At 44.3% G+C, this 72,089-nt stretch overlaps 2 protein-coding genes across 8 annotated transcripts; one reads left to right on the top strand and one right to left on the bottom strand.

Annotated features, from left to right (window-relative positions):
* Window positions 1–17,242: 17,242 nt before the first annotated feature.
* On the top strand, window positions 17,243–35,088 carry LAS1L (LAS1 like ribosome biogenesis factor; the record flags this gene model as incomplete). Of its 7 annotated transcripts, none has more annotated exons than XM_079727914.1 (14): window positions 17,243–17,448; window positions 18,224–18,349; window positions 19,356–19,425; window positions 20,255–20,336; window positions 20,786–21,070; window positions 21,355–21,401; window positions 22,267–22,376; window positions 24,117–24,202; window positions 24,565–24,615; window positions 24,947–25,153; window positions 25,510–25,657; window positions 29,236–29,774; window positions 32,644–32,794; window positions 34,705–35,088. In XM_079727914.1, the coding sequence occupies 14 exons, from the start codon at window positions 17,258–17,260 to the stop codon at window positions 34,835–34,837; spliced, it is 2,226 nt and encodes a 741-aa protein (XP_079584040.1). The 7 variants fall into 7 exon arrangements, with proteins under 7 accessions (XP_079584040.1, XP_079584039.1, XP_079584035.1 ...); XM_079727913.1 differs by lacking the exon at window positions 34,705–35,088 and adding an exon at window positions 33,276–33,465; XM_079727909.1 differs by having other exon boundaries at window positions 17,258–17,448; window positions 32,647–32,794.
* Window positions 35,089–44,070: 8,982 nt separating this feature from the next.
* On the bottom strand, window positions 44,071–69,348 carry ZC3H12B (zinc finger CCCH-type containing 12B; the record flags this gene model as incomplete). The annotated part of the gene is made up of 5 exons (XM_079727233.1): window positions 44,071–45,491; window positions 46,668–46,774; window positions 47,437–47,671; window positions 49,099–49,238; window positions 68,741–69,348. The coding sequence occupies 5 exons, from the start codon at window positions 69,346–69,348 to the stop codon at window positions 44,071–44,073; spliced, it is 2,511 nt and encodes an 836-aa protein (XP_079583359.1).
* Window positions 69,349–72,089: the final 2,741 nt, after the last annotated feature.

Raw genomic sequence — 72,089 nt, 5'->3', positions numbered from 1 at the left:
CTATAACCTCTAAGTGAAGAAACCTTTTCTAAACAAACACCATACAAAACTCAAAAGCCATAAAAGAAAAGATTGATACATTTTACTACATAACATTTACAACTTCTGCACCACACAAATACATAGGACATAAAATGAAAACACAAGCCGCAAACTAGGAACGTATATTTACATAAAACAGGGAAGGAAGGGACTACTTTCCTCAATAACAAAGAGATCTTATAAATCAATAAGAATAAGGTGACTAATAGTACAAAATGGGAAAAGAGCATGAAGAGGGAGTGTACAGAAAGAGAAATATCAATGAATAATAAAAATGCTCATCTTCGGGCTTCCCTGGTGGCACAGAGGTTGAGAGTCCGCCTGCCGATGCAGGGGACGTGAGTTCGTGCCCCAGTCCAGGAAGATCCCACATGCCTCAGAGCAGCTGGGCCCGTGAGCCATGGCCGCTGAGCCTGTGCGTCCGGAGCCTGTGCTCTGCAATGGGAGAGGCCACAACAGTGAGAGGCCCGTGTACCGAAAAAAAAAAAAAAGCTCATCTTCAATCATAATGAAAAATATTTAATTTAAAGTGAGATATTTTCACCTATCAGACTGACAAAGATTAAGAAGTTTGATAATATTCAGTGTGGGTGACAGTATGAAGAAACAATCACTCTTGTACATAGCTAGTAGAAGTGTAAATTGGACAATCTCTCTCAGGGGCAGTTCATCAATATCTATCAAAAATTCTGGTGTGTATACACTTTGACCCAACAATTATATGCCTAGGGATTAGCCTGCAGATGCATCACACCTGTGCATGGACAAGTGAACAGAGATAATCAGTATAGTGTTGTTTCTAGTTTTCCCCTATAAATGGGGAAAATCCCTGAATATTCATCATTTGGGAGCTGGTCAATTAAATTAAGGTATAAACTCTACCTCCAACTATACCTTCATTAAAAAGAATGAAGTAAATATGTTTGTACAGATATGGAAAGCTGTCCAAATACAGTTAAGTAAACAAAGCAAGGTATGGTATGAGTTCATTTGTGTAAAAAAAAATGTTGCTCTGTATAAACCATTAACATTTTCTGGAAGAAACACACGATAAACTGTTACCAGTGGGTACCACTGGGTAGTGAACTTTGGCAGTCTGGCTGTTTGCACTGATTAAATGCTTTACTTTGTGAACATACTGCTTTTAAATAAAAAAAAAACTAGTTAATTTAAAAATAACTTTTACCTACTGCAATTTTTTTAAGGTGAGTACAGTCATGCCAAAGTGTTTCAGAGATAGTTTTTTTTTAACATCTTTATTGGAGTATAATTGATTTACAAAGGTGTGTTAGTTTCTGCTTTATAACAAAGTGAATCAGTTATACATATACATATGTTCCCGTATCTCTTCTCTCTTGCATCTCCCTCCCTCCCACCCTCCCTATCCCATCCCTCTAGGTGGTCACAATAGTTTTTGACACTTCCACTGGGAGATGGGTTGGGCTAAAGTCTAAGTGTGAACGTACCTTGGTCAAACCCAAACAGGAGATTTTCTTGCCAGGGTCAAACAGTGTAATTTAGCAGGGGCTGGAGGTAGAGCACTGCACCTAGTATCCTTTATGAATACATTCTAAAAGGCAAGAAAGTCCTGTTTTTCTGGACTCTCACCATTGGTGGCACAAATGCACAGAGCTAAAACCACCTCTGACTGGCTACCACTATGATGAGGATTTTTCCTCTGTCTCTGTCTTTGTCTCTGTCTCTCTCTCTCTCCGTTTGGCCTCAGCTTTCCAGAAGAGCTCTGCTAAATAGCCCAGGAGTGATGAGATTCTGAAGCTGAGTTCACCCTTCACTGAGGTCCTGTTAAACCCTGAGGCTTGGGATCAACAGCTTGCCCTGAAATCTCCCATTACCCTCTCTTGGCCTGAGTTCCCATTAAGGAGCCCCCACCCCAAGGAAAGGTTCTGCCTCCATCTCCCCTTGACCATACCACCCAGTCAGAGATTAGGTGAGACACGGGTCTGGAGATATGGAGCTGTGGCCCTCAGTCAAGTAACAAGAGGCACCCTGCTCTGGCTTCCTTGCCCAAAGATGAGTCACGTCTGGACCCGGAGAAAGAAAAGGAGGTGGGAAAGAACAGACACCAGGGTCAAGATAGTCTGCTATGAGGGAGATGTATGTGTCCTCTAACTCAACAACTACTGTTCAAGTTCCTTTCTGCTTCCCAGCAAAGATTTTCACAGAACACTGAACTATCCAACTCCTTTTATGACAGAGGGAAGAGTGAAGCCCATCAAGGGTGAGAAGGTAGCTAAGCCCAGACTGGAATCTGACCCTTCTGCTGCACCATAATGGTGTAAACATAAAACACTCATTCCAAGGCATATAGATGGGTGTCTTCCTCAGAATCCCCAGAGAGCATGCCCCAAGCAGCCACCAGGTACCTTACCTTGGTGAACACCATAGTATACTAAAGAGAGGAGAGGATCTCCTCAGTCTTAGGGTGGCAGGGTTTTTGAGACCCTACATTTGAGCCCTGTGGAATTTCCTTAGAGAAACCAAGTTGAGTGTTTAGGGAGGAGGTCAGCATTCCAGTGTGTGTGGAATTAGACTATGCATGTAGGCATATTTGGGACTAATATTTGGGTGGTATGCACTGATAGAGCTGTACAGGTTGTTAAAATATTGAAAAACCTCTGTGTTGATTGGTATCACCCTTCTCTCCCACCACTGCCACCCTGAACCCTCCCTTGGGACACCTCCTCCCTCAGACCTCCTGATACAATCCAGCAACCAAAGGGTTAATGTCTGGCCTAGCAAAGGGCCTCTAGGACTCTGCTGTAGTACTAAGGTCACTAAAGTTTGAGCCTGGTCAGAGTCCCTGCCAGGTGTTAAATATTTTAAATATCATCTCTGATTATCTCCATTTGTTCTGGGGAAAAACTGAGGTTCAGATGGTGAAATGACGTGGCCAAGGTCACACAGCTAGTGTTATGGGCTGAATTGCATTCCCCCAAAATTCAAATGTGAAACTTTAACCTCCAGTACCTCAGAATGTGAGAGTATTTGGAGAGGTGACTAAGTTAAAATGAGGCCTTTAGGGCGGGCCCTAGTCTGATCTGGATGGTGTCCTTATAAGAGGAAATTTGGACACAGAGACACCTGGGATGCACATGCACAGAGAAAAGACCATGTGAGGACAGAAAGAGAATGTGGCCACCTTCAAGCCAAAGAGAGAGGTCTCAGAAGAAACTAAACTTGACAACACCTTGATCTTGGACTTGTAGCCTCCAGAACTGTGAGAAAACAAATGTCTGTTCTTTAAGCCACCCAGCCTGTGGTGTTTTGTTACGGCAACCCTAGCAAACTAATACAGCTAGGAAATAGCAGAGCCAGGAATTTACCACTCACCCCCTCCCCCAGGCCCAAGTTCTGAGCAGCTCTTGCTTCCTCTGATCATACAATGAAGAGAATAAGCTCTTAAGAGAATCCAATGAGAGAAAGGGATTTGGGACAGTGTCAAGAGATATGACTCCTCAGAAGTTATTCTTATCTGCCAGGAGAAATATAAGAGCAGTGCCTTGTGCCACAGTAAGTATTCATGGAATGTGTATGAAGCTAAATGAGGGTACCCTTTGGCACAGGGCCTGAGGGAAGAAATAACAGTTTTCTTAAACCTAGAGTGTCCACATCCCAGAGACTGGTGCTGAAAGGAATTCAGTGGAAGGCTTTCACTGAGCAGTATGAACTAAGGGGTATAACTAGGGCTGCCCAACTAACCTCCCACTCTCCATACCCACACACTCACACTTACCAACACATGTCCTCCCTTCACCCCATCTCTGCATAAGCTCACCTTAAACTCTCACATGCACTCTCACTCACATACAGATATACTGAAAGCATGCATGAGTATAGGCACATCTGGCTCACTCTTCAGCACATATTCCACCATAGTCTTGCTCCCCACAATCCAATGCAAATGCTTTCTCCAAGACACCACACTCTCCATCCATTCACGTATATTCCACATACAAACATATCCACTACCAACTCTCATATTGTCACATGGCTTCCCTTTGTTCACATACACATACACACTCTCACATACCTACATATGGATATTTGTACATACATAGAAAATGGTCTGGAAGGCTGAATGTCAAACCATGGAAGTGGGTGTAGGGAGTGGGTGGATGTTCTATATTTACTTTAATCTTTTCCCTATCATTTGATCTTTTTCCAATGAGCATGTATTTCTTTTATAATTAAAAATATATGAAATGTTCATCATGTCAATGGAATCATGAAGCAAACAGTGTTTTGTGTTGGATTTCTTTCACTTAACATAATGTTTTTGAGATTTGTTATGTTATTTTTGTTGTTGCTGTGTAGTACCCCAAAGTAGGGGCATAATACAATTTGTTTATCCATTTACCAGTTAATGAACATTTAATGACATGTTTCCACATTTGGGGCCATTATGAAAAACTGTTACTATGAAAATTTGCATACAAATCTTTGTGTAGACCTATATGTTCATTTCTTGTGGTAAATACTTATAAGTAGAATTGCTGGGTCCTAATAGAGATCCTGGCATGTATATTTTTGTTGTCATAAGCAAGCACTAAACTACTTTCCAAAGTAGATGCACCATTTTGCATACCACCAGCAACATATGAAAGTTTCAGCTACTATTTAGTCTTTAAATATTTTTCCCCCTTATTGTTCTTCTCCTTCTGGGACTGCATTATATTATCTGTTTATTTTCTTTCTATTTTCTCTGTTCTTTACATTGGATAATAGATTCCTGACTCTACTAGACACGAATTCTCTGTCTCTTTCCTCAGTCATCACCATCATTTCATTTTTATGCTCATCCAGTGAATTTTTAATTTCAAATATAGTATTTATCCATTCTAAAAATATATACATGAAATATTCAAAGTAACTCAAAATAATCTAAACTCCTAGTGTAGCATTTCAGGACCTCTAAGATCTGGCGCCACCCTAGATTTAAAAATCTGTATACAAAAAAACCCAAGTCTATATCCCTCATATTTCGTATCTCACTTGATCCTAACAACACCCCCTGGAGACAGGCAGGGCAGGAATCATTGTCCCCAAGATGAATCTCAAACTCCCTGATCCTATGACCCCAATTCTCTATCTACTTCTCATGCTTCACCATGTTTTCCCACTACCTATTCTTCAATGAGTGGAATCTTAATCTCAATTCTACCCATTCCTTAAGGTCCACCTTAAATACCACTTCTTTCATGAAACCTTCTCTGACTTTCAGAGACGGAACTGATCTTTCCATTTTTTGTGTTCCTTTGGCCTCTCTTACAGCACTTATATTCTGTCTTGAATTCTAGTTATGTATGAAGCAAGGCCCAGAAATGTTAAATGACTTCCCAAGAACGCATTACTAGTAAGAGGCAAAGACCTAGGTGGGAGAGGTACTTATCTCATTGAGGGCAGGGACTCCATCTGACCCATTTGTTTTCTTAATGCCCAGCACAAAATTTGGTGCATAGAAGGGGTTCAGCATATGCTTGTTGACTGAATGAAAAGGAAAGAGGGAGAGAAGAGGAGAAAAAGAGGAAAATCATACTTGTTTCTGGGCTTAGCTTGACATTAGGTGCTAGTTGTCTGACCTGTTTGCTTCTCTAAAACTATGTGAAGCTCTAGGGAGAAAACTGGGAGACAGAAGGACACCTTGCAAAGGATCATGAACCAGACCACATCAAGGCATCCCCATCATAATAAAATTTAGCAAGTTAAGGAGAAGGAGGCAGTAAAGCAAAATGGAGGAGATTTTGAAAGAAGTAGAGGGCCCAGAAGGGCCTGAGGATGATGAAAAAGCAGAAAGAAGCCTGAAATGCAAAGACAGACCTGTCCAGGGAGCCCAGAAACAGGCCAGGATAGGAAAAGGGAGATCAAAAGTAGGGAAGGGCAAAGGCTCAGCCAGATTCACATTATAGCTGAAGTGCTCCATGACAGGCTTGAAAAGGAGGGCACCAGCCCAGGCACCTTCTGGCACTCAGGGGAGTGCAGAACTCACCCAACATAATAGTGGCTCAAAGTGAGGGGAAAGAGAATCAGGGAGAGAACAAAGGCCGGAACTTCCCAGCATCTTAGGCCCTGGTCAGTCCAATGCAAGCAACTCAGGCCTGTCTGGTACCCTGCAGTAGCTGGAGCCAAGGGATAGCTAGCAAGGGCCCAGAAGATGTTTAACCCAAATAATAAAAGGCTTAAGAGTCTCAGAGGGCATGGTCAATTCTCAATTATCCTTGTGATAGCAACCAGTGGATTATTCCAGAAGGCTTTTTGCTGTTTGTTTTTATTATTTTATTTATTTATTTATTTATTTTTTACAACTTTATTGGAGTATAATTGCTTCACAATGGTGTATTAATTTCTGCTTTATAACAAAGTGAATCAGTTATACATATATATCTGCTCCCATATCCCTTCCCTCTTGTGTCTCCCTACCTCCCACCCTCCCTATCCCACCCCGCCAGGCTGTCACAAAGCACCGAGCTGATCTCCCTGTGCTATGCGGCTGCTTCCCACTAGCTATCTACCTTACGTTTGGTAGTGTATATATGTCCATGCCACCCTCTTGCTTCATCACAGCTTACCCTTCCCGCTCCCCATATCCTCAAGTCCATTCTCAAGTAGGGTTGTGTCTTTATTCCTGTTTTACTGCTAGGTTCTTCATGACATTTGTTTTTTTCTTAAATACCATATATATGTGTTAGAATACAGTATTAGTCTTTCTCTTTCTGACTTACTTCACTCTGTATGACAGACTCTAGGTCTATCCAACTCATTACAAATAGCTCAATTTAGTTTCCTTTTATGGCTGAGTAAAATTCCATTGTATATCTGTGCCACATCTTCTTTATCCATTCATCGGATGATGGACACTTAGGTTGATTCCATCTCCGGGCTATTGTAAATAGAGCTGCAATGAACATTTGGGTACATGACTCTTTTTGAATTATTGTTTTCTCAGGGTATATGCCCAGTAGTGGGATTGCTGGGTCATATGGTAGTTCTATTTGTAGTTTTCTAAGGAACCTCCATACTGTTTTCCATAGTGGCTGTACCAATTCACATTCCCACCAGCAGTGCAAGATTGTTCCCTTTTCTCCACACCCTCTCCAGCATTTATTGTTTCTAGATTTTTCATGATGGCCATTCTGACAGGTGTGAGATGATATCTCACTGTAGTTTTGATTTGCATTTCTCTAATGATTAATGATGTTGAGCATTCTTTCATGTGTTTGTTGGCAGTCTGTATATCTTCTTTGGAGAAATGTCTATTTAAGTCTTCTGCCCATTTTTGGATTGGGGTGTTTGTTTTTCTACTATTGAGCTGAATGAGCTGCTTATAAATTTTGGAGATTAATCCTTTGTCCATTGCTTCATTTGCAAATATTTTCTCCCATTCTGAGGGTTGTCTTTTGGTCTTGTTTATGGTTTCCTTTCCTGTGCAAAATCTTTGAAGTTTCATTAGGTCCCATTTGTTTATTTTTGTTTTTATTTCCATTTCTCTAGGAGGTGGGGCAAAAAGGATCTTGCTGTGATTTATGTCATAGAGTGTTCTGCCTATGTTTTCCTCTAAGAGTTTGATAGTTTCTGGGCTTACATTTAGGTCTTTAATCCATTTGAGCTTATTTTTGTGTATGGTGTTAGGGAGAGATCTAATCTCATACTTTTCCATGTCCCTGTCCAGTTTTCCCAGCACCACTTATTGAAGAGGATGTCCTTTCTCCACTGTACTTTCCTGCCTCCTTTATCAAAGATAAGGTGACCATATGTGCGTGGGTTTATCTCTGGGCTTTCTTTCCTGTTCCATTGATCTATCTTTCAGTTTTTGTGCCAGTACCATACTGTCTTGATTACTGTAGCTTTCTAGTATAGTCTGAAGTCAGGGAGCCTGACTCCGCCAGCTCCGTTTTCCATTCTCAAGATTGCTTTGGCCATTTGGGGTCTTTTGTGTTTCCATACAAATTGTAAAATATTTTGTTCTAATTCTGTGAAAAATGCCAGTGGTAGTTTGATAGGGATTGCATTGAATCTGTAGATTGCTTTGGGTAGTAGAGTCATTATCAGAATATTGATTCTCCCAATCCAGGAACATGGTATATCTCTCCATCTATTTGTATCATCTTTAATTTCTTTCATCAGTGTCTTATAATTTTCTGCATACAGGTCTTTTGTCTCCTTAGGTAGGTTTATTCCTAGATATTTTATTCTTCTTGTTGCAGTGGTAAATGGGAGTGTTTTCTTGATTTCACTTTCAGATGTTTCATCATTAGTGTACAGGAATGCCAGAGATTTCTGTGCATTAATTTTGTATCCTGCTACTTTACTAAATTCATTGATTAGCTCTAGTCGTTTTCTGGTAGCATCTTTAGGATTCTCTATGTATAGTATCATGTCATCTGCAAACAGTGACAGCTTTACTTCTTTTTCCTGATTTGGATTCCTTTTATTTCCTTTTCTTCCCTGATAGCTGTGGCTAAAACTTCCAAAACTTTGTTGAATAAGAGTGGTGAGAGTGGGTAGCCTTGTTTTGTTCCTGATCTTAGTGGAAATGGTTCCAGTTTTTCACCATTGAGGACGATGTTGGCTGTGGGTTTGTCATATATGTTGAGGAAAGTTCCGTCTATGCCTACTTTCTGCAGGGTTTTTATCATAAATGGGTGTTGAATGTTGTCGAAAGCTTTCTCTGCATCTATTCAGATGATTATATGTTTTTTCTCCTTCAATTTGTTAATATGGTGCATCACGTTGATTGATTTGCGTATATTGAAGAATCCTTGCATTCCTGGAATAAACCCCACTTGATCATGGTGTATGATCCTTTTAATGTGCTGTTGGATTCTGTTTGCTAGTATTTTTTGGAGGATTTTTGCATGTATGTTCATCAGTGATATGGGCCTGTAGTTTTCTTTCTTTGTGACATCTTGTCTGGTTTTCGTATCAAGGTGATGGTGGCCTTGTAGAATGAGTTGGGGAGTGTTCCTGCCTCTGCTATATTTTGGAAGAGTTTGAGAAGGATAGGTGTTAGCTCTTCTCTAAATGTTGGATAGAGTTCACCTGTGAAGCCATCTGGTCCTGGGCTTTTGTTTGTTGGAAGATTTTTAATCACTGTTTCAATTTCAGTGCTTGTGATTGGTCTGTTCATATTTTCTATTTATTCCTGATTCAGTCTTGGCAGGTTGCGCATTTCTAAGAATTTGTCCATTTCTTCCAGGTTGTCCATTTTATTGGCCTAGAGTTGCTTGTAGTAATCTCTCAGGATCTTTTGTATTTCTGCAGTGTCACTTGTTACTTCCCCTTTTTCATTTCTAATTCTATTGATTTGAGTCTCCTCCCTTTTGTTCTTGATGAGTCTGGCTAATGGTTTATCAATTTGGTTTATGTTTTCAAAGAACCAGCTTTTAGTTTTATTGATCTTTGCTTTTGTTTCCTTCATTTCTTTTTCATTTATTTCTGATCTGATTTTTATGATTTCTTTCCTTCTGCTACGTTTGGGGTTTTTTTGTTCTTCTTTCTCTAATTTGTTTAGGGGCAAGGTCAGGTTGTTTTCTCAAGATGTTTCCTGTTTCTTAAGGTGGGATTTTATTGCTATAAACTTCCCTCTTAGAACTGCTTTTGCTGCATCCCATAGATTTTGAGTCATCGTGTCTCCTTTGTCATTTGTTTCTAGGTATTTTTTTTATTTCCTCTTTGATTTCTTCAGTGATCACTTCGTTATTGAGTAGTGTATTGTTTAGCCTCTATGTGTTTGTATTTTTTACAGAACTTTTCCTGTAATTGATATCTAGTCTCACAGCGTTGTGGTCAGAAGCGATACTTGATACAATTTCAATTTTCTTAAATTTACCAAGGCTTGATTTGTGACACAAGATATGATCTATCCAGGAGAATGTTCCATGAGCACTTGAGAAAAATCTGTATTCTGTTGTTTTTGGATGGAATGTCCTGTAAATATAAATTAAGTCCATCTTTTTTAATGTATCATTTAAAGCTTGTGTTTCCTTATTTATTTTCATTTTGGATGATCTGTCCATTGCTGAAAGTGGGGTGTTGAAGTCCCCTACTATGAATGTGTTACTGTCGATTTCCCCTTTTATGGCTGTTAGTATTTGCCTGTTTCGTGCATAAATATTTACAATTGTTATATCTTCTTGTTGGATCAATCCCTTGATCATTATGTAGTGTCCTTCTTTGTCTCTTCTAATAGTCTTTATTTTAAAGTCTAGAGAGAGGGGAAGATGGCTGAAGAGTAAGACGCGGAGATCACCTTCCTCCCCAGAGATACACCAGAAATTCATCCACACGTGAAACAACTCCTACAGAACACCTACTGAACACTGGCAGAAGACCACAGCCCCCCAAAAGGCAAGAAACTCCCCCACATACCTAGGTAGGGCAAAAGAAAAAAGAATAAACAGAGACAAAAGATAGGGGCGGGACCTGCACCCAGTAGGAGGGAGCCGTGAAGGAGGAAATGTTTCCACACACTAGGAAACCCCTTCGCAGGCGGAGACTGCGGGTGGCACAGGGGGAAAGCTTCGGAGTAGCGGAGGAGATCACAGCAACAGGGGAGCGGAGGGCAAAGCACAGAGATTCCCGCACAGAGGATCGGTGCCAACCGGTACTCACCAGCCCGAGAGGCTTGTCTGCTCGGCCGCCGGGGCGGGCAGGGCTGGGAGCTGAGGCTCTGGTTTCGGGTTTCGGTAGGAGTGCAGGGAGAGCACTGGGGTTGGCGGCGTGAACACAGCCTGAAGGGGTTAGTGCACCAAGGCTGGAAGGGAGGGAGTCCGGGAAAAAGTCTGGACCTGCCGAAGAAGCAAGAGACTTTTTCTTCCCTCTTTGTTTCCTGGTGCGCGAGGAGAGGGGATTAAGAGCGCTGCTTAAAGGAGCTCCAGAGACAGGCGCGAGCCGCGGCTAACAGCGCGGACCCCAGAGACGGGCGTGGGATGCTGGGGCTGCTGCTGCCGCCACCGAGAGGCCTGTGTGAGAGCTCAGGTCAGTGTCCATGCCCCGTTTCCGGGGAGCCTGTGCAGCCCGCCACTGCCGGGGTCCCGGGATCTCCCGGCTTCCCCGGGAGAGCGCATGGCGCGCGTCGCGCTGGTGCAACGTCACGCCAGCCTCTGCCGCCACAGGCTCGCCCCGCACTCCGTACCCCTCCCTCTCCCTGGCCTGAGTGAGCCAGAGTTCCTGAAGCGGCTGCTTCTTTAACTCCGTCCTGTCTGAGCGAAGAACAGATGCCCTCCGCGACCTACATGCAGAGGCGGGGCCAAATCCAAAGCTGAGACCCGGGAGCTGTGAGAACAAAGAAGAGAAAGGGAAATCTCTCCCAGAAGCCTCAGAAGCAGCGAATTAAAGCTCCACCATCAACTTGATGTACCCTGCATCTGTGGAATACATGAATACACAACGAATCATCCCAAATTGAGGAGCCTGGTGGATGAAAGGCTCTTGGTGCTGCAGCCAGGAGTCAGTGCTGTGCCTCTGAGGTGGGAGAGCCAACTTCAGGACACTGGTCCACAAGAGACCTCCCAGGTCCACATAATATCAAATGGCGAAAATCTCCCAGAGATCTCCATCTCAACACCAGCACCCAGCTTCACTCAACGACCAGCAAGCTACAGTGCTGGACACCCTATGCCAAACAACTAGCAAGACAGGAACACAACACCACCCATTAGCAGAGAGGCTGCCTAAAATCATAAAAAGGCCACAGACACCCGAAACACACCACCAGATGTGGACTTGTCCACCAGAAAGACAAGATCCGGCCTCATCCATCAGAACACAGGCACCAGTCCCCTCCAACAGGAAGCCTACACAACCCACTGAACCAACCTTAGCCAATGGGGACAGAAACCAAAAACAACGGGAACTACGAATCTGCAGCCTGCAAAAAGGAGACCCCAAACACAGTGAGATAAGCAAAATAAGAAGACAGAAAAACACACAGCAGGAGAAGGAGCAAGATAAAAACCCACCAGACCTAACAAATGAAGAGGAAAGAGGCAGTCTACCTGAAAAAGAATTCAGAATAATGATAGTAAAGATGATCCAAAATCTTGGAAATAGAATAGAGAAAATGCAAGAAACAGTTAACAAGGACCTAGGAGAACTAAAGATGAATCAAGCAACGATGAGCAACAAAATAAATGAAATGAAAAATACTCTAGATGGGATCAATAGCAGAATAACTGAGGCAGAAGAACGGATAAGTGATGTGGAAGATAAAATAGTGGAAATAACTGCTGTAGAGCAGAATAAAGAAAAAAGAATGAAAAGAACTGAGGACAGTCTCAGAGACCTCTGAGACAATATTAAATGCATCAACATTCGAATTATAGGGGTTGCAGAAGAAGAAGAGAAAAAGAAAGGGACTGAGAAAATATTTGAAGAGATTATAGTTGAAAACTTCCCTAATATGGGAAAGGAAATAGTTAATCAAGTCCAGGAGGCACAGAGAGTCCCATACAGAATAAATCCAAGGAGAAGTACGCCAACACACATATTAATCAAACTGTCAAAAATTAAACACAAAGAAAACATATTAAAAGCAGCAAGGAAAAAACAACAAATAACACACAAGGGAATCCCCATGAGGTTAACAGCTGATCTTTCAGCAGAAACTCTACAAGCCAGAAGGGAGAGGCAGGACATATTTAAAGTGATGAAGGAGAAAAACCTGCAACCAAGATTACTCTATCCAGCAAGGATCTCATTCAGATTTGATGGAGAAATTAAAACGTTTACAGACAAGCAAAAGCTGAGAGAGTTCAGCACCACCAAACCAGCTTTACAACAAATGCTAAAGGAACTTCTCTAGGCAAGAAGCACAACAAAAGGAAAATACCTACAATAACGAACCCAAAACAACTAAGAAAATGGGAATAGGAACATACATATCGATAATTACCTTAAATGTAAGTGGACTAAATGCTCCCACCAAAAGACACATATTGGCTGAATGGATACAAAAACAAGACCTATATATATGCTGTCTACAAGAGGCCCACTTCAGACCTAGAGACACATACAGACTGAAAGTAAGGGGATGGAAAAAGATATTCCATGCAAATGGAAATCAAAAGAAAGCTGGAGTAGCAATTCTCATATCAGACAAAATAGACTTTAAAATAAAGACTAGTAGAAGAGACAAAGAAGGACACTACATAATGATCAAGGGATCGATCCAAGATGAAGATATGAGAATTGTAAATATTTATGCACCCAACATAGGAGCACCTCAATACATAAGGCTGACACTAACAGCCATAAAAGGGGAATTCAACAGTAACACAATCATAATAGGGGATGTTAATACCCCAATTTTACCAATGGATAAGCCTGATTGAAGCCCTGGATTTCCCCACTTTTGAAGCTTTCATCGTCTGAATCAGATCTTTAAACAGGTAAATCATAGCCTATGTCTGAGGTTATGGAAAGCCTGGGCTTCAGAGCCATATATAACTGGGAGGGAATTGCATTCCCCTCCTTTCTTAATGGCACCGTTTAAAGCCATGCAGCTGAGATTTGGTTTTCTCATCTGTAAACTGATGAGAATAAAACCAACTTCATCAAATTGTGAGCACTACGTGAAAGATAAAATGCACAGGGCAATTAAGGAGATGATTTTATTCAGGTTATAGCCATAGGGAGAAGGCTCAAAGAAAAGCAAGTAAATTTAGAGTTTTATAGAGGTAGGTAAACAAAAGAGTCTTCCCAAGTCTACGGGAGTCATGAGAAAGTATGGTGAGGGTCTGATCTCGGAATATGCCAGGGCAATGTGTTACTATACAATTAGCATCATTTTTAGAACAAGAAAGGGTGAGGGAGTTTTTCAACTGTGGCTGCTTTCTTGGAGCCCTGGGCTCAGATAAAGTTTAGTGTTATCAAGCACTTAGCATGGGGCCTGGCCCGTGGTAGGCATTCAGCAAATGTTTCTTTCCTTCTCTTCCTCCAACAGAAGGATGTGGATAGTGGTGTGGTGGTTCAGAGAAGGGCCTGACAGATTTACTCTGCATGAGAGAACTAGATTTGACAAAGGATGTTGAATCTTAAAGGATGAATAATTGTTTGCCAAAAAGAGGGAGGAAATAACATTATTGATAGTGCTAATGTAAGAGATAAAGGCATAGAGGCTTACAGGAGATTTGCATGTTCAGAGACCAGCTGTAACTTCAATGTGCTACAAGGAGTAACGAGACATAAGGTATGTTAGAACCAAATTGTAAAAATGCTTCAAAAGCCATTTAATGCCTGCTGTTTCAGGAAAATAGTCCAGGAATTTATGATTCTGACAAGATTAGGTTCCAGTTTATGAGAACCCTTTCCCTGCTGTGTAAGGGATGGAGGCAGGGAGACCAGTTAGGAAAGTAGTACATGATCCAGAGAGGATCAAGGCCTGAACTAGAGCAATGGCCATGAGGAAGTCAAGGAGAGGACTGAATTTAAAAAATAGTAAGTAGAATTTACTAGACAGATTATGCAGTTGTGGGGAAGGTCAGCATGGAGGTGAGGGAGAAAGTGGAATAGTGGATGATGATACTGTTAAAAGCAGTATAGGGTAATATTTCAAGTACTTACAATGTGCTGAGCACAGTTCTAAGGGCTCTACACTTATCTCTTTTAATCCACATAAGAGTCCTATGAAGTAAGTGCTCTTTTTTTCTCAATTTTTAAATGAAGAAAATGAGGCATATAGAAGTTAAATAACTTGCTCAATTTTTACAGATAGTAGGTGGTGAAGCTAGAATTCAAGCCCAAGCTGTCTGAGTGCAGAGACTGAACTTTGGATGACTGTGTGAATAGTGTTGCCATTTACTAGGATTGAAGGCTATTGGATGGGGGCAGACTTACAGGGAAAATATTTTAGTTTTGGACAGGTTGATATTGAGTGCAATGATTAAATGGGTCTGGAGCTCCAGAGAAAGATTAGGATCAGAGCTGGAGATTTGAAGGGCATCTACTTATAGGTAGGTGCTCAGAAGGGGCCTTAGGACTGCCTTAGGTGAATGGGATGCACAAATTGGGGGTGGATAGAGGGAGGGAAATGGTGAAACATATAAGGGGAAGCAGTAGCTTGAAGACAAATTTGATCCACTTTAAGATTTTACAAACAATGCCTTAGACTTGGAGAGTGCTCATTTAATTCAAGCCCACTGGTACAGCTAGAGGTGTCCTGCAGCATCAAATGTCTAGGGATTCCTAGGATTCTTGAGCATGTGCTAGGATAGATTCCATAGTGCCTGTGGTAGGCTGAATTGCACCCCCCCACACACCGGCAGAACATCCACATCCTAATCCCTGGTACCTGTGAACATTACTTTGTATGGTAAAATAAATAAATAAAAGAATGCTATTTTATACAGTAAAATTAATTTTAAAAATAAATTTAATTGCAGATATAATTAAATTAAAGTTCTTAAAGTGGGGAGATTGCCCTGGATTATCCAGGTGGGCCCTAAATACAATCACATGTAGTAGAGGTACACAGAGGGAGATCTTACACACACCAAGAAAAGGTGAAGTGAAGACAAAGCAGAGAGACATTTGAAGATGCTGGTTTTGAAGACTGAAGTGATGTGGCTATAAACCAAGGAATGCCAGTAGCCTCCAGAAGCTGGAAAAGACAGGGAATGGATTTCCCCCTAGAGCAGCCAGAGGGACTCTGGCCCTGCCAGTACCTTGATTTCAGCCAAACAGTACTGATTTTAGACTTCTGACTTCCAGAACTGTGAGATAATTTCTGTTGTTTTAAGCCACCAAGTTTGTAGAAATTTGTTATAGCAGCCACAGGAAACTAATACAGTGCCTCCTCAAAGCTATCACTACTTAACAGACTTGATCCAGTAATTCCTAATTCTCAATAGGTGTCAGGCCTCATTTGCCACATATTAGACATGGTACTCTGTTATGTACTTTGTCAAGTTTTCTTGGAACACATGGAATAGGGAAACCCTCAAATTCATAGGGAAGGAATGGGGAAGGATAGGGACCTTTACCTGAAAAGTACTATCCAAAAATATCCTCTAAACCAAAATGTTCATGAATGATTCCTGTAGACCTGGCAACTCCTCTGACTGGATTGAATCTTAAGGGGTCATATAAGCCATCTCCATGTCTTTGCCTGCACACAGCTAAGAGCCTGAACATGGAGAGGGTATCTGGTTTCTGGAAGACACCTGGCCTACTGTTTGGCATGGCTACTCAGGACAGAGTAACTATCATTCAAGAACCATGGGCAGACTAGATCTTAGGAGAAGATGGCTGGAGAAAGAAGCACATATAGAGAATGGATTGGAATTTATTGCTGTAAAGTGGAAAAGAGTTACTCCCAGCAATGCTGATAGAGTGTTAGCAACAGTTCTCTCTCATGTGTTAGATTGGAAAATAACTTCTGTGAGAAAGATTGGGACAGAGTCTTGAACATATTTTAGCCAACCCATAAAATCAGAAGGGTTTCATAATATTGCTTTCCCCTCCAGAACTCCAGAATCCCAAGGAATTGTGCATAAAAACTAAGTATACCTTTGTGGATGTTGAAACCAACATAGCAGTGGAATGCTGGCAGAGTAAAATCCTACAATTTTCAGTTATGGAAAAGAACCTAGAGATCACTCAGTCTAAGCTCCTCACTGTACAGATGGGAAACCCAGCAGATTTTTTTAACCCAACTTTAGATATTTAGATACTAGATATTTGCTCTGCAGTCTTGCTTTAGAGTCCATAGTGTTTTACTGGATCAGGTATTGATTCATGGCAATGAAAACATAAGCGCATTTCCAGTACACTGGACGACCGCAATCCCTCCCCCTCCCGCCAGGGGGCGCAAACTAAAATTTCTCCTGCAGTCCAGAAGTGTCCCTCCGGGTCTGGGACAGAATCCCGTTAGCAACCAGGAAATTAGAGGAACCTTGAGGCTGAACGCTTGCAGCTGGTACGGTTGCTTTGAGGAAAGAACACTTCCGGTCGGAGAGGCCGTTCCAGAAATTTGTAGTTAGGTCAGCCTCTAGCTCTCGCTTTTCGATTTGCCGTGCTAACGGTGGGAGGCGGGCTTGCGTCTGGGTCACACTCCCACTGGTTGCTGGTGCGGCGGCGGTTTGGAGTGAGGGTAGCACGTTGAGCTGGAGGCTGTTCGGAGTGCGGTGGCCGAAAGCCTGACAACGAGCCCGGTGTCTGGTAGGAATCCGGGATTGAGCCAGGCCTGAGTCCCCGGGGGATGGATCGCGTGTGGAGTGCGTGGTGCGGGAAGTGCATCAAAGAGAAAGGGTCGCCGCCACTCTGGGCCCAGCGCATCGTGGTCGCCTGGCTCAGTAGGGCCGAGTGGGATCAGGTGACAGTGTATCTGTTCTCTGATGACCATAAATTGCAGCGGTACGCGCTGAATCGCATCACCGTGTGGAGGAGCAGGTAAGGCGGCAGGCTTAGCCCTCCTGCCTGCGTGCTGGTGGCACTTCACCTCTTCCTTTGTAGAATTTCCGTAAGGCCTTATTACCCAGTTTTCTCCTAAATGCCTAATGGCCCCCCTACGCGTGGTTTGGGCATTGCTTGTCTCCCAATTGCCCGGGGGAAGGTCGCAGCCAAGCTCGTGCACTAATCCCTTTTGCGGAAAGAAACGGGATGTGCCTCAACAGCCCTTTTGTCAAGTCTGTGAGCTTTGACCCTTACCTTCTCGCATCTTGGGGTGGGTGCCGATGAGAGGGCACCGCTGTGGCTGAGCCAGCCTGGTCTTAAGGAGTAGCACTCTAGGGTGGATTTCTGATTCGAAATACGAAGGGGGTGGGGGGAGCTTGCCTGCAAAAGCATGTTTGAATGGAGCACTTAAGTCCAGTTGGTAAGATTTAGTTGGGAGCAGACAAGGGGCTAATGTCTCCAAGAATAAGGTCTTTTCTAGGTGAATGAGTTGAGGGTTTCAGGGTGAAAGAAAGGGGTGTGCCCACGCTTAATTATTGATTGGCTGTGTAGCAGTTAGATATCCTTTGTATGCCCTAAACCAGCCTCTCATGTCCTGTGTAGTATTGGATCCCAGGGACATTACCCTCCCTCTTCCCAGCTTCTTGATTTGTGTCTATCCACACACTCTTGAGCCAGTATATAATTGCAATAACCTACAACCTAGGTTCTGAGATGGAGGGTGGGCCTGTGTAAAGGACCTTTATGATGGTGCTGGACTGTGGCCCTTTAGGTTAGGCAACGAACTCCCCCTGGCAGTGGCTTCTACTGCTGACCTGGTACGCTGTAAGCTCATGGATGTAACTGGTGGCTTGGGCACTGATGAACTTAGACTGCTCTATGGCATGGCATTGGTCAGGTAAGACCTACATGGGTAGGGGTGTGGGGGGTGGTTTTTTGAGGGGCGGGGCGTGGGCTTAGCACATGATAAGCAAAGTTTGGCTTTGGGTTCTACCTGAAGCAAAAAGCCTTGTGTGTCCCTGTGTATGGGTCACCTTGTGATTGCTTGATGTGACAGATTTTGGTACCCCCTGTTAACACACATTCTTCTTTTTTCCTGAGAGCCTTCTTTCTTCCGTTTTTCTTCCCCTCTCTTTGGAATGTTGGGTGGGAGTGGTTCAGACCAAGTGGTCTCTATGGGTCTCTTCCAGCCTTGACAGTTTGATTTACTTTCCCCCTTTTACTCTTTAACCCAGAGGAACTTTTCTGCATGGTTCAATGTCCTTGGCCATGATTTAATGTGGATTTTCTAATCCTACCCCTATCTACACCTTTTTTCCATTCTCTCCACGAACACTGAACGGTTACTGAGTTGTGGAAATGGAGACATGGGCCAGGAGTTCCTGATTTACAAAGTGACTCAGAGTGGTTCTAGCTGTATCATGTACATTAGGAAAAAGATTGCCTCTGAGTTTTCTCATCTGTCAGAGTCTTTGCTTAGCTCATACTGTTTGCCTTGTCTGCCTTGAGGTCCTCCCTAGCTCTTCTTACCTTCTCCATTGTTTAGCTGTGCTCCCCGTGTCATTTGATGTAGTCCTTTGTTGTAGCATTTATAACGTATTATGTTCTAGCATAATATGTTATATTATGTCATGATTATTTATCCTAGACTGAACTCTTCAAGGCCAGAGCAGTGTCTTATTCATTTGTATGGCTTCAGTACAGGGCAGAGTCTCAGTAAATGTTAGACTGGATGGAACCATTCCTGCTCTGGCTGACACCAACCATAAGAACAGGACAGAACAGTCATTGGAAAGGTTGTGGAAATGCAAGGTGTCAGTAACTCAGCAAGGTGTTTTAAAGCCCCATTGCTTTGAATAAAACAGTTACTTGGGCTATGCCACTTATTTCTCCCGCACACTCAGGTTTGTGAACCTTATCTCGGAGAGGAAGACAAAGTTTGCCAAGCTCCCTCTCAAGTTCCTGGCTCAGGAGGTGTGTATGATAAAGTGGCCTTGCTAAATTCTCTCTTCTCAGGAGGACTCACTAAATGGGGCATGGGGTGATGTGGGTACAGTCAGACTAGCTCATCCCACCACTGTCAGCCAAGCCCAGCAAGAACCCCGGAGCCTCGGCTTCCAGCTTGAAAGAAGCAGAGTTGCTCCCTTGCTCATGGCTGCTATCTTCAGTGGGCTTGGCCTGCCCAGCTTGCTGGGAGTGGCCCAGGTGAAGCTGAAGCACCCCAATGCACCCCTGAGTGGGGACAGGAAAGAGGTGGCAGTTAAAGTGCCTGCCCTCTGGTTGACAGTCTGAAGGAGGAGCCAAACTCAGCCAAGCAGGGTGAAAATGCAAGACATTCCTGCCTTGAGTGAGTATGGGAGGCGTGTAGAGACCCAGATGGCAAACAAGTTCTCAGCCATCAAAAGAAGCTTCCTGGAGGAGGTCTGGGAGAGAAGGAGGAAGGGAGGAAGAGAGGGGAGAGTAAAGGGTATTCTGGGAGAGCAACTGGTACAGACAAGGGCAGAGGGAGGCTGAAGAAGGTGATTGTTAATGCTCATTCACAGGAATCTCTTCATTGGAGGAGGGTAGTTGGTGGTTGGGGGAGGCGAGTGTCTTCCGATTTTCAAGATCACTTCCACAGAGCGTAAAGAGAATCAGGAGACCTGGTTTCTAATCGTGGCTCTGCCACTAAGAACGGAACCTCCTCTCAGGAGCTCAGTTTCTCTATCTGTAAAATGGGGAGAAGCCAGGTTAATTCATCTCTGTGGCCCTTTCTGCTTTAATATTTTCTACTTTCTGCACTCACACCCTCCCCCACAATCAGGTGAACATTCCAGATTGGATTGTTGAACTTCGCCATGAGTTGACCCACAAGAAAATGCCCCATATAAATGACTGCCGCAGGGGTGAGTCCCCAGGGAGTATACCTATCACAGTTAAGCCCCGAGGCCTGGGCTAGGTGGCACTGTTGGGGGAGAGAGAGGGAGGAGGGTCTTCACTTGGGGTCAGAGCTGAGACTAGGGTGAGGCAAGTGAGGCATTTGCCTTGGACACAAACTCTAAGGGGTCTCTGTTCTCCCACTTGCTAGCCCCGTGCCATTTTTGACATCCCATCTTCAAGTCTGGTATAAGTTTTTTCTAGGAAATGTGCTGGTGAGTGGGAGGAAGCAAAGAACTGGGGGATAACCCAGAGCAAGAGGGACTGCTTCTAGATATTTGAGATTTGTGCCTCCTTGGAGCCAAGCCTCTTACCTGGGGCCTCCCCATAATGTTTGCAAGATGAGGCTGGAGGCCTGCTAGGAGCTGCTTGCCTGGGCTGTTACCATGGCACTGCCTTCCTTCCTCCCCTCCTTTAGGCTGTTACTTTGTCCTGGATTGGCTCCAGAAGACCTACTGGTGCCGCCAACTGGAGAACAGCCTAAGAGAGACCTGGGAGTTGGAGGAGGACAGGGAAGAGACAGATGAAGAAGACCAAGAGGAAGATAAGAACATTGTCATTGATGACATCACAGAACAGAAACCAGAGCCTAAGGTTGAGGAGAAAGGTGCAGAGCTGGATGTTAAGGCTGATGGAGACAGCGAAGGCAACAAAGAGGTTGATCCGCATTGGCAAAAGGCTCTGAGACATAAAGAGTTGTATGGTAGGTGTCCTTGATACAGAAAGGGGCCCATGAGCTTGGAAGACTCAGGCTTACGGTTGACTCTGGTTATTTCCCTGGCTCAGTATTTCCTCTGGGGTTGTAGTGAGGCTTAGCTTAAAACAATTACTGTCACAAATCATCTTCCTTGAGCCCCGTGAGGCAGGAGAGCCAAGAATTCTAGTTCCCAATTTACAACTCAAGAAATGAGGTCAGAGGGCTCAAAATTCCATCAGGAGCAAGGCACAGGGCTGGCTGCTCTATCTGTTTCCCTATTCTGTTTTCAGAAAGAGCCCGAGAACTGCTGGTATCCTATGAAGAGGAGCAGTATAAGGTAAGAAAGTGCCCTTGACTTGGCCTGTTCTCATCTGCCCCAGCCATTTCTTCCCTCTTGCCAGCTACCTGAGAGAAGTCTTGAGAATGAAATTGAAAGAAAAGTGGCAAAGCTTGGAAAGCTCTTCCAAAGCTCTTCTTGGAAAGAGAGAGGGGGGAAATAGGAAGGAGACAAGAGGAGAAGAGTCCAGTTGGCTGATCCTCCACACCACTGGAAGTTTGTGGATAATCGGTCCCACTGGGTGGTAGGGAACAACAGGGCTTAGGTGGTTGCATAGACCTGCGGTACTACAGCCGATCAGCAGATGGCGTCCAAGAACCTTCCTAGATCAGGTGAGCTTGAGGGGTGCTGTTTTAGCAGGAAGGGAGGTAAGCTTAGAAACCATTCACCTCAACCCTTCCTTTTCACAGATGAAGAAATTGAAGGCATGGATGAGTGAAATGACTGGCCCAAGGTCACATATGCAGTTAGTGATAGAACCAGTACAAGAACCTGAGTCTCCTGATTCACTTTCTTCCATAACCCATTGCTTCCTTTCACCCCTTGGTCCAAGGGTCTCTGCCCAACTCCAACCAAATGCCCCCATTGGATATCTATGTATTGGATTATCTGGTTATTGACAGCCACAATAACAAGGGAATTTGGGGGGTGAGGAGGGAGGAAGAAGAGAAAGTCTGGATGGAGTCTGAGGGTCAGGATATTTTTAGTTGCAGGACCAATAGGGACATTGTGGGCTCACCTCTGCATACCCTGCCATATCCCCTGAAGGGACATGCTGAGAGGTCCTATGAGAAGGAATCCTGGAGGGATGGGGGGGTGTTACCTGGCTGAACCAGCCTTCTGATGGGACCCTCTTTGCTGGCAGGTGTTGGAGAAATTTAGGTATTTACCTCAGGCCATTAAGGCGTGGAATAACCTGTCCCCACCTGTAGAATGCATCCTGGCAGAGCTCAAGGGCATTACATGGGAGAACAGGTGTGTAACTAGGTAATCAGGGGCTGCCTACTCTCTAGGGTAGAGCGTAGCAGCCTCACTGAAATTGGTTTTCATATCCCAGCTTGCCAACCTCTGCTGTAGGAAATCCCAGGGATAATCTTGACCCCCCACGGGTGACCCTGCATTTCACATGATCCTCTTCCCCAAGCCCCGCCAGCTACCAGGTGGGGTTTGCCTACTCTGAGTAACTGAAATGGCCAGAGGCAGGAATGTCTACTGTCATCCATCCCCTGGCCAGCTTTGTTCCTGTTTGTCCAGTGGTATGTGGAGCTCTTGGCAACTAGGAAAAGCCATTAATCTTTTGCTTTTTCACTGCCGATCTCTTGTCCGAGTTTGAGGTAAAAGATATATGGTAGGCACTGCTGGTCTCTTGAGCTGCTGTTAGAGGGGATCAACATCCCCTGGATAATTGTGGTTGAGGAGAGAGAGGAGGGGCCTTCCCAGGGCCTGGATCCTCCAAAGACTAAGTCCTCACTGACCCACCCAGTATGGCCATGAGCCTTATTTTCCCCTCAAAGTAGTACTCAGTTCAGTCAGAGCAGACAGTGTCTATCCATTCCTTTCCTCCCTGGCTCTTTGGGTCTTGCTACCTACATTCAGCTGGAAAGGGCTTTGGGAAGAGGTTGGAAAGAATCTGGGATGGAGCGGAGAGTATAGGAAGGTGGTGTATGTGGCAGAGTGGGCCTGGGTGGGGATCCTGCAGTGCAGGTTAAGATTGTCCCTGGCGTCTTCTTTATTCCCGGGATACCAGTAGTTCCAAAGGTGTTTTATCAGTGTCTGCCCAGCCTAGGCTTCTTAGCTGTACCCTTCAGTAACGGGGTGAGTGGTGGCCCCCTCAGTAGCTTGGAAAACTATGCTTGTGCTATACAGTAGTGTCTGCCTGGTCATGCTGAGCAGGCAACTGGCTGACTGTTTTAAGTGCTCTTCCTGCATACTGACCTGAGGAGATGGGAGATGGACGGAAGGACAACTCTTTCCTCCTTGAGCCTGGTAGAGGGAGGGATCTGAGCATGACAACCCTCCAGACATTGAGACACCTTGGGAGCACTTGTTCCCCCTCAGCCCAGTCAGCCAGGAGAGCCTCTTATAGGGAACTGCTAGCTCTGGAGGAGACAGCTGGGTGTTGCTGGTTTTGGTTTGAGCTAGATGGGGTTGAGAGATTACCCCTATAGCTTATACTTTTAAACTCTGTATCTTAGTTCTGGGTTCTTGGGGTCCGTAGGAATGAGGATAATATAATATTTGGCCCAGCAATTGAGTCCCCAAAGTTTCTGCTTGTAAGATCTGAAAGAGGGTAACCAGGGCGAAGGGGAGGGGTAGGAGACTGGAGGACTGTCAAGGGAAACAAAGACTGAGCAGGAACTAAAGTCTAAAAGCCCTTGGCCCTATAACCTCAGGCATTTAACTCCTTTGTGGGCCTGGGACTTTTCTTCATCTGTGCTTTCGGGCTTGTTAAGCCACTACTGCCCTTGTTATGGGCCTTGGATTTGCCTGTGCTTGGTAAATGCTTGTTCAAAACCCACAGATCCCAGTCTTTGGCTCAGCCCCTGACTCAGGGAGGCTGAGGCCTGAGAAGCAACTGTCAGCTGCCTTCCTTTTCCCCCATGCTGGTTTGGCCATTTGAGTCAGAGGCATTAGCTGCCTTGGGAGTGGGTAGGGGAGTAGAAGAGGGTCTTCTGCCTGTTTCAGTTTACTTAATTTAGTGTCCTCTTGCTCCAGGGAGGCTCTGCTAGATGCTTTTCTGGATGACGGCTTTCTCATCCCCACATTTGAACAGTTGGCAGCTTTGCAGTTAGACTATGAAGGTAGGGTCCTGGAGGCTCGATGCAGCCTTAGGGTACTGTGTATCCTGGGCAAGAACACCAGGGGTGGGCTGGGTGGCTCTGGACTGGGAGGTAAGGGCTGTTTACTGCTGTTCCATAGCTACTGGAAGCCCTCTTGGCTGAGCAGAACATGTAGCACCACTGATAAGTAGTTGTTGGGCTATCCTTAGGTGGCCTGGAATTGGGTGGGGTGAGGTGGGCTGGGGTGGGCTGGGGTGGGGGTGGGGGTCTTAATGCCATTATTGTGCCATGTTAATTGTGATCTAGCCACTTGCTAGAGAGCTAGAACAGCAGAACTGGAAGGGCCTTGTGAGGTCATCTAGTCCAACATCCTCATGTTACAGATGGGCAGACTGAGGTCCAGAGAGGGGAAGGTACTGACCCAAAGTCACACAGTGAGTTATTGACAAAGCCGAAGCTAGAACCAGAGCTCTTTTTCTTTTATATTCTATTTTGAGTCAGTTGTTGTTTACCAGATACTAACTGGTTTCTCTCCCCGCTGTTCTACTTTCCTCTTTCCTCCTTTTCTGCGGTGGCAACTCTGTTATTGTTGGTGGGACCCCCTCTTCTTCTCCCTCTCTCTCTCCTCCTCTTCCTCCCTTCCTTCTCTCTCTCTTTCTTTCCCTTTCTCGCTCTCTTCTCTCCTCTCCTTCTTCCCTCCCTCCCTCCTTCTCTCTCCCTCCCTATCTCCCCTTTTCCTGTCAATGGGTGTTTCTCACAAACCAGAAAACGTGGACTTGAACGATGTCCTGGTGCCAAGGCCGTTCTCTCAATTCTGGCAGCCCCTGCTCAGGGGCCTGCACTCCCAGACCTTCACGCAGGCCCTGCTGGAAAGGATGCTCTCTGAGCTGCCAGCCTTGGGGGACACCGGGATCCGGCCCACCTACATCCTCAGATGGACCATTGAACTGATCGTGGCTAACACCAAGACTGGTGAGGGAGACTAGCCCTAGCCCCAGGGCCTAATGCAGCCCAGGCAAGAGCATCTGCCACTGTGCTCAGCTCTCGACTGAATAGCACCAGGAGGACACATCCCTTGTGAAAGGTTTAGGTCTGCCCAAGAAGGCCCCGCAGCAGCAGTGGACAAATCTCCCTTCACATTTTTCTTCTCAGAGCCAAGTAAACTGGACTGGGGCAAAGGGTCCTGAATACCTTGAGCAGTTAGGAGGTATAGAATGGGGAGTCGGAGTCTGGGGGGACAGGGATGGGCAGAGCCAAGCTTTTCGAGGTGCAAGATTGGGTGGGGGGCTTTCTAGTTCCTTCTCCTCAGGCCCTCTCTTCTCTCTCAGGACGGAACGCCCGCCGGTTTTCTGCAAGCCAGTGGGAAGCGAGGAAGAACTGGAGGCTATTCAACTGCCCTGCCTCCCTTGACTGGCCCCAGGTGGTTGAGTCCTGCTTGGGCTCACCTTGCTGGGCCAGCCCCCAACTCCTTCAGCTGTAAGTCTCTTGAATTCCATCCGGTAAGAGGGTGAGACCCTGCAGGCCTCAGGGCCACACAGCCCTAGAATGGCACAGTTGGACGAGCCCTTGCAAGGACACCTAGTCCTGTCCCCGTCCTACTAACAGATGAGAGAATTGAGTCCCAGAGAGGGGAGGGGTAGGGTATTCTTGCCTAAGGTCACAGAGCTTAAGACGTGGCCGAACTGAGTCCAGTATGAAAATGGACAAGAACCCCCCTAGAGCGGTTAGCACAGTGGCCTGTACAGAGTAAGTGCACAATAAATGGTAGCTGCTGTTTATTATTGAACCCATTCTTCTGACTTTACGCCCAGTGCTGTCTCTATTATCTTCCCAAAGTATACCTCTCATAGGTGCTTAACAACCTTCAGTGGCTCCTTACTGCCTTCCTAATGAGGTCTAGGCTTCTTAGCCTGACATTCAAAGATCTTTCCGATTCTGCCCCAACCTATCATGATAACCATACCTCCTGTGATTCCCCATTACCCAGTCTACTCTGGGCACTGTGGTCAAACTGAATATTGCGCTGGTTCCTGTAAATACCTGTGGCTATCTCCCTTTTTTTCTGTCATCTCCTGACCCTGAACCACTTCCCTCATACTCATGGAAGGCTTTAGCACCCAATTCTCTTCCTGCTTTCTGGAATGATTTTATTTATTTATTTATTTATTTATGGCTGTGTTGGCTCTTCGTTTCTGTGCCAGGGCTTTCTGTAGTTGCGGCAAGCGGGGGCCACTCCTCATCGCGGTGCGCGGGCCTCTCACTATCGCGGCCTCTCTTTTTGCGGAGCACAGGCTCCAGACGCGCAGGCTCAGTAATTGTGGCTCACGGGGCTAGTTGCTCTGCGGCATGTGGGATCTTCCCAGACCAAGGCTCGAACCTGCGTCCCCTGTATTGGCAGGCAGATTCTCAACCACTGCGCCACCAGGGAAGCCCCCTGGAATGATATCTGTTTCATTTGAGTGACCCATCTGACACTGCAGCTCTCACCTCCAGTGACCTTCATTCTCCACTACACTCAGCAGCCCATTTCCATCACTGAGCTATTCCACCTCTGAAAGCTTACATCCCAGCATCCCACTCAGTGACCACCACCTCTTGTCCTACCAGTTCTCACCCTCGCATCCCACAACATCTGCTCTTTGCCTGCCTCCAGACCTCCATCCCTCCATTTCTTACCCGCCTCAATTTTGCTTCCCCTCAGTCCTATCTGTGGTTGATCACTTCAGCCACCCATCATCAGCATCCTCAGCTCTGCCCATCCTTTGACGTGTCTGACTTGCAAACCCCCGAGCTGGGAGTGATCCTCCCCACTCTGCTTCTCCCACTCCTCAGTCTGGGTAGCTGAGCTCTGCTGGAGAAAACCACATAGCCCTGCGGATTGCTGCCACTGCAGAGGTATGATTTTTAATCTCAAGCCAGGCCTCAGTTCTGCTTGTCTGAACTTTTACTTGTTTTCTGCCCACTTTCTCTCCTGTTTCCTGACTGTTGTGAAAACCCTTACCACTGATCTCAAGCCCGACCCCCCCTCCCATTTCACCCTAGCTTCCTCAAGCACATGGAGGCCTCCAGCAGGGCCCCCTTGACCTGAGGTCCAGCCCTCGTGAACTGATCTTCGGCTACCCTCAACGTTGTCGCCAGTCTCAGTGTGAGGTGGCCTTGCCCAACCTCAAAGCCTCCTCTCCACCTGTGCTCTGGAGCTACCTCTGCTAGCATCACTGGGGCCTCACCCCAGCCTCTCCCTTGCTCTACTGGCTCTTACTCTTCAACCTGTGAACAGTGCCTGAGTTTTTCTTATCTTTAAACCAGACAACAATAACAACAACACAAGCAAAGTCTCCTTTGACCCTGCATCCCTCTGTTGGGTTATCACTAGCTTATCACTCCTTCCTCTCCTATCAAAACATCTCAAAAGAGTAGTCTGCACTCAGCAGTCTCAATTTCCTCACTACCTTCTTACTCCTCAAGCTGCTGCAATTTGGCATTCATCCTCAGAGCTGCTTTGACCTAATTACCAAATCCAGTGGGCCCTTGTCCATTGCCTGTCTGCCGCATTGATGCTGTTTACCACTCCCTCCTTCAAATGCCTGTGCTTTTTTACTAGTTCCAGTAAAATACCAAAGCTCAAATCTCTTTATCTAGCTCAGGCCTTTCCCCTAAGATTCAACATCCTGTGTTTGACCGCATGCCAGATATCTCCCCTTAGATGGCCTTCAGGCACCTTACTGTGACCGAAAGAGCATGGGTCATCTTACTCCCCACCCCAGCCCCAAAGTGAACTTCCTCCTCTGCTCCCGATCTTACTTGGTGGCACTACCTACTGTGTCATGTTGATTCTCTCAAGTACTTCTCAAATCTGAGATTCTGTCTTGCCATGTCTATTTCCCCTAGTGTCTCCTTCCCTCTATCAGACTAAGCTTTTCAAGGACAAGGGTTCTGTGCCCCAGCATGCCATGCAAGTCCAGGCCCCAAACAAACCTCAGTAAATGTTGTTGAACTGAACTGTACTCTGCTGTCTCATTGCCAGCAGTGCTGTCTTTGATGGGAGCTGACTCCATGCTTGAGGAATAAATGAAGTAGGAGTCTGGATGCTAAGACCGTCTTAGTCCCCTGATCTTTCCCATGGAGTCAGAAAGTCTTTCTTGAACCCTAATGACATTTGGGGCACAGTTGTATCTTATAAGTAACTTATAAGAGAAAAAAGTAGCCTTGTTGACAAAAGACAGCCAGTGCAAGACCTCCAGGAGATGGGACTGAACCAAACAGCCAGATCTCCAGATGTGTATGCTCTAGACTGGAAGTGATATGGATGGGTGGGAAACTGGGAGGAGAACCAAAAAATCCTAGAGGCATTTGAGCAATTCCAGCAAGAGAAAGAGTAAAGGAAACTTCAAAATTCTGAAGGAACATGGCATGTGTATGTAATGGGGGGAGGGAATGAAAAGAGCAGCATGGAGAGGTTGGATAAGTGGCCTTCAAGGTACTTTCCAATCCTGAGTGCCTACAGAGTGGAAGCTGCTGGTCTTGGAGAAGTCTGGACCACAGAGGTCTTCTCCCAACCCAAGCATACCAGCAGGATGGGACACATGCCAGCAGTAACAGCAGCTCACTTGGGTACGATTCCTTGTGCACAGATCCTGCCTTTCGCAGATAATCAGTGAATCTAGTCCTAATCATCCTGTTACACAGATTGGGAAATGGGATTTCCCCAGGTATTAGGCTGCAAGTCAGTAACAAGTCTGCAAGTCAGAGCTGGGGCCAGAAACCAGAATCCAGATATACTGTCCTTACTCCTGTGCTCTTTCTACAGTGTTCCATTAGATTGCACATACAGTGCCCTTATTGTCCTCATTTTACTGAGAGTGGAAGTGAGCCACAGAGATGAATTACGGAGCTCATTCAGGGTCCATGGTCCTGTTGTATCTGTGTTCTGTCTTCTCTACTGCACTGCATTTCAGAGGCAGGTCTGGAAGCTCAGAGACCAAATTCAAACTGGAGTTTTGGGATATAAAATGACTTGAGATTTTGAATCTTTCTTACTTCATCCCTCTGCTCAGCATCTTCAAAGCCATGGGGCAGGTCCTGCCAGACGAGGAGCAGGAGAAGCTGCTGCGCATCTGTTCCATTTATACCCAGAGTGGAGAAAACAACCTGGTGCAGGAGGGCTCAGAGGCTTCCCCCATTGGGAAGTCTCCGTACACACTGGACAGCCTGTATTGGAGCCTCAAACCAGCTGGCTCGAGCTCTGGACCTGAAGGAGAAGCCCAGCAACAGGAGGAACAGGGCAGCCTTAATGATGCCAAGGAAGATGAGAAGGAGAAGCAAGAGGCCTTGGAAGACCAGATGGAAGAGGATGATGAAGAGGAGGAGGAAGAGGAAAATGATGACCAGAAGTGGGAGGAGGGGGAGGAAGGTGATGAAGACGACGACGATGACGACGACGACGATGATGACGACGACGAAGATGAGGAGGAGGAAGACAGGATGGAAGTGGGGCCTTTCTCTATGGAGGAAGAGTCCCCCACTGCTGAGAATGCCAGGCTCCTGGCCCAGAAAAGAGGAGCTTTGGAGGGCTCTGCATGGCAAGTTAGCTCAGGTAAGAAGCCTGATACCCACTTTCTCTCCACATCTATCTTCCCTCTCTGGCTGGCTCTTGAGGCTTCCCTTCACCCTAGAGAAAGGATGGAAAGTAGCAGGAGGTAGCCAGCATGAGGCGAGCCTGGGAGACAGCCTGGTGTGTGGATGACAGCTGGTTTCCCTCCCCCTTAAGATGGAGCATGTGAGCGCCAGGGACCTTAGCACTGTCATGCTGCCAGCTGCCTCATGCAGAGAGCACATTCAGAGAGGTTGGTGTGGGTGTGGGCACTGGGCAGCAAAACACAGAAAGCTAGAGTTAGGTGGTTGATACATGTATGATTCTGCGTGTGTTTTTCATGTGCAGTGATCAGGGCAAGGAGCCAAGGAATAGTGCTTTCTGTGTATATGTGAATGTGTATGGACACTTGGAGGCTGGTTGGTGATAGGACAGGATTTTTCTGTGTGTATGAGAAAGAAGGAACCCAGGGGTGTTCAGTCAGTGAAAGTGGAAATGAGATCAGAAGGGGGAGAATAAGGAGCAGTGCAGTTTTTTGGTGAGTATACAAGTTAGTGAGACAAAGCCAGGAGGGAGCAGGGGGTTGAATGGTAGGTGGGGGAACATGAGTCAGCTCCTGAGGTTGGTTTTTTGAATGCCCTCATTTGGCTTGGGGAGCAGGAACCTTAAGGCAGGGGGACTCCGCAGGAATGAACAGTCTGATGTGTGCACATGGGCATGTGTGTATGTGTACATGCTGGAGGCAGGGTTAGACATGGGGCACAGCCCATGTGATGGAGCCTGGGGCTGGGACTGGGTATGGTGTGGGGTAGGCATGGTGGGGAACAATAGGGAGAGAAAGGGGAAGCAGTGAAAGAGCTTAGGGGGAAAGTGAAGTCTTTGCCCTTATATGGACATGTGTGTGGAAGGGCTGGGACATAAAGACCCTGAGTGCTACGGATGGGGGAACATATTTATGTGTGTGTGTGTGTGTGAATGGGTATGTGCTTGCATCTCTTAGAGCAAGGAGGGCTGTGTTTGTAAATATTTGAAGGGAGGGGCAGTGACTCAGGCAGAATTGTGTGTGTGTGTGTGTGTGTGTGTGTGTGAGAGAGAGAGAGAGAGTAGGGGTTGTGAAAAGAGAAGGTGTGAAGTGGGCTGTATGTGCATCTGTGCATACATGCACACATGGTCATATATGTTTTTGGAAGAGGAGGCAGGGTTGCTAAGACCTATGGGGACCAGGAGGCATCTGTATGAGGGAGAGAAGTGGAAACAACAAGAGGTGGGGGGATATGGAAAGGCCTGAGAACAGGCAGTGAAACAGCCATCTTGAGATGGCCTATGTGGTCTGTGCTATCACTGAGGGGACATGTACAAAGGTATCAGGCTAGAGAGCCAAGGGCAGTGATGTAGACAGGGTTGGGAGTAGGGAGAATGGTCAGATCAGTGACAGACATGGGGGAATGGTCCCTGTGTACAAAGGTGTCTTTGTATGCATAGGGCAATGCAGGGTGTTAAGAGAGTCACAACTTCCTTCATGTAAGAGAGCCAGGGATGGGGAGATGGGCAAGCAGAGGTACAGCCCTTCCTGCGGGGGTTCTTTGAGTAACATAAGACTCTAGTCCAGGGTTGATACTTTCCAGAATGCCAGGGGCATAATGACAGGGAGAATTCTTTGGGTACCAGGGAGATGCAGGAGGCCAGAAACTGGATCTACTTGGAGGAGCTCAGCAGTGAAGGCTTCACCTGAAAACACTGGATGCACTAGTGTAAGGATGGGGAAGGAGTTTAATATAATACTGTGTGGAGGGTACTTAAGTGATAGGACAGAGTGGGTGGGGAGTGCCTGACATGGTCCATTCCAAAGTGGAGTATGGCAGGGGCGGGGAGGGGTTGTGAACGTGGAAAGGCTAGGGCACTGAAATCTTTCCCTCTCCCCCTTGTTGTTACTTCCTCTGTATGTGTATACACATATGTGGAGATGCAGGGACATTAATATCTCTGGTTCGTGTGCCTGTGCATGAGAAGTATGAGAGGCAGGGAGTAAAACTGGAAACATTTGTTAAGTGGAGGGTTTGGTCTGTGTGCTTATGTATGTATATTGAGGCATCTATAGGGGGTGGGATATGCAATGAGACAGGCCTTCCCTAGAGAAGGGATGTTCTTTGTGTGCACATCTGGGGCAACAAGACCTTGCAGGGGGCAGGGAGAGCATGATAACTGCTGAGAGAGTGTTCACCCTGAGGTGGTATGTGGGCCTATATGTATATCTCTCAAGGCAAGGCTACTAAGAAATGATGTGGCGCTCAAACACATTGGGAGGGGAGGGGTGGTTGTGCATAGATGTGTAGGATATCTAGGTCATTCAGATATGCAGAGGTATCTTTCAGTTTGGGGAGGAGTTGCGGTGGGAATTCTGGGGCATCCAGACTCTCCAGAATATATATATATATGCGTGTGTGAAAACAGCGGTGAGGGTGAGCGATTGAGGCAGTGATACAGCCAGGTCTGAAGAAGGTGTCATCTGTATCTGTGTAGGGACGTGTTTGGGGAAATGGGAGAAGAAGAGTGGAGAGGAACAAAAATGTCTACAGTTGTGATAGTTGTGTGCATGGTATGCGGGGGTTGGGGGTGGCTGTGGTGGAGGTGCTGCATGTGAACACATAGAAGGACCATGAAGAGTGTATGGGAGAGTATGGAAGGGACGGGGAGTGCTAAGGTGGGGAGGAAAAATGATGAGAAATGATGAAGAGAGGAGTGAGGATGAAGATACACAGCCTGTGCTGAGCAGGCTAAGTAAGGTGGGTGGATGGACAGAGTAGGTGGGCTTGTGCACCCATATGAGAACTAGCTCATCAGCCCTCTCTTGCCTCCTCACTTTGCTCCACAGAAGATGTACGATGGGACTCTTTCCCCTTAGGCCGAATGCCAGGTCAGACCGAGGACCCATCAGAGCTTATGCTGGAGAATTATGACACCATGTATCTTTTGGACCAGCCAGTGTTAGACCAGCGGCTGGAACCCCCAACATGCAAGACTAGGTGAGTGCCCATAGCAGCAGGATTTCTCACCCCTTTCTCTGCCTCCCACAGGAGGGAGGGAGGAAGGGAAGAACACAGATTGGAGTGGATGGGGGAGGTAACTGTCCCCAGTCAGGGCCTAAATGAGTGAAATATAAGCTCCAGTCCCTGGCTGGGCCCTTGCCAGGAGTCCCAGCCCCTAGTGTGGGGGACCAGTGAGGCAGCCACATAGAACTGGCTTGGCATCCCTCTCAGATTGCATCTGGTTTGTGCATGCGTGCATGTGTGTGTGTGTTTGTGTGTATGTATGTGTGTGGGGGGGGGAGGGAGAGGTCCATAGCTTTCAACAGATTCTCTAAAGGATCCACCACTCCTAAAAAGTCAAGAACGGGTGCTCTAATTAACTTCTTCATGTTCCTGAGGAGAAAACTGAGGCCCAGAAAGGGGAAGGGATTTGTCCAAAGGTGCACAGAGTAACAGTAGGCCCCCCTGCACTGTCCAGGCATCTTGGTAGCAAGGCCTATGCAGGGCTCCATGCTGTCCCTCGAAACGCATCTCTGGATCACAGGCATAGGAGCCCTTGGGTCATCAAGGAGGCAGGAACCAAGCAGCCCTTGCTGAGGGGCTCTGCTGGTAACACAAAGGAGCCCGTCCAGAGGGCCTGTACATTCTGGAATGCGGGGCCATTGTGACCAGGACAATCCTGTGAGTACCAGAGAGAGACCTCTGTGGGCCCCTGAAACAGTCTGTCCCTGTGCTGCCTGCCCACTTCATGGGAGATGAGCCCCTCTTCCTCTAGACATTCAGAGAGAGGGCTACGGAACCCAGGGACCCCAGCAGCAGGCCAGGCCCAAGGCAGTGTCATGGACTCTCTGTTGTAAGCCGGGGCAGCAGGCCTCTTGGAGAGGAGAGGAGGCAGTGGGGGAAGCCAGGTTGTCTGTAGTTGGGAGTGGGGCCCACATGTCTGAGAGAGAGACCTCCTCTCCCTTGAGTAGGGCTGTCTTGATGAACATCAAGGTATCAAGGTGAAGTGTGGGTAGGTAGAGCTGTTATATCCAGAAGGAGGCCCACTCCCACACCCCCTGTAGTAGGGAGACTTCCTCAGCTGGAGCCAGTGTGCCCGCCCCTGCTCCTTGTCGCAGCTCCACCCCGACTTGGCTGTGTGGCCTTGAACAGGTCCCTTTTCATCTCTGAGCCTCAGTTCCCTTGTCTGTGAGATGGTGAGTGATGGGAGGGGATGGGGCTAGATCATCTCTAAGGGTTTTTTCAGCTGCATTAGTGTAACCGTGGATCTCCCTGAGAGGAAAGATGATGGCTTTGCTCTCAGCTGTCACCCTCATCTACCTGGAAGGACTTTTGACCTGCAGGAAGCAGGGGAAGCAAGAGTGTTCTGAGCAGCGCCAGGGAAGAGGAGGGCAGTCTTCTCCCTAGGGCAGTTCTGCAATCCTGAGATGGGAGCTGGGCCTAGCCCTGCAGCCTAAGCCTGGCCTTGGGCCCCTTAACCTGCTATTGGGGTGGGAAGGATCCAGCCCAGGGTCCTCTGGGCCCCCAAGATCTAGGGCCTTAGAAGAAAGCCTATTAAGGCAGCCACTTTTAATACCTTCCTGGGGGTAAGGTGGTGCGGGTCTCCCTTTCCTACCTCAACCCAAATAGCTCTGCTTTAATCTGGTTTTTGTACTGGGGTTCTATATAAAGTTTCATTTGAAAAGTTCCACTCCTTTTCTCCCTCCTCCCTCAACTGAGGGCAGGGCAGAGCCACCCCTGGGGCCCATCTTGAAGTGGTTTCTCAGATGTGTTCCAGTCTCTTTGTAAAGCCAAGCAAGAGGGTGGGCCCTTCCCATAGACACACACATATCAAGCACCCTTAGCCCCTCCAGAGCCTAAAGCTGCCTCCTTCCCTGACTGACCTCCCCTCTCCCCTCTTTTTGCAGCACCCTGGGCCTGAGCTGCAGCATTGGCAGTGGCAACTGCAGCAACGGCAGCAATGACGGTGGCAACTTGGACGGCCTTCTCTGGAGCCAGGGCCAGCTGCATGGGCTCAAAAGTGGCCTACAGCTCTTCTGATGCCAGCCCTGGTGCAGGTGTTCATCCAGTGCTACTGGGGCAACAGCCCACTCTCCCCCACTCCCCCAGTGCACCTAATGCTCCAGAAAACAAGCTGGGAGACAGCCTGCATCAGCCATATCAGCTCAGCTTTCAAAATCACAGTAGGATCCAAAATCACAGTAGGTTTTTGAATATGTTTTGTTTTGTTTAGCTTTGTTTCATTTTGTTTTTTGTTTTGAAAAACAATAAACAGGCAACTGTTCTGGTGTTTGTGAGATGAGGGGTTGTGTGCTTCTTCCTTTATTCTGGGGGCTCCGGAAAAGGTGGGATCATAACAGAGCAGGATCTGGGTCCACTGCCCCTTTTATGCCTTTTTTCTGACTCAAACCATATTCATTCCCCTCATTGGAATGTAGTGTGGGGCCAGCTCACTAGGAAGCATCAGGCCCCAGAAGAGGCATTGTTGGCCATAAAGCCCAGCCAGCATCAGGGGAATCTGCTCAGAACCTCCCTGACAGCTGGAAGACCCAGGTCTTCCTGTTGCTATTCAGCAGACTTCTGACTCATTTACCTGCCTGCCCTCACTGGGCACCAAACAGCAGTTGAAAGTCAAAGAGAAACCTTTCTTTGTCACCTTTTTGCCTAGAAAAGATGAAGTGGACTTCCCTGTGGTATGCACTGGAACACAGAAATGTCTAAGGGACTGAACCAGAGTTCTTCTATGGTCACCCAACTCCTTCAGACACTCAGAGTGCCTTACTTACCCTGTCAGCCCTGAGCTGCCAAGAGACAGAGATGAATAAAATACGTCTCACCCGTCAGAGCCCTCTGCCGGGCGAAAAAGGACAAAGTCCACCAATTATGGTAATCTGATGCCTTTGCTAAGTGTCTTAAGAAAGCCCCAGTGTACACAAGTTGTTTGTTTTTCTCAGGCAGGGTGATATTTCCAGGGTGGTGGTTGACTGAGGTTAAGATTGGCTACAGTATCTCCCACCCCAACTTGGGAAGGTGATAGCTGGGTGAGAGAGTGGGCATCTGTGGGGCCCGTTTGGGCCCAGACAAGGTGAAACAAGGGACAGAACCAGGCCACATTCCAGCCAAGAAGCTGGCTCTAGAAGTGGCTGAGCCAAGGAATGGTGAAAGGAAGGAGAGGGCATATGCTATAAAATGCCAAGGAGGAATTGAGTGTAAGTGTCCTGCCAGAGCCCAGTCAAGGGTTTCAACTAGTTAAGACTCTAGGGAGTCCCCAACACCTCTTAAAAGATATCCTGAATATCTTTGTGGGTATGTATGTGTAATCATTTTTCTAGAGCCAGTTCACAGGTTTAATCAGATTATCAAAGTGGTCCAGGAGCCCAACAGCTGAAAAGGTTACAATTTCCTATCCTGTGTGGACCCAAGCACCAGACATGGGCCAAGCAGTCTCCTGCACAGGTTAATGCAAAGTCAGTTTCCCTCCAACTCGTCCCTCTCCTGCCAAATGCTAAGTCTTAGCATCCAGGAATGTCAGATCTAACTGAGCCCTCAAGGAGTATCTAGGCCACACCTAAAGGGATTTGCAAATGTGTATTCTGGGACATAGCCTCAGCATCTGCCCTGTGGGGAGATGGGTGCTGCAAGCTCTTGGTTCTGTCCAGCACTTCTCTAAAGCAGCCTGGATTTTTATCTATTGTGTATGTATTGGTATTGTATATAAGATTTTTTTTCAAAGTGGGCTTTGCTGCTAAAAAAAAGTTTAGAAATCATAGTTCTAGTCTAGCCCCCTCGTTTTATACATTGAGACACGAAGGCAGAGAAAAAGGGAAGGGATTTGCCTAAGGAGAGAACAAGTTAACGGCTTGGTGTAGAACGAGTTTCTTCTAATATCAGCATCACCTGGGTACTTGATAGACATGCAAATTATCGAACCCCACTCCTGGCCTGGATCAGAAATGTTGAGGGTGGCCAGCAATCTGGTTTAACAAGCCCTTCACATGATTCTGATGCACACTGAAGTCTGAGATGCTCTGGTATAGAGGAAAAAGCTACCCAAAGACCTAGATTCCAGGCAAGCTCCACCACTTAATGAGAACAGCCTTGGGCAAATCATGTCACAGTTTCTTGATCTGTAGAAGGAGGATATTTGCCTCATGGGCTTGTAAGGATCAAATAAGATAATAGATGTGCAATTGCTTTCTAAAGCTTTTCATGCTTTGTATGTGTGAGTGGTGTGGATTCATGCCAGGGTTCACAGGCCTTGAACTCAGGATTCAGGTCTCCATATAACCTAGGACAAAGAGCTCTCCCCTGGCCCTCAAAGACTGATCTAAAGATGAGAAGTAGGCTATCAGAGCCATTTTTAGTCCAGGTCCAGGGAGAGTAAGAACCAAACGTTATTGTTGGCTGGAGTCCTCCTGAAACCTGGGATTTGTGAAGCCAGGTCCCTGGGAAGGGCTGCTTTAGATGGCGGGGGCTGGGGGTAGGAAGAGAGGGAGGGGGGTGTAGGGGAGGACAGGCCAGGAAGCAACCTTAGCTCAGTACCCTTTGCACCTTTTCCTTCTGACTAGAGGCCAGAGACTGATTAGAAAAAGTCTTTGAACTGCACACATTTAACCGAGGAGCAGGGTTCGGGGTCAAGGGAAGGGAGCACTGATTATATTGCTATTCAACAACAATAATGAGGGTCACCTGATAAATGGAATATAAGTGGAATGGAATATTCATAAATGGAATATTTCCTGCCTTATCAATAAACAAAGGATGTCACAGTTATCAACGATTGCAGCCCTCCAACGTGAGCTGGTGGGCCCTGAGGAAACTCAGGATGTGAAAATACAGGATACTGGCCCCAGATGGTTGAGGTGCATGTCAAAGGAATGATTTCAGTGAGCCCAGACTCTTGCATCTTCCCATACACAGAAAAGCGCTAAATTCCTTAACTTGAGCTATCTGGTTTTCTTTAATTAACAGTAATCTTTTGATGTTCCCAACTACCTGTCCTTTGTTGCAAAACTCCTCTATATCCTGGCTCCTCCCCTTGCATCCTCGGATCAGTTTCTCAGAGCTATCTGAAACGCTGTCTCCCCGGGCTTCAGTCCTCATTTTGCCCCAGATAAAACTTAACTCGCAACTCTCAGGTTGTGTATTTTTTTTAAGTCAACACACCCCTTCTGATAAGAGTTAATTTCATCAGTAATGAAGAACATGGTTCCTGCCCCTAAGGAGCTTCATGTTTTGTATGGGATCTGCATGCCAACATGATTGTAACAGAGTGGCAAGTGCTAAAATAGACATATTGATCAAGATGCCTGCAAGGCCCCCAGGGGGAAAGGACTCACGATGTCTGGACAAGGAGGTGGGACAGCTTAATAAGGAGGTGACTTTACTAGTCAAAACAAAGAGTAGAAGGAAGGTAAAGGTCTGGAGGGTTATAAGAAAGACCATGGCATGTTGGGGCACCAGTGAGGGGTCCAGAATAATTGGAATATGGGTTAAGTGAAGAACGTGGGAGGTCCTGAGGCCAGAGAGGTTAAGCTAGAGAGGGATATTGTCAGACTCATTGATTTTCTGCCTGTGATTAGGGAGAAACACTGGACATTGAATTGTCCCTTCTTAGAATTCTTATTATTCTTATCACTTCCTCTATCCTCACACTGTCACTGCCCTCTAAGAAAGGGAATTCATTTATTTTCTAAGCATGTTTCATTCCCTCACTGCAGTGCACGTTCCAGAAGACAGGAACTGTTTCCTCCTCTTCAGTCTCTCCCTAGCCCAGTATAGACCAAGCTCCTATTTGGTACTCAGTAAGAATTTGTTGTATGTATGTCTGAGAAATGTGAGAGGAGGCAGCAGGAGTAAACAGACAGAAGAGGAAAAAGATGGGGAGAGATGAACACACTTAGTCCCAAGAAGGATGATAAAAGAAAAGAAGATTCACAAATACTAACCCCTTCTGAAGTCTCCTAGCCTGGGGTCCCCTGCAGCCACTGTGTCCACCTCTGCCTTTAGAATGAGACTGGCCTGTTGTGTCGGGGAGGGGAGGAGGAGTGCAGGGGTAAGGATGAGGCTTCAGAGAGGCCTAAGGGAAGAGCAGACACCACTGTGATAAAGGGCTCACTGGCCTGAGAGCAGTGAGGCCTGGGGTTCCAGTCCTGGCTTTGCCATTAACTCCCTGTTAAGCCTTGGTCGAATCTCTTCAGTTCTTGGTGCCTCAGTTCTCATACCTATAACTTGATTGAGTCCATGCAACTGAGCACTCCCCATGTGACTTCTCTGTGAACTGTAGGGTGCCAGGCTGCTTCTAGCTCTGATATTCTGGCTAAGGCTCGGCAGATGATGTCTCTGTGGCCCTGAGGCTATTCAGGGGGGAAACAGTAGGTTTTTACAGAAATAAACCTGAGCCCTGAGCCCTCCACCAGTTTCTGACCCACCAGTGGAGGCCTGGCCCAGCCCAGCCCTTCAGGAAACACCGATTGATTAGCACTTATAGATGTGTTAGTGTACAAAAATTAGAGGGCATATGTTTACTGTGACGAAATTCAGATGAACTCATTGGGGGAGATCCCTCCCATTATAGCTTATCTCAAGATGCAAATCCCAAGGACAGAAATGTAATTTTTTAGGAGCTAAGTGTGTGTATTTATAGGTGTGGTATGGCTTTTGTTGGTGATATTCTTAAAGAAACAGAGCCCTTAGTGGTTAGTAAACAAAACATTTATGCAGTAATTAAGTGTGGTTACAGTTCATTGTTGTCAATGACACAGCATTTTCCATCATGATGATAGATGAAACAAATTAAGACCTCATGAAGTAGTCGTAGCACATTCATGCTAGTGAGAACATATTGCAAAGCCTTGCACATGCATTGGAGGGGCAGACAAAACTGGGGACACAATATATTTTCACTCACCTCAGGTTAGCTTTGTGTATTTTGTCGTTGAGACTTACATAATGTTTGGGTCAAACAAAAAACCCAAAGAGATTTTATAAAAGTTTACAGCCATTATACAGTATCATTTAACCCCACAAATGGATAAAGCAAACTACTATTGCTCAGTGATACACAAACCAGGACTAAAATTAGTCAGTCTGTCTATGTATATAGCTAGCTACACTATGATAGATATGGAATATGCTGAGTCTTTTGGCATCAGCTATTTAGATAAGCAGGTTCCCAAAATATACTAGTTTGGTTTCCAATGAGAACTAAGTGTAGTGCCTTTTCAGCTGAAGATTATTCACACCTCAGTGTCAGACCTGAGGAGAAGCAAACTAGGGGAAGGCAGAGAAGGGTTGGGAGGACACCTGAGCAGGGCTCTTTGGACAGCTTGGCATTACTTTCCCTGTGCAGTTCCAGACCTGGTTCACAGAGTTAAAGTGTATTGAAATTGTTGGCCCTCAAAAAGGGTGTTTATACAAAGTCCCATACTTAAAGCATAGAGACACAGTACCTGAGCGCCTCTCAAAATGAACTCTTCTATATTAGAAGAAAACCCAGTGCCAAAGGTTAATGGATATCAGTGTTTGAATTACTGTATAAAGATAATTTATTCTAAAATAGAAAAAATGGATTTAGAAGTATTCTCCTGGAAACTAGCAGAAAGAGAGAGAGAGAGAGAGACAGGATATATAGATATAGATATAGATATAGATATATAGATGTATATTTCATTACATAGAATAAAAGTTTTATATACCATTTCCATAAAGCATCTGTCATCCTCCCATTTCTTGCACCTTAAGAGAGAGTGCAATGGCTATATGTTACCTTTGAAAAAGCTCACTTTCCTTTGAGCAGTTTTACAGAAATAGTGCCCTGGATTGACCATGCCACTCCAGAGTCACACTGCTTCAGTCAAAATAAAAATAACAACAACAACAACAAAATCACAAAAAGAAAAAACAATTCACAAAATCTACAAAATATAAGGCCTGAACAAGCACAGACTTGCTATGAGTTCAGAAGCTCAGTGAAATAATTAAAATTACAAAGCACCTCTTGCAAAATATACTTCTTGAAAACCACACAAAACACTGTGCAGTAACCCCTGCTTAGTGCTTGGAGGTAAGTATCCTGAAGGACACACACTTAGCCCTAGGAAGGAAGCTTGATTTTATTATCAAGGGAGCCAAAGGGGTTCCAGGGTTTCTTTGTATTTGCTCTTTTATAATTGCAGACAAAATGGAAGTCAAGAAGTGTGCAGACCTCAATGCATTCATAATTGTACAGCTCCATTTATATATTTTTTAAAATTATTTATTTATTTATTTATTTATTTATTTATTTTGGCTACACCGGGTCTTAGTTGCAGCACACAGGATCTTCATTGTGGCATGCGGGATCTTTAGTTGCGGTACATGGACTTCTTAGTTGTGGCATGCAGACTCATTTGTGGCATGCGGACTTCTTAGTTGTGGCATGTGAACTCTTAGTTGTGGCATGCAGGTGGGATCTAGTTCCCTGACCAGGGATTGAACCCAGGCTCCCTGCATTGGGAGCATGGAGTCTTACCCCCTGGACCACCAGGGGAGTCCCCAGCTTGATTTATAGATTCTTGCAGATGAACCACTAATACTGACACTTTTTTTTACACAGTCTCTTTTGCAAGGATATATTAAACTTAATAGGCTAAAGAGAAACTTATGCAATATAATGCTTGAAACTGTATGCACAATAGCTGTTGGACATAGTAATAAAGAGGCCTTGAAAAATTGTCTTTGTCTATAAACTGCTGCCCTTTGGAAATAAAAGCTCTCTCATGACCCCTGGGCTACTCCCTTGTGACACACAGTGCCACACACATCATAGTGAAAAGTCAATACCAAACCTAGTTTAAGATGAGTTTTGTACATTTGCTTCTATACAATCAGGAAAAAAAGAGATACAATTTGTATCAACAGAAGGTCATTTCTGGTTATTTGAGACATTGCTCCTAGCCGCTTTGATTCATACACATTTTATGAGAAGAATGACAATTGTTTTTGGAAAGAAGAAATACATACGCTGCCCTAAAAATATTTCCTGTATTTGGGGGAGCTTACAATTTTTTTGAGTACTAAACATGAACATGTTCCAGATGAATTGCAGCTGACAAGATTAATCTTGTGCTTCCCTGTACGTTGTGCAGCTAGTGGATACAGTGGTGTCATTGATGGTTTTGGTAGGAAGATGAACTAACTGGCACAAAGTCATCTAAGATTGTCAAATACCCTGATTTAGACATGGGACAGATTTAGAAGGTCCAAGAAGCTGAAGATATGAAATGGTGTTTGTGTGAACTAGCAAGCACTTCACTCTCTATGGACCTACCTGACAGAAAATAATTTTACATCTCAGTATGCTGGGGGATAGAAAGATCAGAGGGTAGGGGATGAATGTGAACTGTGGTTAACTGAAGAGAAACACTGAGATGAAGTTTTGAACAACTAGGACAGAGACACGAAGCCAGAAAGCAGCATGCAAGCCATTTTCAAACCACCAGAAACAACCCTGACTACAGTCTCACATTCGGAGTGTTTCACAGTAAGAAACATTTATAGGCAGTGTCACACCTTCTCATGAAGAAACGAAAGGCCAAGACCAGGCCTTCTCAACTTTCATGAAAAAACGACCATAGAAATTAGCAAGTTCCAGCTCAAGAAATACTGAGCTGGTCATGGTTCAAAATGTTGCAATATACAATGGATTCAAAAAGGGGTTCATTTAGTGCAGCTGTTAAAAAACCAAAAACGATAAACGCCTCTTCTAGAGGCATTTAGCTACAAAGGTTCCCACCCTGAGCAAGATACAAGTTGCGCAGATTGTGCCGTCAACACAAAGTCCTGCCTTCTTTAGTAATGCATTTAAGAATTACCTAAGGTCAAGTGCACACTCTTTGTATGCATTTGAAGTGTGTAACTGAGCCAGCTATTAGCAAAGATGTAGCATCCCCTTTTGGAAGCTGCCTTTTTTCCACCTAGAAAATCCCCTAATTTTGTTTCCTAAAGAAATTCTGCTCCACCAATGATCAACCTTATTGCCCAAAGGGTGGATGGCAGGACAAAGTGGATTACATGGCTGTGCATTACATTTCATCCTGGAGTGTTGAATACTGCATAGGTCAGAAGTCCAAAGAGCATCCATTAGACCCTCCTTGAATGCAGCTTTTGTGTTCATCATTTAACGCCAAATGAGTTTGGCCATCTCTCCTGGGATTAAGGGAAGCGGATTCTGGTAGGAAATCCCTTGGTCCTGGTCAAACTCTTCTGTGCTTGTCTAGCACATGCATCTACTATGCTTGGAACTTGAGCTTATCCATCAGCTCCTCTGCAGAAGAAGGCTGCAATCTGATCCCTAATTTACTGAGGTGAAGAGACTTAAAAGCTAAGAACTGTCAATAAATGTTGACAAGTAAAAAGTGCAAAGGAAATAGAGCCAGTTTGCTCTGGTGCCTAAGAAAGCAGTGTTCAAACATCAGGATGTAGTTTCACTTTCAAAACTACTTGAAACTATGAAACGTGACATAAAATCAAGTCTGATTTGTGATCTACACAGCTGTAGACTAAGGGCTGTGCAGAGCCTATCTTTTTATCATCACTATATAAAAGGTTATATAGAGATATACACACACACCTCTCAAACAAATACATACAGTCATACATGCAATATAATTGCTAACAATAAGTTTGAAATATAGCTCTAGAAGCTTCTATGTGACCCTATACCTCGGTTAATAAAGGTATTGAATGGTCAGATATCCATGCAATAAAGTATGCATTTACTTTTAAATAGCTTTAAATATTCCTATTAAAAATCCTAAAAGGTTAATTCAACATATGGATTGATCCTGATGCTCTTGCTCTCTAAAATTAGATATATCATCGATACTTTGTAATATAGAATGTGTGACTAAGAAAACAGTTGGTAATGGAATCCCTTGGAGTTTCTTGCATTTGGGCCCTTCCCCTGGGTTTTGTCCTCCATTACCTGCATGGTGCAGTGCAAAAGGGCGTAGGACTTGGAGTCAGAGGACTTGGGTGTGAGTCTTGACTTGGTCAACTGCTAGCAGTGTGACCTCGGCAAGTCACCTAATCTCACTGAGCTTCAGTTTCCTTGTCTAGAAAGCAAGACATTAGTAAGACTTACCTCACAGGGTTGTTATGCACGTCAATGACATAAACACTCTATAATTTGTAAAGTGTAATGCAAAATTATTAGTTACTATTATCATAGTATTAGTGCATTATTGGTATTCATATTTATATTTGTATAATGAAATAAGTCCTATGTCATGTCAGCGTGCAGCCCTAAGCTTAGAAACAATCAAGGCTGCTAGTTGCTGGGCATCTGCTGTGTGGGGATTCTTCTCCATCACTGCAAGGACGATGTTTGAAGGGAAAATATTGCAGAGGTTCTTGTAGGTCTGATACTGGTGCTCTGGGATCATATGCTCCCTGGAATCATTGCACATTCCAACCCAAGGATTCATCCAAAGCTGCTCCATCTTTTCAGGCACGCTCCGTACCATGACTGGCTCATAGCATGGTTGCATGAGGCTGTTACTCAAGGGGTAGGAGTGGTAGCCATAGGAGTCAGTTGCACAGGGCAGTGGGTCCCAGCTGGCATGTTGTTCCCGGCACAGAGGAGGGCGTCTTTGCCTCATGGGGTTGCTCTCATACAGGCGGGAATCAGAAATGCTGTCCATCCGAGTCATCACCAGGGCACGTCCTGGCTGGGGAGTTCCCCCAGGATGGATATTGGGAGGCATGGGATAGTCTCCAGGACAGCTGGAGTGTGCTCCAGTTGTCGGGTGCTGGGCATGCAGAACTAAGTGGGGGACTGATTGCTTGTTGGGGGTTTGCTTAGAGTCCTCTGGGCCATAGCTCTGCACTCGCGTTAAGGCTTCATGGTAACCATGAGGAAAAGGCTGAAGATGGTTCTGAGATGCTGAGCGATGCAGCTTCAAACTACCTTCAGGATGAGTATCGGCTACAGCCAAATACAGGTTGTTGTAAGAGGAATAGCTGTCGTTCCTGCTATGGCTCATACGATTGTCAGGACAGAGGTTGGGATTCCGGGCATACAACCCCCGGTCTGTTTCAGCCATATAGTACTCTCTGTTATGCATGCTGTTGATGTTCAGTTTGGAGAAGTCACCTAACATTGAATAGTAGCCATGGTCCCCCAATGACTCAAACTTTGGGTATTGCTCAGCGTAGCTAATAGGGGTCCCATGGCTATTGGTAACCAGGATCGGGGGGTACTGCATGCTGGTCATGTGCTCCAGTGAGGACTTCTGGTGGGAGAAATGAGAGGATCCTGGCACCGGGCTGCTGGCTGAACGGGTGTTGAGTGCACCCACTGCATGGCTTTTGGGGGGTGGGATTGTGGGGACACTTAGAGCAGTCACAAGTGAGGGGACAGAGCTGGCCTCAGGCTTACGGGCAATGGACAGCCATTCCTCAGGCTCCACAGCCACGGAACGGATGCTGGGATCCGATTGGCGCTTGGGGGCCACACGTTTGACTTCTGAGGTTATGTCACCTTTGGTACTAGACAGCCCTGTGCCACACTTGGCCAGGGTGCCTTCACTCATGGTTTTCACTGTGGACAGTTTGGCACTGATGCGGAGCTCATCAGCCACCGAACGCTGCGGTTGGTTGGCCCGCTCCGGATGGTAGTATTTGCACTTGTGGCCGTAGGTGCATTTTTTGCCTGAAAAATAACGCCTTGTGGTAAGACTCTCTCTCAGAGTGGTGCAACTCTCTGTGCCAGAAGCTGTCGTAACAATCTGGTCACTCAAGTTAGAGTTTTACTGTTTGGGGTTAAGGCAGAAAATTAATTGTTCATAAAGATGGGAGACAGACAACACCATGGTGGCATCACACACTGTGAGGGGAGAGAGAAGAAGTGGAAACCTAGGGAGGAAACTGCAATGCGAAAGCTAAGAGTTGAGCCATTGAACAGCCTTCATTTTCCTGTAATTCACAGCTTTGCCTAGGCATAACCCACATGCTGAGGCAGTGTAGGGCAGCAGCAGGCAGGGTGGTTCAGTGCAAAGGGCACCGGCTTGGAGGCCAGTCAGACCTGAGTTTGAATTCCAGCTATGTCACTTACTAGCCCCGTGACCTTGGTAAGCGATTTTACTTTCTGTGCCTCATGTTCCTATTCTGTAAACAAGGTTCATAATAATGCCTTTATTACAGGGTCATTGTGAGGATTAAATGAAAATAATGAACATGAAATACTCTATGATATGAATAAATGATAGTTGAGAACAAACACCTAGTCATCCTATAAATAAATGACTATCCAAAAATAGTGAACATTCAAAGTAGCCTCAGACCAGGGAGCCCATGTCATACTATTAGGCTCACAAACTTTGTATCCTAGGGACTTGGGTAAGATCATGAAAGCACTCTAGAAAACTATATTTAAAAAAGGAAATGAAAATAAAGTTTGGAAGCAAGCTGGAAAGTACAGATTGGAAGAAAAGGGTATTATTAGTTGATAGAGTGTGCAGTCACCTGCCTGAAAGACACGTCCTTCTTCAGGCCAAACCCAACTTGGCATTGCCCTTTCTGATTCCATAGGCCAAGTGGGTTTCTGCACTTCCCTACACCCAGCAACCCTGCTCAGGACAGAGGCAGCTAGAACACATGCATAATTTTAACTAGTGACAATTATTCTTTCCTTCAATTCTAGTTACCTTTTCCTCATGTAATTTCTAAGATGTTTCTTTAAATGCCTAACTGATAATACGTGAAGACACAGACTTTAACTCAGAAAGCGGACAAGCCAGGATTTTCCCTTTGGAAGGAAGAGAAAAGTATTCACAGAGTTCTTATGTTTCTCTCAGTACAGAACTTGGTTCTGCACGTAGGTACTCACCATAAGGGCATGGTTGCTTCTTGTGTTCGGGAACAACGGGTCTCTTTCTTAAGAAGTTTTCAAGGCTTGGGCCATGGCGTCCTAAAGGATCGTCTGGAGGCATAAATCTGAAAGCAAGCAAGCAAGAGGCAAACGTCTTCCATTCTGTCCCCACTATCCCTTATCAGGAGTTCAGACCATCACTACCTCTTGCCTATACGGTTGTCACAGCCTTCTAATGGCCCTTCTTGCCTCAAGTCTATCTTCTGCTAAGCCAGCAGTTCTTCCCTCTGTTTCCACTTGAACACAAAAAAGGAATGATTTTTCCCGTGCATCATTCTTCTGTGGATTATAAATTCCAGCCATACTGGCATGCCTGCTGCTTCCCCCAACATGCAACCCACTTTCACATCTTTACAGCTTTATTCATGATGTCTTCTTTACCTGAAATGCCCAGTAGCCCTCTTTCCTCTGCAGTAAACTTCATCTCAAATGTTATCTCCTCTGTGAGGCTTTTTCCTATCATTTCACATAGACAAAGCAATTTGAAAAAATTCTAACCATAGCACATATCATGACACATTGTGGGAATCTCTCTCTCTTCTCCAGTACACTTTGAGCCTCTTAAGGGTGAGTCCTGTTACTCGTTCAGCCTTTTATCCCCATGGTGACCAGCATAATGCACTGTACACAGTAAGTGTCCAGCAAATGTTTATTGAAATGAAATGAAATCTATCCCTAGTAGTAACTCGGATTTAGGCTATTCAGAGCCTACAGGAAAGAAACATACTTGTCATTCACAAAAGAATACATCAGCAACCGCTCCTCTATAAACTTCTTCCATTCTGGCTTTTCAATTTGAAGGTCTCTGTAGTTATCATTGGATACAATGATGCCATCAGAATCAAAAGCCAGTTTGACTATGAACCGGTCATCATAGCAAACAACTCTCCTGCCCTGGACCCTTCTGGATGGTGTGAAGACAAGAATCTTTTCCTTCTCCAGTTTACGTAGGATATCTTGATCTGTTGAAATATGGATTATATGCCAGAGGGTAGAAATAACCTTTGGAAATCAACAGCATTACCCCCATATTACAAATACAAAAGTTGGTACTAGATTAATATATTATTTGCCCTTAGAGAGAAAGTGGCCTCTATTCCTGGCTATGGCACCAAGTTGGATTGTGACCTTAGACAAGTTACCTTCCCCTTTGCATTCCAGTTTTCTTTCTGATAAAATGAAGGAAATAGATTCAATGACATCTAAGCTTTTAAAACCTACCATGAACAGTGAGAAATATCCTAGCACTCTTGAGGCTTGTTTTGCCCTTTCGCTGAAGCACCAGCTTTTTGTTGCTGAAGAAACCAGGGCAGTATGCTGAGGATGTGTCTGCCAGGAGGAGAATAAAGCATCCCTCCTAGGGACAACATTTTGCCTTCTGCCTGAGGGAAAGCCATGACTAAGGAAAAACATTAAGCGGTAGCATGTGAGTACTGACCCCTTTCCTTTTAGCTTCTTAATTACTGAGGAAAGAAGCCAGGATCCACTCTCAGACTGAGGCTGGGAGCCTGTTCAGCAGCTGGCAGATAGCTCCATGACACAGTTCTAACAGCCATTCACTGAACCTTCTCATTTTGCACAACAGGCAAGAGCTGATACTCAGAGGACTGGGCTATTTATGCTCTCAAATGCTGTAAAGAGCTAGCTTCATATACTGCTACAGGTGAATGTAGTGATCCTCCTGCCAATAGGGCCACATCATGACTTTTGTGGACTTTAGGCACTTTTGCCTTCATGGGTCCCTTCTTCCATTAAAGAAATATTAAAATTTATACTTTACAACTGGGTTGGTATAAAAACAAGTAATCCAGTTAGGTACATTATTATACATTCATTGTTATATTCAATTTTCCCCTCTGATGTTAAAAAAATAATAAAATTAAAACTTTTACATGGGACCCTAAAAGTATCTATCATGGGCCCTAGGCACTGGGCCTCCTGTGCCTCATGGATAAGTTCGCTCTGAATGCCATGGGACTTTTCTCTTTTTCTATTCTACCCCCTAATCTGCAAATCCCACAGTCACTTATCTGGTACAGAATAAGATCCATTGTCTACCATGGCTTCTTTAGTATTTTGGAAAACTCAGAGTCATCCCCCTTTAGTCTGAAGTCTGTGGTCAAATAGAAAAAAACACTCCCTTTTTTCAACTGTGTGCTTTATTCTTTGCTTGAAATTGAAGTCTCTATTTAACTGCTGTATGCCACAGCACAATGGTTTATTTGGATCAGGAAAAATATGCTTTAAAATATACTTAATAAAAAACATTTTAAGTATACTTAATAAATTTAGAAGAGTAATTATCTAATTTGGGAACATCAAGCTCTCCCCAAACTACCTTGCCAGCCTTGCCTCTGGATGAGAAGAAATGTCTTATTTGAAATGGTACCTGTAATTGGTGCATCAGGGCGGGATTGCTCCTTTCTCCATGCAGGCACAAATACAGTAATGTCTTTATGGCCTTTATCTAGAAACCATTCCACAGCAAGTTGTATTCCTCTGCAGGAGAACTCTTCTTTATTCCCATGGCTTCAGGAAGATAGAGAATGAGAGTAGAGAAGATTGACAACAGGTAGCAAAGAAATACTCTGAACAGGCTTTTTCTTAGCACCATGGCATTAACGACAGACATATTAGTTCTTGAGGATGCCAAAAATGTGTTTTGTTTTTTTTTTTTTTTGCAGTACGTGGGCCTCTCACTGTTGTGTCCTCTCCTGTTGCGGAGCACAGGCTCCAGACGAGCAGGCTCAGCAGCCATGGCTCACAGGCCTAGCCGCTCCGTGGCATGTGGGATCTTCCCGGACCGGGGCACGAACCCATGTCCCCTGCATCGGCAGGCAGACTCTCAACCACTGCGCCACCAGGGAAGCCCCAAAAATGTATTTAAAAAAAAACAAATTCTTTTTTTATTCCATCATTACAAATATTGCCGTTATTATTACACATTCATTCAAGGCCACAGGTAACACCTCCCAACTTATAGCAGCATTTTCTCTCATCTCTTTCTGTTTTTATTACCACTTTCTTTTCAAAGATTCAGATATTTATCAGATGAAAAAAGAAGAGGTGTCACCAGAGGTTTAGATAAAGTTTATATTGAGGATTAATTGGAGATGAATTTTAAGCACATATAGTAAGCTTAAAAAATAACTGATAGCAAAAAAGACACACATAAATGCTGACTGAAAATAGTTATCACATTTAATTAAATATGATGTGCCACAAAAAGTCACAGTCTTGAAAATTTTAAGATGTGGGAAATGCTCACAGTGTAATGCTAAAAGAGAAAAGAAAGGATTTGGACTACATGTAATGTAATCCAAATTCTATAGAAGAAAGTCTATGTACAGTATTCTTTCCTTATTTTGGTTTCACTATGTGCAGTTCCACTTACCCACGGTCAACTGCAGTCCAAAAATATTAAATGGAAAACTCCAGAAATAAATAATTCATAAGTTTTAAATTGTGCACCATTCTGAGTGATGAAATCTGGTGCCATCCCATTCCATCCCACCCAAGGAGGTGAATGATCCCTTTGTCCAGCATATCCCATCTGTGAGTCACTTAGTAGCATCTCTGTTATCAGGTTGACTGTTGCAGTATCATAGTGCTTGTGTTCAAGTAACTCTTATTTTACTTAATAATGGCTCCAAAGTGCAAGAGTAGTGGTGCTTGCAATTTGAATATACTGAAGAGAGGCCATAAAATGCTTCTCTTAAGTGAAAAAGTGAAAGTTCTTGACTTAAGGAAAGAAAAAAAAATCATATGCTGAGGTTACTAAGGTCTACTGTAAGAACGAATCTTCTATCCATGAAATTGTGAAGAAAGAAGAAATTCATGCTAGTTTTGCTGTCACACCTCAAACTGCGAAAGTTAAGATGGAAAAGACACCGAATTTGTCCAATAAGATATTTAAGAGAGAGACACACTCATACAACTTTATTACAATATACTGTTATAATTGTTCTATTTTATTATTAGTTATTGTTGTTAATCTCTTACTGTGCCTAATTCATAAATTAAACGTTATCATAGGTATATACATATAGGAAAAAGCAGAGTATATACCAAACAGGGTTTGGTATTATCCCTAGTGTCAGACATCCACTGGGCTTCTTGGAATGTAACCCACGTGGATAACAGGGGACTACTGTAGAAAGTTAGAAAAACTATTGTAGCAGGGAAGAGCCAATTTTGACTCCATTTTGGATCTGTTTCTTTGACTTTAGCCTTTGCTTTTCGTTGCTTTTGTTACTATAATCATACATAATGGCCTGCCTCAGAGAACCCTACCCACCTGTGAATGGCTGCAAGAAAAAAGAAATTAACACATCCATTCCCCAAGCCTGGCCATTCCAGGAGATGTTTTGCAAGACTGATGGCCCTTTTTACTTTACTTCCTCCCCACCTCTCCCTCTCTATTCTGCCTTTTTACTTTACTTCCCTCTCTGATTCTACAAAAGAAACTGGCATCCAGACCCCAAGAAGATGGGTTTTTGGAGGACCCTAGTCTGCCATCTTCTCAGTCTGCCAGCTTTCCGAATACAGTCGCTATTCCTTGTCTCAACACCTCGTCTCCCAATTCATTGGCCTGTTGTGCGGCGAGCAGAGCGATCTTGGACTCGCTAACAAATTTAGCTTAGACAGCCAGGAGCCTTGCTGCTCGTGGCTAGGCCGCGCCAGTCAGGGAATAATGGGGCAAGGCCCTAGCAGCTGCGGGGACCATTTGTCCTGAGGATCTTCCCTTCAAAGTTCCCTGAAGCGGCACCAGCTACCCCAGCTCTTGGCAGTTGAAGCAAGGAACCGACAAACTTCTATGAGTCGACAGACTCGATTTTGGAGAGTAAGTCACTCTGCCGTGCACAGTAGAACATATTCCCCCCTCAATTTGGGCTTTTCCTTTACGGGACAAACCAGTTTGTTTGGTTGGGGTACCCTGTTGGAGAGGGGAATTGTTGTGGGACTCTACCTGATTTTGGGAACCGGTTTGGTGGGTTTGGTTTTGGTTTTGTGTGTGTTGATGTTGGAATGTGTGCTTTTTGTGTTGGAATATGTGTCTTTTGTGTTCTGGTGTTATCAAACTTATGAAAATGAGAAATACTCCATCTATCCCAAAGGAGAGCCCTTTGGGGCATATATTAGATAAATGGGCAAAACATAACTGTGAGCCTATGACTAAGAAAGATATGATATACTATTGTAATAGGGTGCGGATCCAATGTATGTTAGGAACAGAAGAACAATGACCCCTGAATGGCTCACTCAATTATTATATGATATCTCAGTTAGAAGTGTTTTGCAAAAGACAGGGAAAAGAGATGAGATTCCATATGTAGAAGCATTGCATCAGGAGGAAAAGGAGTCAGAGGGCTGCCACCTTATGGTGCAGCGGTCTGAAAGAAAACCTAAGGGGGAACCTATTCTACAAGGGGAAGAGGGAGAAAATGAGAGTGGGGGTATGTTATTTCAAAACTTAAACCTCTCTCTAGCCTATCCAGCTCCCCCAGCAGCCGAGCAAGCTGCCCCGGCAGTTGTTCCAACTGCCCTCCGACCCATGCTGCCAACATATTCACCACCTCCTATTTTCCTTACCCATGGGGATCAAATAGTAGTTTCTATGTTAACCCCTGGAGCACAGGAACCTGGTTTAGTATCACCATCTAAGACCCGACAGAGCACCCAATTTGGACCGGGAGCCGTTTCCGCAGCAGGGCAATTTCCCTTGCTCCGATATCCTCTAAGAGGCCCGGGGACTCCCTTGGATTTGAGGCGCCCGATTCTAACTTTCCCACAAGAGCGCCCAAGTAACATTGACAGTGAGGAATAAGTTGACTGACTTTCTAGTAGATACGGTGTCACATATTCTGTTGTAAACACCATAGTGGCACAGAAAACATCTCAGTCTATTCCGGTCATGGGAGCTTCTGTAGAAGTACAAAACCATTTGTTCTTACAACCTCTAGAATGCCAACTAGGGGACCTCACCCTACAGGGCCATGGATCCCGAATGAACGTGTATCCCTCCTCCCCCTAGGTACAGGCCCTTTTGGCTATGAATTTCATGGCCCAGTCTGCCCCAGCCATCAGGTGCAAAATTCAGAAAGCAACTGCTGGTCTTCAGACTCCAAAGAACGATTTGCTCCAATTGGCTTATTTGGTTTTCAATAATAGGTATATGGCCAAAAATGCTGAATGCATGGAGAGAAATATGCAAAAGGCCCAAATGATTGCAGTGCTTTTGTCTGCTCAGAGACCACCAACTGCAAGGCCGGCTTTTCCTGGACCACTATGCCCATGGATACCCAGACAGGACCAATGTACCCTGTGTGGACAAAAGGGGCACTGGAAGGAGAGTTGCGATCGATGTGCCCTTTGCAAACAGCCAGGGCATTGGAAGAAGGAATGCCCCAGACACCAGAGAGTGATGGGGGCCCCTCGGCCATTGACGGTTTCACAATCAGAAGACTGAGGGGGCCCGAGGCCAAAAGTGGCTTTGCCTAGAGATACCGTCTACATAATAAATATTGAGCCTTGGGTGGTCATTGATGTGGCAGGCCTCCTGATAGAATGTTGCTTATAGATACTGGTGCAACCTTTTCGGTCTTAATCCAAAGTATTGGAAAACTTAGTAACCATAACGAGTATGTAATGGGGGTGTCAGGGAAAAGGCAGGGGCACACTTTCCTGGAACCCCTCTTGTGCAACATCAATGGCCAGTTGTTTTTACATTCCTTTCTGTTTGTGCCTGATTGTCCCATCCCTTTAATGGGAAGAAGTTTATTAACTAAGTTAGGGGTCACTATGTTTCTTGAGGGGCAAGGAAGCCACCCTCACAAATTTCTTAAACCTAGGGAAGATCCTCAAAAATGTTTGTACATAGATTACCAAAATAGGAGGCCACTGGTCTGACTAAATTAACCATAGCTGATATTCAGAGCCTGATTGGAATTTTGGAAGAGGCCTTCTCCCCTAAGCTAAATGAGGAAAAGTAAAACTTTCCAACATAGGTAAATGGGTATGTTAGTCCTTCTATATCATTGAGGTAGCCACCCAATTCTTTGAAAAAAGAAAAACAAAACTGTCCTTGTTTTACAAATGTTGTCTTTCCAAGACCAGGAGTGTGGCTCCAAAAAATAATCCAAAGCCCACCAATCCTTTTACCACTCCCAAACCTTCCCTATTTATCTTAAGAGGCTTGTAAGTATTAAACAAAGGGGAAACAAAATCATCCTAAGAGAAACTTGCCTGTATCTTTGAGATGCCAATGTGCTATCTGGTCTTCTAGGACCCCTTATCTCTGTCATCGTTTTAAAATGCAAATTTTGAAAAAGATGGTAAAGTAATTTAGAACTTGACTTGTTTTCCATAAATATTAGTAAAAAGGGTTTAGCCATCTAGACAAGCGAGCTTGATTTGTTCCATCTGCCAGAAACCCAACTTTAATCCAGCCTCTTAAAAGATATGTTCCTTACCCAGAGAGGGAAAAGAGGAAAGAAAATAGGCAGGCCCAATTATTGGCAGCCCTACAGGGGCAACCCCCATCCAGAGAAACCCTGACCCGTCCCAGCAGAAGCCAAGACCGATGCTGGGTCTGCAGAAAGCCTGGCTATTGGGTGAGGGAATGCTCCCACAAGGACAAGCCTCCTAAGATGCCTTGTCCAAAATGCCAAAAAAGTGGCCATTGGGGAGCCAACTGCCCCTTGGTCCAAAGGGCTCAGGGGCCAGGGGAAACCCCTCAGATGACCCTGGATTGACGGGACCCTCCGCTCCAAATGAACCCCCTGTTTAACGTCAGTATTACTGGATTGGAACCAAGGGCGAACCTGGATGTGGCAGGTAGGACCTTATCTTTCTTATTGGATACGGGGGCCACCTACTCTGTCCTAGTTTTCCTTCTCTGGACCCTTCTCCTCCGACTCCTGTCAGGTTACAGGAGTCTCAGGTAAACTTACTACTAGGTACTTTACTGTCCCTTTGTGTTGTTACTGGGAAGGATATACTTTCTCTCATTCCTTCCTGGTCATACCTGAATGTCCCCTCCTACTGTTAGGTAGGGACACCATGAACAAGCTGGGAACCAGACTGCTATTTGGGGGAACCACCCCAGTAACACCTCTGCAGTTCTTAGTCTTAGAGACACAGCCCCCTCTGAGAACTGGCACGCCAGCCTTAGCTAAGTTGCCAGTAGACCCCCAGGTCTGGGCTGATAGAATCCCGGGGAGAGCTATAACCGCCTCCCCAGTGCTTATCACCTTAAAGGAGCCAACCTCTTTCCCCAATCAGAAACAATATCCAATTTGCCCAGAAGCCCAAAGGGGACTGCAGCCTCTCATATCCAGATTTTTACAACACGGGCTATGTATTCCTTACAGTTCTCCTTGCAACACCCCTATCTTACCTGTTAAGAAGCCAAACGGAGAATACAGACTGGTCCAAGACTTAAGAGCTGTCAATGAGGCAGTTGTCCCACTCCATCCAGTAGTCCTCAACCCATACAACTTGTTGGGGACCATCCCAGGCACAGCCTCCTGGTTTACTGTGTTACACTTAAAGAATGCTTTCTTTTCCATACCTCTGGACCCCCAGTCCTACTACCTCTTTGCTTTTGAGTGGCATGAGGAAGGGCATAGAGGACAAAAACTCACCTGGACAGTCCTACTTCAAGGGTTCTGAGACAGCCCTCACTTTTTTGTCCAGGCCCTGGCCAAGGACCTCCAAGATCTACACCTGGAGGAAGGGACTATCATCCAGCATGTGGATAACCTTCTTATTTGCTCCCCAGACCATGAGAGAGCCTTAACTCATGCTACCCTGACCTTCGATTTTGGGGCCAAAAAAGCTATAAAGTTTCTAAGTCTAAGGTCCAATTGGCACAGCAGGAAGTCAAATATCTGGGAGTAATCCTCTCCCCAGGGGAACGAAGTATCTCCCCAGATAGAATACAAGGGATTTAGATCTGCTGGAACCAACTATCTGAAAGCAGCTCTGAGCCTTTTTAGGCCTCATGGGGTATTACAGACTATGGATTCCTAACTATGGATTAAAAGCACAACCTCTTTATGAGGCCTCGAAAGGAAAATCTGACTCTAAGCCTCGGCTCTCGGGCCCTAACCAAACCCAAGATTTCTAACAGCTAAAGACATTACTATCTCAGGCCCCAGTCTTGGGAATCCCAAGAACTGATAGACCTATCCAACTATTTGTGGCAGAAAAACAATGGATGGTTTTAGGAGTCTTAACTCAGGAACTTGGCCCTGTCTGGAGACCTGTAGGATATCTGTCAATGAGACTGGACCTGGTGGCCACTGGATGGCCCAACTCTCTTAGGGTAGTTGCTGCCTTGGCCTTATTAGTGGAAGAAGCCTCCCCTGACAGTATATACCTCCCATCAGGTTACCTCTCTCAGAAGAGAAAGACCATTTCTGGCTCACAGATAGCAGGATCCTCAAATATCAGGCATTACTGTTGGAGAATCCAGACTTACATGTCATGGTCTGTTCCTCTTTAAATCCAGCTAACCTGCTCCCCCTATCTGAAGAAGGTCTACCAGTTCACCAATGTGAAGATAATATATCATTCATTGTTGCCCCGACCAGATCTATCTGATATTCCACTACAAAACCTGAGGAGGTTTGGCTTACTGATGGAAGTAATTTTGTTTCTGAAGGATGTAGAAGGGCAGGGTATGTGGTGGTCTCCTTGACACAGGTTATTGAGGCCCGGACTCTTCTCCCAGGGACCTCAGCCCAGTTGGCAGAAATAATTGTTTTAACCCAAACCTTAACCGTGGCTGAAAATAAGGCCCTTAATATATATATACTGACTCTAAATATGCTTTTTTGGTTCTGCATGCTCATGCTGTTATCTGGAAGTAATGTGGCTACTTGACAGTCCAAAACAACCCAGTTAAGTATGGACCTCAAATTCTCTCCCTCTTGGGGGTAGTCCTCAAGCCTTCCCAGGTAGCAGTGATTCATTGCAGAAGTCACCAGAAGGGTGATGATGAAATAGCAAAGGGAAATCGGCTAGCTGATCAGGCTGCCTGACAGGCAGCCCTTCAGCCCTTTGTGATAGAGGGTGCCTTAGTTCCTTCCCTTAGTTCTCTTCCTTCCCTGTCTTACCTGCCTAAGGAAATCAAATGGGCCATAAATCATGGGTACCACCTTGACCCAGATGGATGGTACTGGAGAGAGGACTTAACTCACCTGCCCCAATCACTCCAGTGGAAAATTATTAAATTTTTGCATGAGGCCTGTCACCTAGGGAGAGATGCCTCATACCAGATTGTTTCTTCTATCTTCTCTGGGAAGGGACTTTACAATGTAGTTAATAAGGTAACCTCATCATGCCTTATTTGTCTGACTAACAATCCTCAGGGAAATAAGCCACCCCCATTGGCCCTTCTATCTCAGAGACACAGAACATATCCAGGGGAAGCCTGGCAAATGGACTTTACAATGGTTCCTCCCTACTGAGGATATAAGTACATTTTGGTGTTTGTGGACACCTTTACTAGTTGGGTGGAAGCTTTCCCCACCAGGACAGAAAAAGCTTTGGAGGTAGCCCAGATGCTTTTAATTGAAATCATCCCTAGATTTGACCTCCTGTTGTCTCTTCAGAGTGATAATGGTCCTGCCATTGTTTACCAAATTATTCAGCAGATATCCAAGGCTCTAGATATTGAGTACCACCTTCAGTCTTCCTGGAGACCCCAATCCTCAGGAAACGTAGAAAGGGCCAACCAACATTTAAAGAATACCTTAAGAAAAATAACCCAAGAGACCTCCCTCAGTTGGAAGAAAGCCTTCCCTATTGCTCTTTTAAGGGTCAGAACATCCCCAAAGGCCTTACTTAACCTTAGCTCTTATGAAATGCTGTATGGTAGGCCTTTCTTATGAGGGGACCTACTGATGTACTCTGTTACCTCCTTTGGACAATTCCAAAAAGCCCTCCAGAAATATGTGGTAAAAAGGCTTCCTTCCCCAGAGTCTTCTCCTTTTCTCTACTCTCCAGGAACACAAGTATTCATCAAAACTTGGAAGGATGGCTCCCCTGGTTCTCAACTTCAGCTGACCTGGAAGGGACCCTATCCAGTCTTGCTCTCTTCTCCTACAGCTGTTAAAGTACCAGGGATCGCCAGTTGGATCAGCCTGAAGTGATCCACAGTGTCTTTAGAGGAATTTTTTTGGTTTGCGGGTATACACCTCTTTGAGAGAAGCATTCTCAATCTTACCATCATGGTCCAGGAATCCTGGAAGCCTATGGTAGCAGCCACTGAAGAGCAACAGTCAGCCCTAGATTCTCTGGCTGAGGTGGTTTTACAAAATAAGAGGGCCCTCAATGTTATAACACAGTGGTCCCCAACATTTTTGGCATCAGGGACAAGTTTCATGGAAGACAATGTTTCCACAGACCAGGTTGGGGGCAGGGATGGTTCAGGCAGTAATGTGAGCGATGGGGAGGAGCAGGTGAAGCTCCACTCACTTGTCTGCCACTCACATCCTGCTGTGTGGCCTGGTTCCTAACAGGCCACAGACCAGTACCAATCCACAGCCAGGGAGTTGGGGACCCCTGTTATAACAGCTGAGGCCGGGGGTGTCTGTGCCTTGTTAAATGAAACATGCTGCTTCTATGTTAATACCTCCAGCCAGGTTGAAGAAAACCTTCTGGTTTTAAAGCAAAACATCAAAATAATAGAAGATCTGAAAGAGAGAGCAGGACAGGGCCCTAGCTGGCTTTCTACCTTCCTCTCCTCTATGGAGACTCAGATATGGACACGGCTGTTGCCCTTGTTGGGACCATTAGTCCTGACAGCCTTTGTTTTGTTATTAGGCCCTTGTATCATAAACCTACTTGTTCGACTCATTTCAGAATGCATACAGGCCGTTCGATTCCAAATGGTTCTGCGAGGTAGCTACCAGCCCATTCAGCCTGGCCCTGAGACCAAGATCTACATGGGACCCCTTGATGGTCATCACTCAAGCCTACCTCCTAGCTGAAGGAGAGCAAAAGGAGGGACCCAATCAAGACTCCACCCCTTAAAAGCAGGAAGCAGCCAGAGAAGTCATTGCCCATGTCCCAAAGAATTGGGTCCCATACTCTTTTTTTTTTTTCACTGAAGAATGTCCACTTTTATTAAATTTCAGTTCTTGAATACAAGTCTTTTTAATAGTCTATGTGAAGAAATTAGAAGTATGCAAAAAGTGCCTCTGCTACTTATAAAGTGAGGAACTGCACTTGTGCTACTATTTGAGTTGCATGCTGCGCTAGCCTTATTATTATTATTATTATTATTATTATTATTATTGTAGAACAAGAGTTTTATTTGAAAGAACAACTGACAGACAAACTGTGATTATTCAGGCTTCGGAATTTGGCAGATATATTCTCAAAAAATGAAGTGAGCCTGTCACTTCAAGGAAGAAAACTGACTTTATTTGTTGCCAATGATAAAATTTGAGTTTGCAAGCAAAAATGAGAATTCGGGTAAAGTTATAGCTGCCTCCATGAGTTTGACAACTTCATACTAGTTACAGAATTTTCTGATGCAATTAGAGGTGATATTAAAGAGTGTAATTTTTTTACTAGTTTCTGCTTTATAACAAAGTGAATCAGTCATGCATATACATCTGTTCCCCCATCCCTTCACTCTTGCGTCTCCCTCCCTCACACCCTCCCTATCCCACCCCTCCAGGCGGTCACAAAGCACCGAGCTGATCTCCCTGTGCTATGTGGCTGCTTCCCACTATCTATCTACCTTACGTTTGGTACTGTATACATGTCTATGCCTCTCTTTCGCTTTGTCACAGCTTACCCTTCCCCCTCCCCATATCCTCAAGTCCATTCTCAAGTAGGTCTGTGTCTTTATTCCTGTTTTACCCCTAGGTTCATCATGACATTTTTTTCCCTTAAATTCCATATATATGTGTTAGCATACGGTATTTGTCTTTCTCTTTCTGACTTACTTCACTCTGTATGACAGACTCTAGGTCTGTCCACCTCATTACAAATAGCTCAGTTTCGTTTCTTTTTATGGCTGAGTTATATTCCATTGTATATATGTGCCACATCTTCTTTATCCATTCATCCGATGATGGACACTTAGGTTGTTTCCATCTCCGGGCTATGGTGAATAGAGCTGCAATGAACATTTTGGTACATGTCTCTTTTTGAATTATGGTTTTCTCAGGGTATATGCCTAGTAGTGGGATTGCTGGGTCATATGGTAGTTCTATTTTAAGTTTTTTAAGGAACCTCCATACGGTTCTCCATAGTGGCTGTACCAATTCACATTCCCACCAGCAGTGCAAGAGTGTTCCCTTTTCTCCACACCCTCTCCAGCATTTATTGTTTCTAGATTTCTTGATGATGGCCATTCTGACTGGTGTGAGATGATATCTCATTGTAGTTTTGATTGGCATTTCTCTAATGATTAATGATGTTGAGCATTCTTTCATGTGTTTGTTGGCAGTCTGTATATCTTCTTTGGAGAAATGCCTGTGTAAGTCTTCTGCCATTTTTGGGTTGGGTTGTTTATATTTTTGCTATTGAGCTGCATGAGCTGCTAATAAATTTTGGAGATTAATCCTTTGTAAGTTGCTTCATTTGCAAATATTTTCTCCCATTCTCAGGGTTGTCTTTTGGTCTCGTTTATGGTTTCCTTTGCTGTGCAAAAGCTTGGAAGTTTCATTAGGTCCCATTTGTTTATCTTTGTTTTTATTTCCATTTCTCTGGGAGGTGGGTCCAAAAGGATCTTGCTGTGATTTATGTCAAAGAGTGTTCTGCCTATGTTTTCCTCTAAGAGTTTGATAGTTTCTGGCCTTACATTTAGGTCTTTAATCCATTTTGAGCTTATCTTTGTGTATGGCGTTAGGGAATGATCTAATCTCATACTTTTCCATGTCCCTGTCCAGTTTTCCCAGCACCACTTATTGAAGAGGCTGTCCTTTCTCCACTGTACATTCCTGCCTCTTTAATCAAAGATAAGTTGACCATATGTGCGTGGGTTTATCTCTGGCCTTTCTATCCTGTTCCATTGATCTATCTTTCTGTTTTTGTGCCAGTACCACACTGTCTTGATTACTGTAGCTTTGTAGTATAGTCTGAAGTCAGGGAGCCTGATTCCTCCAGCTCCGTTTTTCATTCTCAAGATTGCTTTGGAGTTCCGGGTAAGATGGCGGAAGAATAAGACACGGAGATCACCCTCCTCCCCACGGATACAACAGAAATACAGCTACACGTGGAACAACTCCTACAGAACACCTACTGAACGCTGGCAGAAGACCCCAGACCTCCCAAAAGGCAAGAAACTCCCCACATAACTGGGTAGGGCAAAGCGGAGAGATTCCCGCCCAGAGGATCGGTGCCGAGTGGCACTCACCATCCCGAGAGGCTTGTCTGCTCGCCCGCCGGGGCGGGCGGCGCTGGAAGCTGAGGCTCGGGCTTCGGTCAGAGCGCAGGGAGAGGACTGGGGCTGGCGGCGAGAACTCAGCCTGAAGGGGGCTAATGTGCCACAGCTAGCCGGGAGGGAGTCCAGGAAAACTCTGGAGCTGCCGAAGAGACAAGAGACTTTTTCTTCCCTCTTGGTTTCCTGGTGCTCGAGGAGAGGGGATTAAGAGCGCTGCTTAAAGGGGCTCCACAGACGGGCGCGAGTCGCAGCTGAAAGCGCGGAGCCCAGTGACGGGTGTGGGACGCTGGGGCTGCTGCTGCCGCCGCCAAGAAGCCTGTGTGCGAGCGCAGGTCACTGTCCACACCGCCCTTCCGGGAGCCTGTGCAGCCCGCCACTGCCGGGGTCCCGGGATCCAGGGGCGGCTTCCCTGGGAGAACGCACGGCGCGCCTTGGGCTGGTGCAACGTCACGCCGACCTCTGCCGCTGCAGGCTCAACCCGCACTGCGTGCCCCTCCCTCCCGCCCGGCCTGAGTGAGCCAGAGTCCCCGAAGAGGCTGCTCCTTTAACCCTGTCCTGTCTGAGCGAAGAACAGACGCCCTCCGGTGACCTACATGCAGAAGCGGGGCTAAATCCAAAGCTGAAACCAAGGAGCTGTGAGAACAAAGAAGAGAAAGGGAAACCTCTCCCAACAGCCTCAGAAGCAGCGAATTAAATCTCCACAATCAACTTGATGTACGCTGCATCTTTGGAATACATGAATAGACAACAAATCATCCCAAATTGAGGAGCCAGGAGTCAGTGCTGTGCCTCTGAGATGGGAGAACCAACTTCAGGACACTGGTCCACAAGAGACCTCCCAGCTCCACATAATATCAAACGGCGAAAATCTTCCAGAGATCTCCATCTCAACACCAGCACCCAGCTTCACTCAACGACCAGCAAGCTACAGTGCTGGACACCCTATGCCAAACAACTAGCAAGACAGGAACACAACGCCACCCATTAGCAGAGAGGTGGCCTAAAATCATAAAAAGTCCGCAGACACCCCAAAACACACCACCAGACGTGGACCTGTCCACCAGAAAGACAAGATCCAGCCTTATCCACCAGAACACAGGCACTAGTCCCCTCCACCAGGAAGCCTACACAACCCACTGAACCAACCTTAGCCAATGGGGACAGAAACCAAAAACAACGGGAACTACGAACCTGCAGCCTGCAAAAAGGAGACCCCAAACACAGTAACATAAGCAAAATGAGAAGACAGAAAAACACACAGCAGGAGAAGGAGCAGGATAAAAACCCACCAGACCTAACAAATGAAGACGTACCAGGCAGTCTACCTGAAAAAGAGTTCAGAATAATGATGGTAAAGATGATCCAAGATTCTATTTCCAAGATCCAAAATCTTGGAAATAGAATAGACAAAATGCAAGAAACAGTTAACAAGGACCTAGAAGAACTAAAGATGAATCAAGCATCGATTAAAAACACAATAAATGAAATGAAAAATACTCTAGATGGGATCAATAGCAGAATAACTGAGGCAGAAGAACGGATAAGTGACGTGGAAGATAAAATAGTGGAAATAACTGCTGCAGAGCAAACTAAAGAAAAAAGAATGAAAAGAACAGAGGACAGTCTCAGAGACCTCTGGGACAACATTAAACGCACCAACATTCGAATTATAGGGGTTCCAGAAGAAGAAGAGAAAAAGAAAGAGACTGAGAAAATATTTGAAGAGATTATAGTTGAAAACATCCCTAATATGGGAAAGGAAATAGTTAATCAAGTCCAGGAGGCACAGAGAGTCCCATACAGAATAAATCCAAGGAGAAATACGCCAAGACACATATTAATCAAACTGTCAAAAATTAAACACAAAGAAATCATATTAAAAGCAGCAAGGGGGGCCTCCCTGGTGGCGCGGTGGTTGAGAGTCCGCCTGCCGATGCAGGGGATACGGGTTCGTGCCCCGGTCTGGGAGGATCCCATGTGCCGTGGAGCGGCTGGGCCCGTGAGCCATGGCCGCTGAGCCTGCGCGTCCGGAGCCTGTGCTCCGCGGCGGGGGAGACCACAGCAGTGAGAGGCCCGCGTACCGCAAAAAAAAAAAAAAAAAAAAAAAAAAGCAGCAAGGGAAAAACAACAAATAACACACAGGGGAATCCCCATCAGGATAACAGCTGATCTCTCAGCAGAAACTCTACAAGCCAGAAGGGAGTGGCAGGACATAATTAAAGTGATGAAGGAGAAAAACCTGCAACCAAGATTACTCTACCCAGCAAGGATCTCATTCAGATTTGATGGAGAAATGAAAACCTTTACAGACAAGCAAAAGCTGAGAGAGTTCAGCACCACCAAACCAGCTTTACAACAAATGCTAAAGGAACTTCTCTAGGTAAGAAACACAACAGGAGGAAAAGACCTACAATAACGAACCCAAAACAATTAAGAAAATGGGAATAGGAACATACATATCGATAATTACCTTAAATGTAAATGGACTAAATGCTCCCACCAAAAGACACAGATTGGCTGAATGGATACAAAAACAAGACCCATATCTATGCTGTCTACAAGAGACCCATTTCAAACCTAGAGACACATACAGACTGAAAGTAAGGGGATGGAAAAAGATATTCCATGCAAATGGAAACCAAAAGGAAGCTGGAGTAGCAATTCTCATATCAGACAAAATAGACTTTAAAATAAAGACTACTAGAAGAGACAAAGAAGGACACTACATAATGATCAAGGGATTGATCCAAGAAGAAGATATAACAATTGTAAATATTTATGCACCCAACATAGGAGCACCTCAATACATAAGGCAAATACTAACAGCCATAAAAGGAGAAATCGACAGTAACACAATCATAGTAGGGGACTTTAACACCCCACTTTCACCAATGGACAGCTCATCCAAAATGAAAATAAATAAGGAAACACAAGCTTTAAATGATACATTAAACAAGATGGACTTAACTGATATTTATAAGACATTCCATCCAAAAACAACAGAATACACATTTTTCTCAAGTGCTCCTGGAACATTCTCCAGGATAGATCATATCTCGGGTCACAAATCAAGCTTTGGTAAATGTAAGAAAATTGAAATTGTATCAAGTATTTTTTCAAACCACAAAGGCTATGAGACTAGATATAAATTACAGGAAAAGATCTGTAAAAGGTACAAACACATGGAGGCTAAACAATACACTACTTAATACCAAAGTGATAACTCAAGAAATCAAAGACGAATTAAAAAAATACCTAGAAACATATGACAAAGGAGACAGGACGACCCAAAACCTATGGGAGGCAGCAAAAGCAGTTCTAAGGGGGAAGTTTATAGCAATACAATCCCACCTTAAGAAACAGGAAACATCTCGAGTAAACAACCTGACCACTCACCTAAAGCAATTAGAGAAAGAAGAACAAAAAACCTGTAAAGTTAGCAGAAGGAAATAAATCATAAAGATCAGATCAGAAGTAAATGAAAAAGAAATGAAGGAAATGATAGCAAAGATCAATAAAACTAGAAGCTAGTTCTTTGAGAAGATAAACAAAATTGATAAACCATTAGCCAGACTCATCGAGAAAAAAAGGGAGAAGACTCAAATCAATAGAATTAGAAATGAAAAAGGAGAAGTAGCAACTGGCACTGCAGAAATACAAAAGATCATGAGAGATTACTACAAGCAACACTATGTCAATAAAATGGACAACCTGGAAGAAATGGACAAATTCTTAGAAATGCACAACCTGCCACGACTGAATCAGGAAGAAATAGAAAATATGAACAGACCAATCACAAGAACTGTAATTGAAACTGTGATAAAAAATCTTCCAACAAACAAAAGTCCAGGACCAGATGGCTTCACAGGCGAATTCTATCAAGCATTTAGAGAAGAGCTAGCACCTATCCTTCTCAAACTCTTCCAAAATATAGCAGAGGGAGGAACACTCCCAAACTCATTCTATGAGGCCACCATCACCTTGATACCAAAACCAGGCAAGGATGTCACAAAGAAAGAAAACTACAGGCCCATATCACTGATGAACATAGATGCAAAAATCCTCAACAAAATACTAGCAAACAGAATCCAACAGTGCATTAAAAGGATCATACACCATGGTCAAGTGGGGTTTATTCCAGGAATGCAAGTATGCTTCAATATATGCAAATCAATCAACGTGATACACCATATTAACAAGTTGAAGGAGAAAAACCATATGATCATCTCAATAGATGCAGAGAAAGCTTTCGACAAAATTCAACACCCATTTATGATATGGGTGCAGAAAGTAGGCATAGAGGGAACTTTCCTCAACATAATAAAGGCCAAATATGACAAATTCACAGTGAACATCGTCCACAATGGTGAAAAACTGAAAGCATTTCCAGTAAGATCAGGAACAAGACAAGGTGGCCCACTCTCACCACTGTTCTTCAACATAGTTTTGGAAGTTTTAGCCACAACAATCCAAGAAGAAAAAGAAATAAAAGGAATCCAAATCTAAAAAGAAGAATTAAAGCTGTCACTGTTTGCAGATGACATGATACTATACATAGAGAATCCTAAAGATGCTACCAGAAAACTACTAGAGCTAATCAATGAATTTGGTAAAGTAGCAGGATACAAAATTAGTGCACAGAAATCTCTGGCATTCCTATACACTAGTTATGAAAAATATGAAAGTGACATTAAGAAAGCACTCCCATTTCCCATTTCAAAAAAAAGAATAAATATCTAGTTATAAACCTACCTAAGGGGACAAAAGACCTGTATGCAGACAATTATAAGACACTGGTGAAAGAAATTAAAGATGATACAAAAAGGTGGAGAGATATACCATGTTCTTGGATTGGAAGAATCAACATCGTGAAAATGACACTACTACCCTAAGCAATCTACAGATTCAATGCAATCCCTATCAAACTACTACTGGCATTTTTCACAGAACTGGAATCAAAAATTTCACTATTTGTGTGGAAACACAAGAGACCCCAAATAGCCAAAGCAAACTTGAGAACGAAAAATGGAGCTGGAGGAATCAGGCTCCCTGACTTCAGACTATACTGCAACTTTACAGTAATCAAGGCAGTATGGGAGTGGCGCAAAAACAGAAAGATAGATCAATGGAACAGGATAGAAGGCCCATAGATAAACCCACGCACATATGGCCACCTTATCTTTGATAAAGGAGGCAAGAATATACAGTGGAGAAAAGACAGCCTCTTCAATAGGTGGTGCTGGGCAAACTGGACAGCTACATATAAAAGAATGAAATTAGAACACTCCCTAACACCATACACAAAAATAAACTCAAAATGGATTAAAGACCTAAATGCAAGGCCAGACACCATCAAACTCTTAGAGGAAAACATAGGCAGAACACTCTATGACATAAATCACAGTAAGATCCTTTTTGACCCACCTACTAGAGAAATGGAAATAAAAACAAAAATAAACAAATGGAACCTAATGAAACTTAAAAGCTTTTGGACAGCAAAAGAAACCATAAACAAGACCAAAAGACATCCTTCAGAATGGGTGAAAATATTTGCAAATGAAGCAACTGACAAAGGATTAATCTCCAAAATTTACAAGCAGCTCATGCAGCTCAATAACAAAAAAAACAAACAATCCAATCCAAAATAGGCAGAAGACCTAAATAGACATTTCTCCAAAGAAGATATACAGATTGCCAGCAACACTGAATGAATGCTCAACATCTTTAATCATTAGAGAAATGTGAATAAAATCTACAATGAGATATCATCTCACACCAGTCAGAATAGCCATCATTAAAAAATCTATAAACAATAAATGCTGTAGAGGGTGTGGAGAAAAGGGAACATTCTTGCACTGTTGGTGGGAATGTAAATTGATACAGCCACTATGGAGAACAGTATGGAGGTTCCTTGAAAAAGTAAAAATAGAACTACCATACGACCTAGCACTCCCACTACTGGGCAGATACCCTGAGAAAACCATAATTCAAAGAGAGCCACATACCAAAATGTTCACTGCAGCTCTGTTTACAATAACCAGAACATGGAAGCAACCTAAGTATCCATCAACAGATGAATGTTTAAAGAAGATCTGGCACATATATACAATGGAATATTACTCAGCCATGAAAAGAAATGAAATTGAGTTATTTGTAGTGAGGTGGATGGACCTAGATTCTGTCATACAGAATGAAGTAAGTCAGAAAGAGAAAACCAATACCTTATGCTAATACATATATATGGAGCCTAAGAAAAAAAATGTCACAAAGTACCTAGGAGTAAAATGGGAATAAAGATGCAGACCTACTAGAAAGTGGACTTGAGGATATGGGGAGGAGGAAGAGTAAGCTGTGACAAAGTGAGACAGTGGCATGGGCATATATACACTACCAAATGTAAAATAGATAGCTAGTGGGAAGCAGCCGCCTAGCACTGGGAGATCACCTTAGTTCTTTGTGACCACCTAGAGGGGTGGGATAGGGAGGGAGGGAGGGAGAAGCAAGAGGGAAGAGATGGGCTTCCCTGGTGGTGCAGGGGTTGAGAATCTGCCTGCTAATGCAGGGGACATTGGTTCAAGCCCTGGTTTGGGAAGATCCGACCTGCCAAGGAGCAACTAGGCCCGTGAGCCACAACTATTGAGCCTGCACGTCTGGAGCCTGTGCTTTGCAACCTGAGAGGCCGCAATTGTGAAGAGGCCCATGAACCGCGATGATGAGTGGCCCCCGCTTGCCGCAACTAGAGAAAGTCCTTGCACAGAAACGAAGACCCAACACAGCCAAAAATAAAAAAAAATAAATAATTAAATAAAAGGTTACTATTAAAAAAAAAGGAAGAGATATGGGAACATATGTATATGTATAACTGATTCACTTTGTTATAAAGCAGAAACTAACACACCATTGTAAAACAATTATGTTCCAATACAGATGTTAAAAGAAAAAAGAAATTATGTCAAATATTCTTTTTTTTTTCTTGAGGTACACGGGCCTCTCACTGCTGTGGTCTCTCCCGCTGCAGAGCACAGGCTCTGGACAGGCCCAGCGGCCACGGCCCATGGGCCCAGCCGCTCCGCGGCATGTGGGATCCTCCTGGACCGGGGCACGAACCCATGTCCACTGCATCGCCAGGCGGATTCTCAACCACTGCCCCACCAGGGAAGCCCAATGTCAAATATTCTTAATAACATTAATAGCCACATCCTGTTGCATGATATTGCAGAAGGAGCATTTGAGTCAGATTCAGGTTTTAATACAAACTGCCATTTATTACTTGTGTAACCTTGGCGGTTACTCAACCTCTGAACTTGAGTTGGCACACCTGCAGGTTAAATCATATATGCAAAGTACTTGGCACAAAATAGATTACAAATGTTAATTTTATTTCATTCATCTGAAGCCAGAAAACTTAAATTTAAATCCTCACTTTGCTACATATTACCTATATCAAGTGTTCTCAAGGAAGTCATTTAACCTTGCTGAACTCTAGTTTTCTCATTTGTGAAATAAAGTTGCTATGAAGATTATATAGAACTGTATATTAAAATGTACCTCCAGATAGCCTGCTAAGCAATGCCTGCATACAGGGCAGTTTTAAAGAAAGAGAAAGAAAATATACCAGTCTTACCTCATTGCCACATTACTTCCATCTATGACAACTGGCCTCAAATTGTCACTGTTGTCTATTTCATCTTCAAGAGACTGTTCAGGGCTTGCAACTTCTCTGGAGCTGGGACCCCGAGGCACTAACAAACTCAAGTTGACTTGCCCTTCCAAATCACCTTTGTTTCCAAGTCTGACAAGCTCTGCCAGTACATCATTAATAAGCGATTCTGGACCCAGCTTGTTCAGCACTAATTGAATCTGTTCCTCTGCATAGCCCAGCTTTAAAGCAAAATCCATCTTGGTTTGGTATTCTTTTTCCAAGTCAAGCTTCCCATCCTGTAGAATGCTACTCTGGGAGAAGCTTGGATGATCTAGGCAGGGTGATCTACAAAGCTGGCGGTGTGGCTTAGAGGGAATCTCCTTTTTCTTCAACTGAACATCTCCAGGTTGGCAGCTGTTGTCATTACTGCTGCTTTTAAGGATCATCTGTTCAGGGTCACTCTCAGAGCTCAACAACTCTTCAGAATCAGCATTATGCTGCTCTGTGTTCTCTTGCTTAGGCTGCTGCTTCTCTTCCTTGGAGGCATTCTTCTTCATTTTTGGTGTTTCCACTGCAGCGGTGGCCGTCATCCCGTTCAGTGGGCAATCTGAGGTCTAATCAGCTCTTTTTCTTTTTAGCCTTCTTGCAATCCATGTACATTGGCCTCCATTTGTGTAAAATGGGGTGGTAGTGATGGCGCAAGGGTTTGCCTGTTTGGTTTGTTATGTTTAGATGTTACCAGTTCCTACAAATAAACACACATACCATAATCATGTTTAGTAAACTTATGAAAAAGTATTTTAGAGTACAGTGTTTTCTTCCTAAGAAACTACAGTTGTCTGACATTATATTTTTCTGCTTAAAATGATTGGACTCTTGAAATAATACCAAGCATCTTTTCAGACCACAACAATATGAGACTATAAAATCAACTACAACATAAACAACTAAAAGAAAATAATCAAACACATGGAGTCTAAACAGCATGTTACTCAATGACAAATAGGTCATTGAAGAAATCAAACAGAAAATAAAAAATATTTTGAGATAAATAAAAATGTAAACACAATGATACAAATATTTATGGAACTGAAACAAAGCAGTTGTAAGAGGGAAGTTTATAGTGATGCAAGCCTGTCTCAGGAAACAAGAAAAGTCTCAAATAAAGAATCTAACCTAAAGGAACTAGAAAAAGAAGAAGAAGAAACAAAACCCAGAGTTAGTAGAAAGAAATTAATACTAAAAGTTAGAGAAGAAATAAATGAAATACAGACTAAAAAGCAATAGAAAAATCAATGAAAGTAAGGCCTGGTTCTTTGAGAAGATATATAAAATTGACAAAACTTTATCCAGACTCATCAAACAAAAGAGACAGAGAGGGCCTAAATAAATAAAATCAGAAATGAAAAAGATGTTACAACTGACAGCACAGAAATACGAAGAATTATAAGAAATTACTACAAACAATTATATGCCAAAAATTGGACAACATAAAAGAAATGGATTAATTCTTAGAAACACAGTTTCTCAAGACTGAATCAGGAAGAAATAAAAATATGAACAGACCAATTGCCAGTAATGAAATTAAATCTGTAATTAAAAACCTCCCAACAAACAAAAGTCTAGCACAAGATGGCTTCACAGGTAAACTTCACAGGTAAACATTTTAAAAAGAGTTACTGCCTCTTCTTCTCAGACTATTCCAAAAGTTGAAGAGGAGGGAATGCTTTCAATGCTGCTTCCAAGCCAGCATTACCCTGACAAGAAAACTAGACAAAGACAGCATAAAAAAAAAATTACAGGCCCAAATCACTGATAAACATAAATGCAAAAACACTCAACAAAATATTAGCAAACTAAATTCAACAGTAAGTTAAAAGGTTCACACACCATGATCCAGTGGGAGTTATCCCAGGGATGCAAGGATTTTTCAATATCTGCAAATTAATCAATGTGATATACCACATTAACAAATTGAAGAATAAAAATCATATGATCAGTTCAATTGATGCAGAAAAAGCTTTTGACAAAATTTAACACCTGTTTATGATAAAAACTCTCCAGAAAGTGGGTATAGAGTTCAGATACCTCAACATAATAAAGGCCATATATACCCCAACAACGAACATTATACTCAATTGTGAATACCAGAAAGCATTTCCTCTAAGATCAGGAACAAGACAAGTTGGCCTACTCTCACCACTTTTATTCAACACAGTATTGGAAGCTCTAGCCACAGCAATCATACAAGAAAAAGAAATAAATATAAACCAAATTGGAAAGAAAAGTAAAACGTCTTGCAGATGACATTATACTATATATAGAAACCCTGAAGACTCCACCAAAAAAGCTATTAGAACTGACAAATGAGTTCAATAAAGTTGCAGGATACAAAATTAATATAGAGAAATCTCTAGTGTTTCTATACACTAAAAACCATCTATCAGAAAGATAAATTAACAAAACAATCCCATTTACAATTGCATCAAAAAGAATCAAATACCTAGAAACAAATTTAACCAGGGCAGTGAAAGACCTCTATTCTGAATGGGATAAGATACTGATGAAAGAAATTGAAAACAACACAAACAAATGAAAGATATACCTTGCTCATGGATTGGAAGAATTAATATTGTTAAAATGTCCATACTACACAAAGCAATCTACAGATTCAATGAAATCCCTATCAAAACATCAATGGCAGTTCTCACAGAACTAGAACAAATAATTGTAAAATTTATATGGAACCAAAAAAGACACTGAATAGCCAAAGCAATTTTGAGAAAAAAGAACAAAGCTGGATGTATTATGTTCCTTGACTTAAAACTTTACTACAAATTTATAGTAATTAAAATAGTATGGTATTGGTACAAAAACAGACACATAGATCAATGGGAGAGAATAGAGAGCTGAAGAATAAACTGAAGTCTATTGGGTCAATTAATTTATGACAAAGGAGACAAGAATATACAATAAGGAAAAGACAGCCTCTTCAATAAATGGTGTTGGGAAAACTGAACAGCTGCATGTAAAAGAGTCAAACTGGATTAATTTCTTACACCATATACAAAAATAAATTCAAAATGGATTAAAGATTTAAGTGTAAGACTTGAAACTATAGAACACCTAGAAGAAAACATAAGCAGTATGCTTTTTGACATCAGTCTTAGCAACATTTTTTTGGATCTGTGTCCTCAGGCAAGGGCAACAAAAGAAAAAATAAACAAATGAGACTACATCAAACTAAAAAGTAATTGCACACTATCAACAAAAGAAAAGCAACCTACTGAATAGGAGAAGATATTTGCAAATGACATGTTAGATAAGAGCT

This window comes from Hyperoodon ampullatus (assembly GCF_949752795.1).
Source record: "Hyperoodon ampullatus genome assembly, chromosome: X".
NCBI lineage: Eukaryota > Metazoa > Chordata > Mammalia > Artiodactyla > Ziphiidae > Hyperoodon > Hyperoodon ampullatus.
Note: the sequence above shows the minus strand (reverse complement) of the source record. Positions and strands in the feature narration are given on the sequence as shown.